The sequence below is a fragment of the Rhinatrema bivittatum genome, chromosome 6, assembly GCF_901001135.1.
Source record: "Rhinatrema bivittatum chromosome 6, aRhiBiv1.1, whole genome shotgun sequence".
NCBI lineage: Eukaryota > Metazoa > Chordata > Amphibia > Gymnophiona > Rhinatrematidae > Rhinatrema > Rhinatrema bivittatum.
The window spans coordinates 317,916,534-317,980,530 of record NC_042620.1 but is presented as its reverse complement, the minus strand read 5'-3'; the positions used below and the strand labels follow the sequence as shown (position 1 = coordinate 317,980,530).

At 45.2% G+C, this 63,997-nt stretch overlaps 1 protein-coding gene across 1 annotated transcript; it reads right to left on the bottom strand.

Annotated features, from left to right (window-relative positions):
* Positions 1 to 4,949: 4,949 nt before the first annotated feature.
* On the bottom strand, positions 4,950 to 25,912 carry LOC115094722 (titin-like). The gene is made up of 6 exons (XM_029607979.1): positions 25,516 to 25,912; positions 24,552 to 24,617; positions 23,204 to 23,551; positions 19,017 to 19,094; positions 8,061 to 8,144; positions 4,950 to 5,077 (listed from the first exon to the last, which is right to left on the bottom strand). Exons 1-6 carry the CDS (start codon positions 25,910 to 25,912, stop codon positions 4,950 to 4,952), a joined length of 1,101 nt encoding a protein of 366 aa, XP_029463839.1.
* Between the last annotated feature and the right edge of the window lie 38,085 nt (positions 25,913 to 63,997).

Sequence of the window (63,997 nt, the reverse complement as noted above, 5' to 3'; positions counted from 1 at the left end):
CCCGGATCGAGCTGTTGCCTGCTGAGGAAGTCCGCCTGTACATTTTCCTCGCCCACAACAAAAGACGCGGCGATTTCTTTCAGATGGCGCTCCGCCCAAGCGAACAATAGCCTTGCCTCCAATGCCACCGCAAGACTCCTTGTCCCGCCTTGCTGGTTGATGTAAGCTACCATCGTCGTGTTGTCTGAGAACACTCGAACCATTGTGTCCTTGACCAGAGGAAGAAATTCTCGGAGGGCCAGCCAGAAAGCCCTTGTCTCAAGGTGGTTGATGGACCAGGATTTCTCCATTAGAGACCAAAGCCCTTGGGTGGATTTGTTGAGGCAGACTGCACGCCATCTGGATAGACTGGCATCCATGGAGATAACCACCCAATTCGGAGGGTCCAAGTCCAGGTTTCTGCATGAAAGCCACCAGGATAGACTGACTTTGGACTCTGGAAGGAGAGGTAATGGTATATGGAACTGTTCAGACACCTGACTCCACTGTGATAACAGCGCACGCTGCAACGTATGTAAATGAGCAAACACCCATGGGACCAAAATCAAGGTGGAGGCCATGGATCCCAGAACCTGTAAGTGATGCCAAACCGTCGGATTCTTCCTCTGAAGCAGGGCTTGGACCTAATCTTGCAACTTTGTTACACAGTCCGCTGCCAGAGAAACCTTGCCTTGGAAAGTGTCTAAGAGCACTCCCAAGTAGACCAACAAATGCGTGGGCTCCAAATGTCTTTTCTGGACATTTATGACCCAGCCGATTGACTGCAATGTGAGCATCACCCTCTAAACTGATCTTACGCAGTCCTCTTGAAATTTTGCTCGGATTATCCAGTCATTGAGATATGGGTGAACAAGGACTCCCTCCTTATGCAGGAACACTGCCACGACCACCATGACCTTGGTGAAAGTACGTGGAGCCGTTGCCAGGCTGAAAAGAAGAGCTTGAAACTGGAAATGTTGGCCCATCACCTTGAAATGAAGGAACTGCTGGTGAGCCTGGAGAATCAGGATGTGGAGTTACGCCTTGGTGAGGTCTAACGACGCAAGAAACTCTCCTCTGCATACCGTGGCCATCACAGTTCTCAACATCTCCATGTGAAAACGGGGAACTTGCAAACACCTGTTCACCTTCTGCAGATCCAGAATAGGACGAAAGGTGCCCTCTTTCTTGGGAACCACAAAGTAGACCGAATACTGTCCCTTGCCCTGTTCTGCCAGAGGAACTGGAACAATGGCCTGGAGATTGAGCAGCCATTGTAGAGTGCTCTGTACTGCCTTGCACTTGATCTGCGAAGTGACGCGAGACTCCACAAAGGCCTCCCGCACCGGGTGTGAAAACTCGACAGCGAAACTGTCCCGGACCACTTCCAAGACCCATTGGTCCCTGGTAATCTTTTCCCACTCCACGTAGAAGTTTGACAATCTGCCTCCGACAGCTTCTATGACAGAATGGGTGCCCCTGGCTTCATTGGGTAGGTTTTCCATGACCAGCACCCTGCCCCGTGTACTTTCTGCCTGGGCGCCATCCTCCACGAAAGGACTGCTGCTGTCCCGAGCCTGGCCTGGACCCGGAAGGAGCTAAATACCTACCAGGGCGAAATCTGCTAGAATCCCAAAAATGAGCCCGCGGGGGAAAAACCTTCCCTGAAGGTTTCCTATCCTCTGGCAATCAGTTGCCCTTGGACTCCCCCAGCAATTTCACCAACTGGTCGAGGTCCTCCCTAAAGAGAAGCTTGCCCTTAAAGGGGAGGTTACAAAGTGAAGACTTGGAAGATAAGTCTGCTGACCAATTACACAACTAGAGCAGTCTACGAGCTGTAACCGCAGACACCATACTATGCGCCGAAGTCCTAAACAAACAATACAATGCGTCCGCGACATAGGCAGCTCCTGCCTCCAAACGCTCGGCTTACAAGGACCCCCCGTCATCGGGACTGGGGGTTGCAGTTGCCTCCTGAAACCAGCAAAGACAGGCTCTGTGCATGAGGCTGGCGCAAATCGCCACCCTGAGACTCAGTGCTCAGACCTCGAAGACTCACTTCAGATGAATCTCCAGTTTGCGGTCCTGAATGTCCTTCAGCGCAGCGGCCCGGCAACAGGAATGGTGGTCTTAGTCACGGCAGACAACACCACGTCCACCTTCGGTATCTTTAGAAGATCCAAAACATCCTGTGATAGCGGGTAAAGTTTTGCCATGGCTCTTCCCACTTTTAAACACACATCCAGCGAGTTCCACTCCCGGGTCACTAGCTTGCACACCTTCTTAGGTAATGGGAAGGAAGTTGTCGGACCCCGAATCCCATCCAGGACTGGGTTGACACCTTTGCTGTCTGATTCCTCCTGTGAACCTTTGATCCCCAGGACCTCCAAGAATTGGGGAATGAGAAGTTGAAGCTCCTCTCGCTTAAACAAGGGCACTACGCTAGGATCATCGCCTTCCGAGGGTAGGAGGTCATCTTGGTCCGGGTCATCCTGTATCACATCACCCATATCCAGGGTGAATCCCAGATCCTGATCTGCCCCAGGGTCTGAGGGATCCCCGAGTGAGGCCAGCAACCTATCCACACCTTGAGCCCCTTGGTGAGCTCCTGCAGGGTGATGGCAGTCCAGGGACCTCTTGGATATCTACATTGGTGGGGGTTCCACCAAAGGGTCCGGCTGCGCTGCTCTCTTCAGGATCTCCTGTTTCCTAGCCAGGAACGCCTGATGCAGCAGGAGCACAAACTCAGGGCAAAACTCCCCTGAAAACATCACCTCCCGCAGGAGGGTCCGATGGCCCAGTGTCATCCCCAAACGTGGGAATTTGGTTCACCAGAGAAAGAATGGGAGGGGCCTCCTCCTCCCTCGGGAGCCGCTGCAAGCTACCCTCCCCCGCCGAGGAGGACCGGAGTCCTTGCCTGCTTGCTGCTCCCCCCGAGGAAGTTCCCTCCTGCCCTGAAGAACAGGCAGAACACAGGGGACTAGCATTTATGGCCTGACCTGACGCCCCACACGCGCGGCAGGTTACCAACTTAGGCCAGAGTGCCATTGAGAAAAACGAGCAGCATTGCGGTCGGCTAAAAAAAAAAAAAAAAATTCCAGTCAGAAAATCTTTGCGTGACTACAGGAGCTAAAAATAGAAAAACTCCCTGCAGGCGCGAAATTGCTGTGAGGAGAGCTGCCGGCGCGAAAATAAAAAGAGGCCTTACAGGCCCGTGAAGTCCTACCTCTCCGCCGACCTACCCGGAGCCCCGGGCCATCATGAGGACCCACAGAGTTAAGCTCACCACTCCACCTGTCCTGCAGACGTAACGGCACAGCCCGTCCCCCAAATGAACTCCTCCTACCTAGAAAGGCTTCTTCCTGATTTTTTTTTTTTTTTAATAAAGCTTTAACCTGTCAGAGTTGGAGTCAGAGGAAGGAGTGAGAGGAGCTCCTCAGTGCTCTAGGAAACCCTGGCTATCGAGACACTGGCACCGATGCGGGCGAGACACAGGCAGGGGTATCCAACCCCCCGGATGCCCGGCTTCAACTTTGGGATGGCCCACGAAGGTGCCTAACACCTCAGGAAGCTACACTACTAACTACAAACTAGCCTATCCTAGGAAAAATACCTTTCCCTAATAACCTTTTTTTTTTTTTTTTAACTGACTGGAGTCAGAGAAATACTGAAGGACTGCAGGTGGCACTCCTTATGTAGCAGTGCCCAAAGTTCTTGTTCTCTGACTCCATCTGCTGGTAGGAATGCACAACCCACTGGTCTGGACTGATCTGGGTATGTTCAGGAACACTTTATCCTCTGTCTCTCATACACACACTAACATACATATTCATTTTCTCTCTCACAATCACATTCTCACATAGGTTCACTCTCATGCACACTCTCTCTCTGACACACACACACATACACACACACACACACACACACACACAAACATATAGGCACTCACAAGCATTGTTCCTCTGCTGCCCTGCCAGTGATGCTCCACCTCATCCCCCAGGGACACCAACAAAATCCCTGCCCTCCATCCCAACCCCCTCCTTTTTTTTGAAATATATATAATTTTTTGTAAATATTTTTATATATATTAGTTAATAATTATAAAGATTTCAACATTTGTTGCTTGTCCTATTAGCTCTCTAACTATTACGACCAGCACCAGCCTCCAGTGATGGCCCTGTAATGTGCAAGGGCAAAAATACAATGGAGTGGGAAGAGGTAGGGGGAGAGGATGATGACAATGATCATGCCAGTGTCAGGTGGGGATTGGAAAGGGAGGTAAATGAAGATACCAGGCGAGAGGCAAGATAATGAAGGCGGCAATGATGTCTAGGGGTTGGGGGAAGAGGGAAGAGGGAAGAAAAGGGAAGAAAAGTGATAATGGGAAAGGGAACCCTCTGCTACAATAAAGTGGCTCCTTGATAGTTTGTGCCACTATCTCCTGTGTTTTTCTTTGCAGGCTTCCCACGCTTGGGGAAACACTTGATCCTAGCTGAATAAAATATATGATGGTATAAAACAGACAACTATAAAACACTGGAATAATGAGAGACATTGCAGCCTGTAAAAACACACATAAAACTATTTTATTGGAAAAAGTAAGAAGTAGAAAAGTGCCACTGTGGGTTCAGTGATCTGAAGGCTTTTGATAAGTCCTGCACGGCCACGACCAATTGGCCCACCAGGGAGGTCCTATTGGTCATGAATTCAGCGTTCTCACTCTGCATTTGCTGGAGAACCGAGTGGACTGCAGTCCAAAACTCGGCAACAGTAGTGTTGCGACCCTGCTGCCATGCAATCAGGTCAGTCACCATATTGTTGGCCAGCTCATCCAGGCAAATCATGGGCATGCCAACCACTTCCTCCTGCTACTCTACTGGAGCCCCTGCAGTCTCCACCAACTGTGTTTCCAGGGTGTCCTCCTGCAGGGTTAGTGTCCACTCTTCCTTGCGCTGGTTCTCCACAACCAATTAGCTCTCAGTGGGAGGGTGCTCATCAGAAATGTCCAGGAACATGAATTCTGGCGTGGAAGGAGAGTCTGAATCTTCTTCCACACCATCTTCCACATTTTGAGTGGTCACATTGTTCGATGCTGCAGCTGCAGGAAAGGATAAGATGGTCAATAATTAGTTTTGTTAACTACCCAAGCACCCAAAAAAGAAATAACAATGCAAACACGGTAGTCAGTTCGAAAACTGTACCTTCTGGTCTCCCTGAGTCACACCCGTCGGGTGAGAACACTCCATCCACCACCTCTTGGCTTAGAGTGTTATGGTTATGATGTGTTGGAGTGGATTCTTGAGTAATGCGGTGATGGCCACTCCCATGGGGAGCAGCCCCGTGAGGAACCGCAGTACTAGGCTAGACTCTATACACGCAGACACAGAGAAGTTGTATTTATTGTACAGCTCGATGGTACTGCCTGGGGAGCGGGCAGCAGTGAAGGTAACCCAGTAAAGTAGTCCAGGGGTCCTCAGCAGAGGAGACCAGTCTCACACTCAAGGAAGGTGATAGGCAGCGCGACGTAGTAGGGACAGGTCCTAGACACAGAGCACTGAAGCTGAAGGTGAGACAGACTGAAAGGGTTAGTACTCACTGAAGCAGAAAGCTGTATTGTTGAAGGTCCTGCCAGGCAGAAGTTGAAGTGGCAGGCACCAGATTAGGGAGAGCAGGCCCTCGAGCAGCGAGTACCTGGTATCCCAAGATAGGTACCTGAAATAGAGCAGAAGGGCCCCCATGGAGCGGGTACCCAGGTTAGTGAAGAAATACCCCGAAGAGGTATGCTGCTTGGTCAATGCGGAAGACTTGGATTTGAAGAGCCCTCTGTAGTTCTAGCAGACGCTCCGGCACAGCTGCTCCTTCTCCGCATCGGAGAAGCGCACATCATGTACATGCTTCAGTGGATGTTGGAGACCACTGGGGCCTGCCTGCTCTTCCTGCGCAGCTGCCTGTCTATCATCCTGAAACAATTTCGTTTTCCTCCATTGAGCTCTCTGTCCACTTGGCCATCAGCATTGTGAACATGGTTCTCCATTTCACTTGTTGCTGCTAAAACAGAGACAGGGAACAAAAGTATTGTATACATGTTATTGGAGATTTCAAAAAGAGCAATGATACATAAGAAAACAGATAGGACATATAGGAAAACAGACTATCATAAGAACAGCAAAGACACAGGCCTCCTAGAGAGCATGGACAGAGAGAAAAAGGACTCCCAGAGCACAGACAGATAGAAAAAGAGACTATTAAAGGAAGGACAAATACAAAGGCCTCCCAGAGAGCATGGACAGATAAGGAAAAGGGACTCATAAGAACATAAGACAGCCTATTATTGGAATTATAATGGCTCCCTTGGAAGCAGGAAAAAAGCAGGCTTTAATGGCGCCAAAATCCAACTGTTCAGCATACATGAATTGGGCATCTGTTAAAAAAAGTCTTGTTTACAGACAACCAATTTTTATGTGCCTGTAGGGTCCTTTAAAGGGTATTGTACCGACACACAAGGCCTGGACTTGAAATCAACATCCAAGAGCTGGGCGTCGCTAAAGTGATTTCTGAGGCCGGAATGCAAGGACGATCCAAAAGCTGGATACGAATGTTAGCGCCCGGAAGCCGCCTGCCCACTATTCAAATGTTAAATTGGACATCCAGGAATCGGCCGTCAATAAAAAAGACCCCATTTGTGGATGTTCTACTGATTAACATTCAAGAATTGAGTGTCGATAACACCTTCACGGATCGACTCCAAGACTTGGGTGTTGCTAAATCGATTTCCAGGGGTCGGAATGCAAGAGCACTCAAAAAGCTGGATAAGAATGTTAGCGCCCAGAGGCCGCCAGTCCACCATTCATATGTTAATGTGGACATAGAGGAATCAGATGTCGATAAACAAGACCCCATTTGTGGACAATTCAACCAATCGGCATCCGAGAATTGAGCGTTGATAACACCTTCAAGGACGTGCAATTGCTCCTCCACACCAACAAAAAGTAAAATATAAAATGAAAAAAAACCAATGAACAAGTCTGCTGACATACAAATAAGCAGAAAGCACAGAGATGGTTACTTGATGGGATGAAATGCTGGTGGTCATACCTCACTGTCCCCTTGGCCATGTGCAGTGATGTTTACGTGTTTGTAACATTGCTTTTTGTTAATTGGATTCCTGCCGTTTCTTGTTATTCTGTTTGGTCCACCAATAAAAACATATTGAACATAAGCAGAAAGCAACCACCTCTTACCTTTGGAAAATGAAATTGAAGCAAAAATCGCATGAATTCAGGGGACCAGTTCACACCAGTCTGTGGCAAGTACAGGCCCAATTAAACGGCACAAAAGGAAAGTTTGCCTCGGGCAGCGATTTATATACCTTGCAGATAGGATTATGAAGTGCATGCTGATGTCACATTGCGGGAGCAAAGCTGGTTTCAAATATTGCTTTTTTAGTTAAAATATCGTTACTTTAAAAATGTAATTATTGTATTACAGTTGACAAAAACCTTTTTGACAGATATATGCAATATGCATACACACATTGCACTTGCGATGCAATATTGGAAGTTCAATTCAATAAAATGTATGGCACTACGAACGCTCTGTTTTGAACAATGCATGCCTTTTTCATGCGCTTTTGATTCATTTAAATATTGCATCCAGGTTAACGACGACAGATTGTGCTCGCGTTCAAAACACGTGTGTTCCTAATGGACGCATTTTGTTTATGCGTGTTTTAATGTATCGGCCCCTCTGTGTATTTATTATTGCCATAAATTGGTGACATCACAAGTTTTCAGTGTGCTCCATACCTCAAATCATTCTAGTAACAGAATTTATTTTCAGTGGCATCTGGTGCTTCATGACTTAGCCAGAAGATGGTTGAACTGGTTCAGAGAACAACAGTAATCTATAGAACTGAATATTATTGCAAGACTATTAGATGGCCGGGGGATCTCTTGTCACTGGGGAACCTTGCCAGCCCAGTGCTGCTCTGTTTCTATAATGGAGTGTAAGAGTGCCACATGACGCTCTGTAATCTCAGACTGAATATCTCTGATTTATGGACATCTCTCCTGTTCCTCTACCTTCTGGCCTTCGTGCGCTGGTCACCTGCCCTGGCCTTCGTGTGCTGGTCACCTCGATCATGGGTTTCTTGGTAGTTAATGCCACTGCAATAAAGTTTAACAATTATCATAGAAACAGAGGAATATGATTACAGAAAAAGACCATCTGGCCTATCTACTCTGCCATCCACACCAACTGCTCAGCTCTACATCCAAACTATGATCATTATCAATCAGTCTCATTTCATTTAAAAAATAGTATTAGCCTTCATAGAATCGTTAAATAAGCATTTCTGTCTTTCCTGCACCCGCTCCCCCTAGACTCCAGCTCATCCTGTCTCTCACTTGGGATGCAATGTGATGAACAGGTGGTATTGATTCCTAGTCCTCATTGTCTAGGTAAAAGTACAATCAGCTGAAAATATAGACTCGGAAGTAAAAATACCTGAACTGATGAAAAATAACATATTTAGGGCCCTTTCATCTCTCTACGTTATTCAGTTTAGGGTGGAAACACCCTAAACTGTTAATGAAATATCTACATCCACCGTTTGGTTGCATGTCTGCCATGTATTTGTAATTTAATTCAGCAGAAAATGAACAGTATGGGCTTGTGTGATTAAGTATAGTACGATTACATAATAGCGATCTATTTTATGGGGTATTTGCACCATAATTAGCATGTGATTAAAGTCAGTATGCAAACTGAGCTGCATATCTGCCATGTGCTGGCTCTCAAGCTTTATCCTCTGAGTATATTCTGCTCTCACCCTTCTGCAGTTGGAGGGACCTTTCTGTGTAGTCTTCTACTCTCTGCGCCATGTCCTACACCACGGGGCAGACAGAGATGACCCCAAGTGCTCTACAGGGATCGAAGCTCATCCTAATGTTCTTCCTGACCCAGTCTACATCCTCTCTCTTAAACACTGGGATATGAATTGGTGCTGAGATTCATGTTCACATTAGACAAATCTCTATTACCCATAAAGATTAATAATAAAAGAGGAAGCAGTAACGACAGTGGTGCTGACCTTTAATGACATTTAGTTTAGTGATCGCGTCCTCGTGAATCTGGTCATTGCTTTGCTTCGACCTCCACACCACCTCACATGTGTACTGGCCCTTGTCCATCATTTGCAGGTCCTTGATTCTGAGGGAGACATCACCTGGATGGCTCCTGGATAGACTGATCCTCCCTCTATATTTATTCACTAAAGTATGTGGCACAGAGTCTACCAATCGTAGGATCGCGTTCCCACTAAAATACCAAACAACCGTCTCTTCTACATAGTCAGGCGAGGGTGCATAGGTACATGGAATGATGCCAGAATCTCCCCATTGACCGTCAATCTCTTCTCTGACAGCCAAGTTAGGCTCTGCTGCAAAAATAATGTAGGAATTAGAATCTGTTTTTATGCTTTTTAACATAAAGAACCTTGGAAAGAATTATATACAGTATGAGGGTTCAGTATCCATCTACCCATCTGGCTGTAGCATAACCAAATATAACCACAACATTTGTATAATTATATAAAAGCACAGAATAAAACTACTACCATTTTCCATTAACGTTATTATAAAACTGACTGCAGCATATATTCCTTAGGCAACCCCACCTAAGACCTAGGTCTAGAAAGGAAGGGACAGTTACAAAGTATAACATTTATACAATTACCGAATCAGTCCCTATGCTGTCTTCCTTCTGACTGAGCTGGGGGAGGGCAATGATTGAGTAATATTGATATTGCTCCTGCTTCATGTTTCCCCCTGTCTGCTGTTTTCTCCTTCTCCACCCCAGCTCACAGAGCAAACTGCTCACAGAGATACTCCTTGGATCTCACATGTCAAGCATTCTTCCTTGTGTCACCTCAAATTAATGGAGCCTGAAGCAAGATGGGGGTGTGTGCCACTTGCTACAGAGTAATCCCATCCCACCACGTAAATTATCAAATGATCTGGCTTTGCTCCAGCATGCAGATTATCTGCCCACCTAGAGAAACCAGTTTTGCATTATTCTTAGGATGATGAGATTTTAATGGCCTTCTTGATGTATTTCATCATTGTGTGCTGTGCACACAAACTGCAAAAGAATGCACAATAACGTTCTAAAAAATGGGTCAGAAATTCACCAAGAGCTCGATACCTGGTGCCTTTTGGACAGCTAAGTGGCTCTGTCTGAACATTTGACCTTGTGAGCAGCCTCCACTTAGCTGACTTTTTATCCAGCGAAACAGTTAGCTGATATACGGGCCAATTCAGTAAAGTCCGCAGGAGAGCGGGCAAATGCCCGCTCTCCCGATGCGCGCACAAGCCACTCGCCTGTGCGCGCGATACAGTTTTCAAGTGAGGCCTGGCAGTAGAAACGGGCAAAAGGAGGCGCTAGGGACACTAGCGCGTCCCTAGCGCCTCCTTTTTGACAGGAGCGCCGGCTGTCAGCGGGTTTGACAGCCGACGCTCAATTTTGCCGGCGTCGGTTCTAGAGCCCGCTGACAGCCTCGGGCTTGGAAACCGGACGCCGGCAAAATTGAGTGTCCGGTTTTTGACCCGACAGCCGCTGGCCAAATTCAAATTCTTTTATTTCTTTTTTTTAATATTTTTTTTACCCTTTGGGACCTCCGACTTAATATTGCCATGATATTAAGTCAGAGGGTGCACAGAAAAGCAGTTTTTACTGCTTTTCTGTGCACTTTCCCGGTGCCCGAAGAATTAGCGCCTACCTTTGGGTAGGCGCTAATTTCTGAAAGTAAAAGTGCGGCTTGGCTGCATATTTTACTTACTGAATCACACGGGAATACCTAATAGGGCCATCAACATGCATTTGCATGTTGAGGGTGCTATTAGGTTCGGCGGATTGGATGCGCGTTTTCCGCCCCTTACTGAATAAGGGGTAAGGGAAAATGCGAGTCCAATAGCAGGTTAACAGTGCGCTCCAACGGAGCGCACTGTACTGTATCGGCCTGTAAGTGAGGGGTGGGACGGGATGTTCTGGGATGAAGCTATTCATCCAGCTAACAGCTGGATAACTGCCAATTTTCAGCCTTATCTGGCTCAGTTAGCTGGACAATACTGACAACTATCTGGCTAACTTGTTCAGCCAGATAATGGCTGAATATTGCCCTCCAAATTTGGCAGGAAAGAAAATATGAATACCTCAGACTGGTTTGAAAACTAGAAATTTTGAGTCAGTATATTTGGAGAATCAAGCCTCCATATAATCCTCACAGGCTGAAGAATTTTATCAGTGCTCCATTGTAAAGCCCCATTTCACCCTTCCACAACTTTGCTCCAGAGCAACAGAGGCAAACAGGGACAAGGATAAGTAACTGAAACGAATGGTGAAGGATAGCAACTGGGTACCTTCAAAGCACCTCTCTCATACGTTTAGTGTTTCTCTCACTTATAGACACCCACACATACATTACACACACTTTAGCCCAGCAAATGCAAATATAGACAATTCTTAAAAACTACCCATAGAAAGAGAGCTAGGGAAACAAACTGATGTAGCTGGTGAAAGAAGGTACTGAAGGGTGCCTTCAAAGCCGCTTCCCACCATGCTTCTTAATTCACTCATTCCCGCTCCCACACACAGCTCAAATATTCTCCTTCTACATGCACCCATCCCACAACTATATCCCCCTGCCCTAATTACTCACCTACACTCCCTTGTACCCATACAACACCCTATCTACTCAGAGCCATACCCCCAAAAAATACACAACCCACCACACCCCCCACACAAAGATTCATCCAACCTAACACACATCCATCCCCCACAGTCAACACAGACACAGATCCCCATATCCCGAAACCTGGCCCACACAAACCATATTCATACATACCCCAATGCACCCCACATTCAAGCCCTTACTACAACACTACAAAACACATCCCTACCTGCACACACAGCCGTATCTCCTATAAAACATCTATATCCCCCTATAGATAAATACCTCTACAAAGACCCTTCACACACAATTCCCTACCCACCTAAACAATCCTGCTCCCAAACGCGCACACATCTGTTTCACAGGTCCGTGTTGGAACACATTCCTGAAGCCAGTGATAAGAACAGCGAGAAATAGGTAAAAACAAAAGATCTCCTGGAATTCTGTTATGACGGAATCTTGGACAATGCATTTGACCCTTCTTGCAAGCAAGGCTTCAGATTGTTCACCTATAACCAATACTATCCCTGTAAGATGTATTCACTGCAGTGATTGTAACGTCTATGAAGATCCAGCAGTGTAAGCTTCCTCCTCCTCCCCTCTTCTCCGCTCCATACATACACTGCTCACTATTGGACAAGTACTGCAGAAGCGCACACACACACACACACACACACACACACACCTACTGCTCATTGCCCCATCACAGAACTGGTACAACACAGGCACTAGTAGTGCAAGTTTCTCTCTCTTAACACACACACACACAGGGCCGGTGCTAGCATTTTTGTTGTCCTGTGTGAAAAATTGCTGTGCTGCCACCCCCCCCCATTCTTTTTTTTTTAACATAAGAACATAAGAAAATGCCATACTGGGTCAGACCAAGGCTCCATCAAGCCCAGCATCCTGTTTCCAACAGAGGCCAAACCAGGCCATAAGAACCTGGCAAGTACCCAAAACCTAAGTCTATTCCATGTAACCATTGCTAATGGCAGTGGCTATTCTCTAGGTGAACTTAATAGCAGGTAATGTTGCGATCCTGCCCGCGAGGAGCGCGGGCAGGCTCTTACCTCATGCTGCCAGTCGGGCCGCTGACGCTGCTGCCACCGCGTCTGTCTCTCCGCGGTCTCCGGGCTCCCCTCCAGCCGCCTTTTGCTCCGTGCAGCGGGGCCGACCCGCCGCGAGCTCTCCCTTGCGGTCAGGACCCCCGCTGCTGCTTCTGGCTCTCCCCAGCGTGCTCTGCCGCTCCCAGGGTCCTCGGCCGGCAGGGAAGGCGTCCCTGCCGGTGCCCGTGCTGCAGTCCGGGTCCTCGCCCGGCAGGGAGGCCGTCCCTGCCGGTGCCTGCAGCCACTCCAGCTTCCTGCAGCCTGCCATCGCTGCTTCCCCTCGGCCCCGTGGCGGGGCTGCTCCTGCTGCCTTCCTGCTTCGGTCCTTGCAGCCCTCGGCTCTCCCTGGGGCTGACTCCATGGCATGGAGCCGTTCCTGCGGCCAGCACCTCTCCTGCTTCGGTCCTTGCAGCTGGGAACTGCTCCAGCCACCCGCCTTCACCCAGCTCCAGCCCAGGGCTGCTCCGCTGCTTCCCTGGGCCCTCCACGTGGCTGAGGACGCCACCAGCTTCCAGCCCCTCTCTCCAGCTTCCTAGGGCGCGGGCGCACGCCTCTCTACTCCTCTTCAAGGGCCAGCCAGGTGTGGCCCCCTGCTGGCCCCTCCCTGGGCGTTGTCATTATCAGCCCTACTAAAGGGCTCAGCTTTCAGTCTAACTTTGCCTTTGCAAGGAGTTGGTCACTCCTGGGATTCTACCATCCTTGCTCCAGGAGTTGTCCGTGTTTCAGCCTTCTGCAAGGTCCAGTGTTGCTTGTTCTGTGTCGGAGCTCCTCGTCCTGTCCTGACGTTTACCTGCTGTTCTAGTCCTGATGTCTGCTTGATGTACCAGCCCTGATGTTTGCCTGTTCCTGTTCCTGCCCTTGGCCTGTCTTCCTATCCGGTACCCGTGTTCCAGTTCAGATGATGCTAACCTTGCCTTTGGCTGCTGGTGTGCAGCAAACCCTTACCTTTGGCTGCCGGTGTGCAGCAACCCTGCTATAGGCTGCCAGGAGTGCAGCAACCTGCTTCTACCCTGTTCCTGAATCTCCTGAAAGCTAGCACCTCGTTCCTGTGTCTTCGAGATGTCCTGGTGCCTCGCGGCAAGCCATGTCGTGGTCCGTGACCAGCCCCATGGGCGGGCTGAGTAGGGCGCTTCGTGATGCAAGCCATGCACCTCGTTCCTGAGTCTGTGAGAAAGCCTTACCCTGTTCCTGAATCTCCTGAAAGCTAGCACCTCGTTCCTGTGTCTTCGAGATGTCCTGGTGCCTCGCGGCAAGCCATGTCATGGTCCGTGACCAGCCCCACGGGCGGGCTGAGTAGGGCGCTTCGTGATGCAAGCCATGCACCTCGTTCCTGAGCCTCTGAGAAAGCCTTACCTTGTTCCCGAACTTTCTGAAAGCCTGGTATCCTGCGGCAACCCCTGTTGTGGTCTGTGACCAGCCCCACGGGCGGGCTGTGTAGGGCGCTCCATATTGCCAGTCTCGTACCTCGCCCTTGAGTCTCCTGTATGCTTCATACCTCGTTCCTGACTCCACGTCTGCACGTCCAGTACCTGTGCCTGAGTCTACGTCTGCACTTCCAGTACCTGTGCCTGAGTTATGTCTGCACTTCCAGTACCTCGTTTCTGAGTCTCGTCTGCTTCCATGTTCCAGTCTTCGCTGCCCTGGCCTCCATCCGGCCTGCCGCTTCGTGCCGTGCCCTGCGGCAGGTCCGAAAGGGCTGGGAACGGTCAGAGAACTGTTCACAAGACCAACATAGCGTTGTTGGGTCTTCCGAAGCGTGCAGGTCTGGAGGAGGGCCTGTCTCCAGTCATCTCTCCAGCCTTGCTTCCGTCCTGCCCATGCTCGGGCATGCCACGCCTCCTGCGGCACTTCTTCAGAATCCCTCTGGGGTCGAGCCGTGGCCCAAGGACACACATCTCCCAGGAGCGGGATTGCTCTCCTAGCGCTCCACAACAGGTAATGGACTTCTCCTCCAAGAACTTATCCAATCCTTTTTTAAACACAGCTATACTAACTGCACTAACCACATCCTCTGGCAACAAATTCCAGAGTTTAATTGTGCGTTGAGTAAAAAAGAACTTTCTTCGATTAGTTTTAAATGTGCCCCATGCTAACTTCATGGAGTGCCCCCTAGTCTTTCTACTATCCGAAAGAGTAAATAACCGATTCACATCTACCCGTTCTAGACTCTCATAATTTTAAACACCTCTATCAGTCGTCTCTTCTCCAAGCTGAAAAGTCCTAACCTCTTTAGTCTTTCCTCATAGGGGAGTTGTTCCATTCCCCTTATCATTTTGGTAGCCCTTCTCTGTGCCTTCTCCATCGTGGCGACCAGAATTGTACACAGTATTCAAGGTGCGGTCTCACCATGGAGCGATACAAAGGCATTATGACATTTTCCGTTTTATTCACCATTCCCTTTCTAATAATTCCCAACATTCTGTTTGCTTTTTTGACTGCCGCAGCACACTGAACCGACGATTTCAATGTGTTATCCACTATGACGCCTAGATCTCTTTCTTGGGTTGTAGCACCTAATATGGAACCCAACATTGTGTAATTATAGCATGGGTTATTTTTCCCTATATGCATCACCTTGCACTTATCCACATTAAATTTCATCTGCCATTTGGATGCCCAATTTTCCAGTCTCACAAGGTCTTCCTGCAATTCATCACAATCTGCTTGTGATTTAACTACTCTGAACAATTTTGTGTCATCTGCAAATTTGATTATCTCACTCGTCGTATTTCTTTCCAGATCATTTATAAATATATTGAAAAGTAAGGGTCCCAATACACAATTTTTGTTGTTATCCCCAATAACCAACACACAATGCATCTGATGAAGTGAACTATCCTCGAAAGCTCCTGCTTTAATAAATTGGTTGGTCTATAAGGTGCCATCTGACTCCTGTCATTTCAGCACACAATAGAAACGTAGTCTCGCGCTCTTTCCCAATCCCCCTTCCGCTGCCAAAAAAAAGCCCTGCTCCCTCCGGCAATCAAAACTATGAAACAAAACAGTCTCCTGATCCTATTTTACCCCACCTACAGGTCCAAAATTTCCAAACTGTGCAGGAATGATCCCCAGGTGCTCCTTTCCCACCTACCAGTACATAAAATTGATGCTGGCTGGGCCCTGAAGCCGGCACCAGTTTGTTTTACAGAAAAACATGCACTGCTGTGGTGCCACCCAGAAAATCCTGCAAAAAAAGACACTTAGAACCCATATAGTACTAAGCTTATTGCAATGCATCATAGGTGTAGGTTTGGCCCTTGGACAGCCAAAAATATAGTAAAAATCCCATACCAAAACAGTAATAGCTGCAAGCACTCAAACAGAAACAGCCCTATCTATAAAAAGGCAAATATTACACCAGGCCCTAACACCTCCTATTAAGAAAGCAGAACAAACCACCAGTCTGCTTAAATTCCTACATAGAAACTATACATGCTAGCAGAATACCTCATCTCGCTTACATTTGCAGAACACAGACAGATCGTCACCAAATACAGATTAAAGAGAGGATAAAAAAGAAATGTGTAGACAGAAACTGAACTGGAAACTCCAACAAGCTAGACACTGTATATTATGAAGCAATGGAAAAACAGGAACATCACCAATCCTCATAAATCAAACAATAAAATCAAGAAATATAAGTCAATCATAATAAACCATACTAATATAAAGAATGTTGCCAAAAAGATGACAAATAGAATAGCATCCAATAATTAAGAACTCATATATAAAGTTTTAAAAAATTCCAAACAGCAATAAAATATTTCCAAATAGCAGACACTTCAAATACCTTATAATTAAAACAGGAAGGGAAAAATACCTCACTTCCCATACCTGAAAACATTTGATTTTCAGTCACCTTGAGCTTGTTCTGGATTAGTGGGGGTGGCAAACATTTTTCACCCCCTCTCCCCAGAGGCAGACTCTATTCACACACAAACCCCGCCCCCCCCCGACAGACATTCACATCCACCCATTCCAGACAGGCTCCATTCACACCCAACCACCCTCCCAACTCCGGCAGTCTCCTATTCACAACCAACAACTAACCTACCCACCCACCCACCCATCCATCCCAGGCAGGCTCCCATTCACAAGCACTTGTTCCAGGCAGGCTTTCATTTACTTACACACACATCCCCCCCATCCCCCTCAGGCGGGTTTCTATTCACTCACACACACACATCTCCCATCCACCCCACCAGGCAGGCTTCATTTACACACAGTCGCTATGCAGGCAGGGTCCATGGGTCTTTCTTACCGCTGCTGCCACCCAATGCCAGGTTCCTTGGAAGAGAGGAGGATTCATCGTCTCGCAGAGCTGTATGCGTCCTTAATGCAGCTCCTACATGTGTGCAGGCCGGCCCGCAGTACTCAACACTGGCAGTGCTAGCACTTCCTGTATGCTGATTTTGTGCATCATGAGATGATGATACAGGAAGTAGTAGCACCGCAAGTATTGGGTACTGCGGGATCAGCCAGCACAAGAGAAGGAATTGCAGAATGAGCTCCCTGTTGTCTTCTGCGGCTGCCTCCGGTGACTGCATGGGCCTCTGTATTCTTTCACTGCCGGTGGGTTGGGGGTCCACCAGCGGCTACATAGGCCTTTGTCTGATCCCTTTCCTGGGCTCCCCTCCTTCACAGCTGCCACCCTACTGGGTGTGCTTCCCTGTGCAATTGCATGGTTTGCAAAGCCGGTTGCGCCGGGCCTGCAAACACTGTCCCATCTTAGAACATGTACGGCTCAGAGAGCAACAATGCAAGCTTCTCACACACGCTCACACTGCACCACCACAGAACAGGTAACCTCAGGTAGCAGCAGTGCAATGCTTTCATACCCACACACAGACACAGTGCCTTACCACAGAACAGGTACAGCACAGGCAGCAACAATGCAAGCTTCATGTACACACACACACTACTACATATACTGCTCCACCACAGAACAGGTACAGCACAGGCAACATCAGTATAAACTTCTCACACCCACACCTACACACATACTGCCCCACCAAACAACAGCATCAGCAGGCAGCAGTAGTGCAAGCTACAGACACTTACACTCATACACACACACATACAAACATAGTTCCCCACTATAGAACATGTACAGCTCAAGACCCTGCAAAACAAGCTACACACACACACACACACACAAACTGCCCCACTATAGAACAGGTACAACTCATGCACCTGTAGTGCTAGCTACACACATATGCATGCACACTCACACGCACAAAAACACACTGCTCCACCACAGGACAGGTAGAGCACAGGGAGCAGCAGTGCAAGCTTCTCTCTCTCATACATACACACAAACACACTGCCCCACTATACAAGAGGTACAGCTCAAGCACCTGCAGTGCAAGCTACACACACACACACACACACACACACACACACACACACACACATAGACATATTTACAAATACTGCCCCACTATAGCTCAAGCACCTGCAGTGCAAGCTACACACACACACCTCCCCACTATAGAACAGGTACAGCTCAAGTATCTGCAGTGCGAGCTACACACACACACACACACACACACACACACATACACATAGACATACACACACGAACACAAACACAAACACACTGCCCCACCACAGAACAGGTAAAGTTCAGCAGAGTAAACTATACACACTCTGCTGTACCTGAGGTAAGCAGCAGCAGTACAGCTTCCCCCTTGAGACTCCTTCTCCCACAGAAACAAAAAAATGCAGGGTTTAGAGTCTATTTTTATTTACAGAAATGGAACAGTGATTAAATCTCCTGGACCTGGGCTGAGTTGCAACCCTAATCCTCTGTAATGTAGGGCAGTGCATTTCTGACCACTCCTTCAAACCAGGCTCAAAGATTTCCCACTAAAACTAGCACTATCCCTGTACTTGTGAAAATGGCAGTCCTTCCATTAAGTGCCTGCACTGTGCATCTCAGGCTGAATATCTCTAATTTAGGGACATCTCCTCTGTTACTCTACCTGCTATAGGTCCAGGCCCTTGTGTGCTGGTCATCTTGATCATCGGTTTCTTGGTAGTTGACTTCACTGCAATAATATTTAAGAATGATCAAATTGGTTTCATTCAGAGTCATTTCATTTTAAAATTAGTATTTATCTTCATAGACTCATTAAATAGGTCTGTCCTGCTCCCTGCCCTCCCCACAGTCGCTGAGTTCACAGCTTCTCCTGTTACTCTACCTTCTGTAGGTCCAGGCCCTTGTGTGCTGGTCACCTCGATCATGGGTTTCTTTGCAGTTGACGTCACTGATATTTTAACTATTATCATAGAAACATGATGACGGAAAAAGTCCATCCGTTAAGCAGAATCCTTAAATAAGCATTCCTGCCTTCTCTGCATCCCCTCCCCCTAGACCAGGGGTCGGGAACCCATGGCTCGCGAGCCAGATATGGCTCGCGAGCCAGATATGGCTCTTTTGAGGGCTGCATCTGGCTCGCAGACAAGTGTCGCCATACTTCGCGGTTCCCCGTTGACCCAGCTGCTCCCCGGTCCTCCGCCGCCCGGGCTTAAAATGCTGTCAGCCCGGGCGGAACGCGGCAGGACAGCTGGAGTCAGCGGCACCGGCGTGCTCTCTTCTCCTCCCCTCCCCCCCCCCCCCCGCGGCCCGGAAGAGGAAGTGGAGAGCATCGGGTGCCTGCGTGGGAAGAAGAGACCACACTAGCGTGGTCTCTTCTTCCGCGCAGGCACCCGATGCTCACCACTTCCTCTTCCGGGCCGCGGGGGGGAGGAGAAGAGAGCACGCCGACTGGAGTCATCCGGGTGCCTGCGCGGGAGTCATCGGGTGTCAGCCGGGTGCCAGCGCTGGAGTCATCGGGTGCCTGCGCGGGTCTTCCCGCGCAGGCACCCGATACTCTCCACTTCCTCTTCCGGGCCGCGGGAAGAAGAGAGCACGCCGGTGCTCTCTTCTTCCCGCGGCCCGGAAGAGGAAGTGGAGAGCATCGGGTGCCTGCGCGGGAAGAAGACTGCAGCGCGGCTCGGAGGAAAATGAAAATCTTCAACCCCGGCCGATGGGACTCCGCCTTCGCCTCCGCGAGGGCTGAAAATGAAGGAGGTTAGTGTTGGGAGGTGGCTGCTGCTGCCGCGAGTTCCCGGGGGGGGGGGGGAAGGGGGAGAGAGAGAGTGAATGAATGAGCGAGCAAGCATGTGTGTTTGAGATCCTGTGTGTGTGAGTGAGAGATTGCATGTATGTGAATGATTGAGAGCCTGTATATGTGAAAGAGAGTATGTCAGTGATTGAGATCCTGCCTGTGAGAGAGAGAGCATGAATGTAAGTTTACCATTGGGAACCTGTATGTGTAAGTTTGTAATTGAAAACCTGTTTGTTTGAAAGAGTATGTGTGTATGATTGAGATCCTTTGTGTGTGAGAGAGATCATGTGTATGTATGATTAAGAGCCTGTGTGTATAAGTAAGAGAGAGATCATGTGTGTCTGACAGCTGGTTTAGGTGATGGAGCATGTGAGTATGTGATTGAGAGCCTGTGTTTAAATGAGAGAGAGAGAGACCATGTGTGTCTGTGTGATTGAGAGCTGATTTAGGTGAGGGAGCATGTGAGTATGTGATTGAGAGCCTGTGTTTAAATGAGAGAGAGAGACCATGTGTGTATGTGTGTGATTGAGAGCTGATTTAGGTGAGGGAGTATGTGATTGAGAGCCTGTGTGTAAATGAGAGAAAGAGAGGACATGTTTGTAAGCATGTGAATGAGAGTCTGTGTGTGAGAGAAAAAGACAGCATGTATTTATGTGATTGAAAGCCTGTGTGTGTGTAAGCGTGAAAAGATAGACAGCATGTGTGTAAATGTGTAATTAAGAGCCTATATAAGTGAGAGAGAAAAAACATTTGTATATGTGAGTGACTGAGAGCATGTGTGTATAGGTGTGTCATTGAGAGCCAGTGTGAGAGAGAGCGCTGGTATGTGACTGAGAGAGGAGAAAGTTCCAAGCAAACCACCCCACCTCCTGCTAATTCAGAACAATCTCAGGACACCTGGATATCAAACGTTCCCAGGTATGCAGAGCAAAAAAATTTTTGTATCCTTATTATTTTTCATTACTGGATCTTTGTGTCTGCTATTTTGAAATATTTTGTTGGTATCTGGAAATGTTTTATATGAGTTTTTAATTATTGGATATTCCACTCATCAGCTGTTTCGAAATATGTTCTTTTTGTTAGTACAGTTTTACTGCTGATGATTTTATATTTCTTGATTTGTTTTATAAGGATGTGTGATGTTTCTTTTTTCCTTTGTTACACTGCATACAGAGACTCTGGCTTGTTGCAGTTTCCAATTCAGTTTTTGTCTGCATGCTTCTTGTTATGCGTTTTGGTCTCTTTATTCTATGTTAGGTGAGGGACAGCACGTGATTCAGGTGAGGTTTTCTGCTGGCGTGTAGTTTCTGTGTAGGACTCTATAGCAGCCTGACTTGGTCCGTTTTCCTAATAGGAGATGTATTGGTGTCTTAAGGCCTGGTGTAATATTTTCAGAGACTTATTGTACTTTAAAAGTGTGATCTTACATAAAATGCACACATTTACTTGTATTTAGTTTTAAACATATTGTATGGCTCTCATGGAATTACATTTTAAAATATGTGGCGTTTATGGCTCTCTCAGCCAAAAAGGTTCCTGACCCCTGCCCTAGACTGTAGCTCATCCTATCTCTCGCTTGGGATGCAAAATAATGAACAAGTGGTATTGACTCCTCATTTGCTAGGTAAAGGTATTAGAAGCAGCTGAAAATATAGCCCTGGAGTAAGAAATATTGACAGTGACCACTCTACATTTATGTTTCACATGGAAGTGTTTACATTTAATGAAATATCTGCGGTACAATTACAGAGCATGCGCCGTTTGGCTGCATATCTGCTGTGTAGTTTAGGTATGTGCTCTTATTCATTTCATTTAGCAGTGCATGTTAAGTATTTCAGGACACACAGGGAAGGTAATTTTATAACTATGTCTATAGCACTAGAGTCCATATTTTCAAAGCAGACTTATGCACATGACTTGGAAAATTCATGGGTTCGCAGGACACACATGTGCCCAAAGCTATACCTGCTCCCATGTTGGTTTACGTGCAATACTTTTGAAAACTGAAAGCCCCAGCTGTGGCTCCCTGAATGCTTCCTTCCACTGTGGGCAAAGTATGTGCAACGTTGGATTTAGCACATAGAACCCCTGCATGATTTCAAAGTGCGATTTACATACATAAAACAGGGTTTTCTATGAGGCCAATATTCAGCTGCTGTCCTGCTGAGCCAGTTGCTCAGATAAACTTATCTGTGTTAACTTGGTCGCGATATTCAGTGGTGTAGCCGCATTGCTGAATATACTTGACTATCTCATAGTTAGCCGGATAACTTTATCTGGCTAACTATAGAACAACCAAATAGCTGTCCTAGTCTTATCCTGCTCACTAAGCCAAAGAAGGCTGAGTATCGGGACTTCTCTGGATAAATTAGCCACGTAGGTAGATCCGCTCTAAATGCCCCCAGAATGCTAATTATCAATTTAGCTGTATAAACAGTAGGGATGTGCAGAGGGACCGCATACATTACATTTGGTATTCGTATTCGTGGGGGGGGGGGGGGACAGATATGTTCATGCGTTCCATTCTTAATCGTTTCCCGGCTAAAATTTAATTAACTACAACCCCCCACCCTCCTGACCCCCCCAAGACTTGCCAAAAATCCCTGGTGGTCCAGCGGGGGTCTGGGAGCCATCTACTGCACTCACGCCGTTGGCTACCGGTATTCAGAATGGCTTCGATAGCCTTTGACCTTATAAGTTTCTTCCAGTGTGTTTTGAATTGGGATTAGAAGTTGGATGTCGCCTGCATAGAGGTAGTGTCAGGCCAAGCCCGGTTAGCAACTGATATATTGGGAGTAGGTAAATGTTGAAGAGGGTCGCGGATAGTGTTTTGCAGTTCAGTAGCGAGTGAACAGTATGGGCTTGTGTGATTAAGCAGAGTACGATTACAGGATAGGGAACTATTTTATGGGGTATCCAGAATAATCACAGTATGAGTATACGATCTGAGCTGCATATCTGCCATGTGCTGGCTCTCAAGCTTTATCCTCTGAGTATATTCTGCTCTCACCCTTCTGCAGTTGGAGGGACCTTTCAGCGTAGTCTTCTAATATTCTCTGCGCCATGTCCTACAGCATGGGACAGACAGACAGAGATGACCCCAAGTGCTCTACAGGGATCGAAGCTCATCCTAATGTTCTTCCTGACCCAGTCTACATCCTCTCTCTTAAACATTGGGATATGAATTGGTGCTCAGATTCATGTTCACATTAGACAAATCTCCATTACCCGTAAAGATTAACAATAAAAGAGGAAGCAATAACGACAGTGATGCTGACCTTTAATGACATTTAGTTTAGTGATTGCATCTTCGTGAATCTGGTCATTGCTTTGCTTCGACCTCCACACCACCTCACATGTGTACTGGCCCTTGTCCATCATTTGCAGGTCATTGATTCTGAGGGAGACATCACCTGGATGGCTCCTGGAGAGACTGATCCGCCCTCTATATTTAATCACCAAAGTATGTGGCACAGAGTCTACCAATCGTAGGATCGCTTTCCCACTAAAATACCAAACAACCGTCTCTTCTACATACTCAGGTGAGGGTGCATAGGTACATGGAATGATGCCAGAATCTCCCCATTGACCATCAATCTCTTCTCTGACAACCAAGTTAGGCTCCGCTGCAAAAATAATGTAGGAATTAGAATCTGTTTTTATGCTTTTCAACTTAAAGAACCTTGGAAAAAATTATGTATAAGGGTTCAATTTCCATCTGTTCATCTGTTTGTAGGCATAATTATATCAAAAAAGGGATGACAAGTCACTAAATTTGTCATGAAGAAAGAAAATGGGAAAATCAGATATATTAGAAAGCTACAAACATTGGGTCAGTATATTCAGAGGTCTCAACCTCCATCATAGAACAGGTGCAGCACAGACAGCAGCAGTGCAAGCCTCCCCCCCCGACCACACATTGTACCATCACAAAACAGGTACAGCACATACAGTGAGGGTGCAAGCTACATACACACACACACAAACACAAACTCACTGCCCCACTATACAACAGGTACAGCTCAAGCACATGCAGTGCAAGCTACACAAACACACACACACACACGTATAGACATATTTACACATACTGCCCCACTATAGCTCAAGCACCTGCAGTGCAAGCTACACACAACCTCCCCACGATAGAACAGGTACAGCTCAAGTATCTGCAGTGCGAGCTACACACACACACACACACACACACACACACACAGAGATATACACACACGAACACAAACACAAACACACTGCCCCACCACAGAACAGGTAAAGTTCAGCAGAGTAAACTATACACACTCTGCTGTACCTGAGGTAAGCAGCAGCAGTACAGCTTCCCCCTTGAGACTCCTTCTCCCACAGAAACAAAAAAATGCAGGGTTTAGAGTCTATTTTTATTTACAGAAATGGAACAGTGATTAAATCTCCTGACCTGGGCTGAGTTGCAACCCTAATCCTCTGTAATGTAGGGCAGTGCATTTCTCTCCTTCAAACCAGGCTCAAAGATTTCCCACTATAACTAGCACTATCCCTGTACTTGTGAAAATGGCAGTCCTTCCATTAAGTGCCTGCACTGTGCATCTCAGGCTGAATATCTCTAATTTAGGGACATCTCCTCTGTTACTCTACCTGCTATAGGTCCAGGCCCTTGTGTGCTGGTCATCTTGATCCTCGGTTTCTTGGTAGTTGACTTCACTGCAATAATATTTAAGAATGATCAAATTGGTTCCATTCAGAGTCATTTCATTTTAAAATTAGTATTTATCTTCTTAGACTCATTAAATAGGTCTCCCTATCTGTCCTGCTCCCTGCCCTCCCCACAGTCACTGAGTTCACAGCTTCTCCTGTTACTCTACCTTCTGTAGGTCCAGGCCCTTGTGTGCTGGTCACCTCGATCATGGGTTTCTTTGCAGTTGACATCACTGATATTTTAACTATTATCATAGAAACATGATGGCAGAAAAAGTCCATCCGTTAAACAGAATCATTAAATAAGGATTCCTGCCTGCTCTATATCCCCTCCCCCTAGACTGTAGCTCATCTTATCTCTCACTCGGGATGCAAAATAATGAACAAATGGTATTGACTCCTCATTTGCTAGGTAAAGGTATTACAAGCAGCTGAAAATATAGCCCTGGAGTAAGAAATATTGATAGTGATTAGGACTAGGGATGTGAATCGTTTTTCAACGATTAAAATTATCGTCCGATAATTTTAATATCATCTTAAATCGTTAAAGAACACAATACAATAGAAATTCTAATGATTTATCGTTAAAAATCGTTAAATCGGTTTAGTGCGCACTAACGGGAGTTAGTGCGCACTAACCGGGAGTTTAGTTGAAAAACGATTCACATCCCTAGTCCTGATCACTGTCAATATTTCTTACTCCAGGGCAGACAGACAGAGATGACCCCAAGTGCTCTACAGGGATCGAAGCTCATCCTAATGTTCTTCCTGACCCAGTCTACATCCTCTCTCTTAAACACTGGGATATGAATTGGTGCTGAGATTCATGTTCACATTAGACAAATCTCTATTACCCGTAAAGATTAACAATAAAAGAGGAAGCAATAACGACAGTGATGCTGACCTTTAATGACATTTAGTTTAGTGATCGCGTCCTCGTGAATCTTGTCATTGCTTTGCTTCGACCTCCACACCACCTCACATGTGTACTGGCCCTTGTCCATCATTTGCAGGTCATTGATTCTGAGGGAGACATCACCTGGATGGCTCCTGGAAAGACTGATCCTCCCTCTATATTTATTCACTAAAGTATGTGGCACAGAGTCTACCAATCGTAGGATCGCGTTCCCACTAAAATACCAAACAACCGTCTCTTCTACATACTCAGGTGAGGGTGCATAGGTACATGGAATGATGCCAGAATCTCCCCATTGACCATCAATCTCTTCTCTGACAGCCAAGTTAGGCTCCGCTGCAAAAATAATGTAGGAATTAGAATCTGTTTTTATGCTTTTTAACATAAAGAACCTTGGAAAGAATTATATATAAGAGTTCAATTTCCAACTGTTCATCTGTTTGTAGGCACAATAATATCAAAAAAGGGATGTCAAGTCACTAAATTTGGCATGAAGAAATAAACTGGGAATACATCAGATATGTTAGAAAGCTACAAACATTGGGTCAGTATATTCAGAGGTCTCAACCTCAATCATAGAACAGGTGCAGCACAGACAGCAGCAGTGCAAGCCTCCCCCCCTACCATACATTTTCCATTCACAGAACAGGTACAGCACTTGCAGTGAGAGTGCACTTTACACACACACACACACACACACACACACACACACACACACACACACTGTCCCATCACGGAACAGGTACAGCACATACAGTGGGAGTGCAAGCTACACAAGAACACAAACTTATACATTGTTACATCACAGCACAGTTATAGAACATGCAGCGGGACTGCAAGCTACACACACACACAAACTCACATACTGTCCCATCACAGAACAGGTACAGCACATACAGTGGGAGTGCAAGCTACACAAGAACACAAACTTATACATTGTTACATCACAGCACAGTTATAGAACATGCAGTGGGACTGCAAGCTACACACACACACAAACTCACATACTGTCCCATCACAGAACAGGTGCAACACATGCACCGAGAGTGCAAGCTACACACACACACACACAAAGTCAAACATTATCCAATGGCGCAACAGGTATAGCAGATACAGCAAGAGTGCAAGCTACACACATACACACACAAGCTCACACACTGTCACATCACGGAACAGGTATAGCACATGCAGCGAGAGTGCAAGCTACACACACACACACATACACATACACACACGCACTCAGACACTGTCTCATCACAGATCAGGTGCAGCATATGCAATGTGTTACGCTCGGGCTGTGTTCTGGTGTTGTGAACACCACCCAGAAGGGTGGCCCCAGGTGGAGAGAGACAGGGATGGCTGGAAACAGTGTCAGAGTCCAGGCTGGGTCAGGGCAAGCGGCAGGTAACAGTGTCAGAGTCCAGGCTGGGTCAGGGCAGGCGGCAGGTAACAGGGTCAAAGTCCAGACTGAGTCAGGGCAGGCGGCAGGTAACAGTGTCAGAGTCCGGGCTGGGTCAGGGTACCTAGTAGTAAGGCAAAGAGCCCGAAGGCCACACACACACACACCCAGCAGAGCAGAGAGCCCGAAGGCCACACACGCACACACGGCAGGGCAGAGGGCCCGTAGGCCACACACGGACACAGGGCAGAGGGCCCGAAGGCCACACACACACACACACGGCAGGGCAGAGGGCCCGTAGGCCACACACGGACACAGGGCTGAGAGCCCGAAGGCCTCACACACACACACCCGGCAGGGCAGAGGGCCCTTAGGCCACACACAGACACAGGGCAGAGATCCCGAAGGCCACACACACACACACGGCAGGGCAGAGGGCCCGTAGGCCACACATGGACACAGGGCTGAGAGCCCGAAGGCCTCACACACACACCCAGCAGGGCAGAAGGCCCGTAGGCCACACACGGACATAGGGCAGAGAGCCCGAAGGCCTCACACACACACACAGCAGAGCAGAGGACCCAAAGGCCTCACTCACATGGCAGGGCAGAGGGCCCGAGGACCGCACGCGCAGTAAGCAAGGCCAGGCAGGGCAGGGCAGAAGGCCCGAAGACCATACACAGCGCAAGGTAAGGCAAAGCAGGGTAGAAGGCCCGAAGGCCACACACAGCGCAAGGCAAGGCAAAGCAGGGTAGAAGGCCCGAAGGCACACACAGTGCAAGGCAAGGCAAGGCAAAGCAGGGTAGAAGGCCCGAAGGCACACACAGTGCAAGGCAAGGCAAGGCAAAGCAGGGTAGAAGGCCCGAAGGCACACACAGCGCAAGGTAAGGCAAAGCAAGGAAGCTAGAGCAGGGAGCCCAGGCGAGCTCGATGCCGAAGCACCGAGGGAACTGTCAGGCAGGGTTATAAAGGGAAGACCAGAACATAGAGTGAACAAGGGAGATGGACTGGGCCTGTCAGGAGAGCCAGCTCTAGAGGGACCCCTGGTGGTGAGGCGGTTGCATAGCAGCCATAGCCGTAACACTATGAGAGTGCAATCTATACACACACACACACACACACACACTGCCCCATTACAGAACAGTTACAGCACATGCAGTGGGAGTACAAACCACACACACGCATGTACTCAACATTGTCCCTTCACAAGAAAGGTACAGCACATGCAGCATGAGTGCAAGCTATACATACACAGACACACACACACACACATGCACTCACACGCTGCCCCTCTACAGGACAGTTACACCGCATGGAGGATCTTTGCAAGAATATTAGCCGAGCTTCATTCTTGTGCCTTCCTCCTTATACACCTGCCTATCGATAGTAACTCTGGCACAGCATCCCCTTCTCTTGTCCCGCTCAGCATCTATCTGTCATGCTGCTTTTACCTTCTGCCAAGACCTTCATTCCCCTCCTTTTGCCCACTATTCACACTGTCTAATATCTTTTCTTCTGTTCCTCTGTCCAGCATTTCTCCTCCTCCACAGCATCCTCCTCTTTCTCCTCTTCACTCCCTGCTCAGCTCACCAACATCACCCCAACCTGTTTGCCCTCTTTTTGCAGTGTCCAGCATCCTCTTTCTCCACCCTCTACCTTCCAAGATTCCTCTCTCCACCCCCTCATCTATCCAATACCCTCTGTCTACAACCCCCCCCCCCCCCACCGACCCACCCAGTTTCCTCTCTGTGTACATCTCCAAAATCTACCCAGCATCCATTTCCTTCTCTCATGTTGCTGTACCTTAAAAGTGGTAAGTGGCATTTTGAGGTTTCCGGGGTGTTTGCCACCCCCCCTAGGCAGAAGAACCAGCTCTCAGCACATGCTGCACAATGCAAGCTTCCCCTTCCAAACTTCTTCTCCCAGAGGAACAAAAAAGCTGAGAGAGAGAGGAAATAGCCAGACTGTTCTACAGTGATGATGCCCCCTTCTTCTGAAGGAATATATTCTGGGTCTGCTCTCTAACCATCTTTTCACATGGATTAGTTACTGCAGATTGAGGTGACAGCAGCACCAGGATCAGGGCTGGTGCAAGAAGATTTGGCACCCTAAGCGAACCTTCAGCCATTCCCCCCTCCCCCCAATTTACCTATTGGTGGTAGCTCCAGCCCAACGCTTCCACTGGCTCCAGCACGGTGCTCCCTTCTTTGGCAGTATTGGCTCTGGCACAGTAACCCCCTGGACCTTGTGCTGGAAAAATTTTGCCACCCCAAAAATGTTGCTGCTCTAGGTGAATGCCTAGTTTGCCTAGTGGAAGCACCAGCCCTGACTGACAGAATCAAAGGATGGGGGGGCCTCCCTGGAGAGAGGAACTCCGAAAGGAGAACGGGGAGCCAGGACTGAGAGCGGTGAGCGGAACATCGTGGCTCCCATTCTCTTCCGTGACGTCATTAACATCTGACGCTGCTGTGCCAACTGAAGGAGACGCACAGCAAGAAGAAGGGGGGCCTACCTGGAGAGAGGAACTCCGAAAGGAGAACGGGCAGCCAGGACTGAGAGCGGTGAGCGGAACATCGTGACTCCCATTCCCCTCCGTGATGTCATTAACAGCTGACGCTGCTGTGCCGACTTAAGGAGACGCACAGCGGCGCGTAGCCGCTGGCGCGCTGCTGAAGCTGCACGCCAAAGGGGCGCGCCCCTGGGGAGAATTTGAGGAAAGGATGGCTGCACTTTCATGTATATAGTTATAGTTATATTCCATAGCATCTACATAGAAACATAGAAACATAGAAATGACGGCAGAAGAAGACCAAACGGCCCATCCAGTCTGCCCAGCAAGCTACGCAGTTTATCCATTTTTTTTTTTTAATCTTCCCCCCCCCTTTTTTTTTCTCCCCCTCCCCCGTCCCTATTGGCTTCCAGCACCCTCCGGCCCCAATTCCCTTCCACCCCTCCACCAATGCAGAGAGCAGTGCCGTATCCGCATCTACCCGCATCTACCCATTGATGCCTGTTATATGTAAGGGCTCCTCCCAAAAATTTATTTATATGTTGCCTAGTTCATCATATTATATTATGTTATCTGTTATATGTTATATGTACGGGCACTGCCCAATGGTTTTTTGTTCATTGTGAACCGATACGATGTGCGAACGGATATCGGTATAAAAGAAATGTTAAATAAATAAATAAATAAATAAATAAATTATCGATGGGGAAAAAAGAGGAAAATCAAAGTTTTGACATCAACTCCGGTGGGTAAGGAATTGAGGGGACCAATGGATACCCATATTGTGAGAAGGGGAAGTCAGACTGCCAAGGAATCTCCACAAGAAGTTTCTCTCTCTTCCGGGGCTACTGCTAGTCCTGCCCAAGATCCAAAATCCAAAGATACTCCTGAATATGAAGGGGTAAGTGTTATAAGTACCCCTGAATTGAAGGAGGGATTAACATCTGAAAATGGGAAAAAAAATCGCTAGAGAAGGTAGTGGTGGGAGAAAAAGTTGAAGAGATTGAAATTATGATACCCCAAAATATTTCTCTAGCAGATGTTTGGAAAGCCATCATAAAGGTGGAGAGGATGGTTTCCCAATCCATTACCCAATCCACCATTTTTTCCTCAAGAAATAAAAGGGAAAATGGAAGATTACGAGAAAAGATTAGAGCAAGTTGAAGCCACTAATATGGTAATGGGACCACAGATAACTGCTGTACAAACAACAGGAGCTACCTTTATTAAAGACACTGTGATAATCTATAAAAATTTAGAGAGTTTGCAAAATTCAATGCTTAGTAAGAACTTGCGTTTTTTAAATTTTCCATGTACAAGGTTACTATCCCCTCAGGAATTGTTTAAAAAATATAAAAATGAGGTATTATGTATTCCTGGTGAATTATTGATATCAAAGATGTATTATATATCAAACTTTAGGAGGGAAGTGGTAGAACCTGAAGGAGGTATAGATGTATTATGTGATAAAAGCCCTAATTTAACATCTTTTTTAGAGGCTTCGACTGATGATATTGCTACAAGAGCCACATTAGTAGTGGCTTTTGGATTAGAGCAAGATAAAAATTTGGTACTACAAAAGTATTTCAAAAATAAAGATTTTTCCTTTTGTGGTTAAGTAGTCCAAGTTTTCCCGGATGTGTCTAGGAATACACAGTATAGAAGGAAACAATTTCTTTCATTACGGCAAAGAGTGTTGGCCCTAGGGGCAACATTCTTTCTTAGATTTCCTTGCAAATGTCTTGTTACATTTCAGAAAAATAAGTTTGTGTTTACTGAACCTTCTCATCTGGAAGTATTCCTTACTGATAAAGGTGGATGAGGGACAGATACGATGGATTTATTAAGGATCATTAAAATGTAATATCTCTATTATAGGTAAACTGCAAACAAGCAGAATATAACTTAACAATCACTATCAAAAAATCAATTATAAAGTGTTTCCAGTCTCATGGGCTCTTGCCCTTACAGGGCTGCAACCCCTCTCTTGGCTTCAACACCGTTTTTAATCACGTCATTTACCAACTCTCTGAAGGTTTATCAATTTACTTCTTTTGTATTATTTAAAGTGCAAAAAAGCCTCCCCTAAATTACCCGTATTATTTTAAAACATGCACCTAACATTACCCACTATCTCTACTCATTAAAACATAATATTTCGCTTCAATTGTGCTTGTCTCTTTAAACTGTGTTTTTTTTACTTTACCCAAATGAATCGCCCTTTACTTTACCCAAATGAATCGCCCGACATTGACAATGTTTAGGCGCGCTCCTCGCGCCTGATTCAGGGGCTATCGTTCCTTCACAATCACTTGATTCAGCGTATCATACAAAATCATACAAAAGAAGTAAATTGATAAACCTTCAGAGAGTTGGTAAATGACGTGATTAAAAACGGTGTTGAAGCCAAGAGAGGGGTTGCAGCCCTGTAAGGGCAAGAGCCCATGAGACTGGAAACACTTTATAATATTCTGATACCACTTCTGTTGGTTGTTTTCTTTATAATTGATTTTTTGATAGTGATTGTTGTTATATTCTGCTTGTTTGCAGTTTACCTCAAGTTGTGTTATAAATTTGTTGGGGTTATAAAAATTGAGGTTTTGAGCCAGTATATAATATAAATATCTCTATTATATTCATATTTATGAATATTTCTGTTAATTATTCTAATAATTATTAGGCTCCCCATTATGTGGACTAATTGAAATAACATAGTATTTTCTCATGTATTTTTCTTTATTGGAAATCCTATTTAAGAATGTAGAGTTTGTTATTCAATTTCTTTTCTTTTTCATTATAAAAATGTTTGAGAAACTTGAATAAAGTACAAATTAAAAAAAAAAAAAAGAAAGAAAGTATGAATTCAGCACAAACACCTAAATAGAGACTACTGGGGAGCAGGTAGTAGTAACCTCAGATAGCAAAAGTATGAATACAGCACAAACACCTAAAGAGAGGCTACTGGGGAGCAGGTAGTAGTAACCTCAGATAGCAAAAGTAAAACTACAGCACAAACACCTAAAGAGAGGCTACTGGGGAGCAGGTAGTAGTAACCTCAGATAGCAAAAGTATGAATACAGCACAAACACCTAAATAGAGACTACTGGGGAGCAGGTAGTAGTAACCTCAGATAGCAAAAGTATGAATACAGCACAAACACCTAAAGAGAGGCTACTGGGGAGCAGGTAGTAGTAACCTCAGATAGCAAAAGTATGAATACAGCACAAACACCTAAAGAGAGGCTACTGGGGAGCAGGTAGTAGTAACCTCAGATAGCAAAAGTAAAACTACAGCACAAACACCTAAAGAGAGGCTACTGGGGAGCAGGTAGTAGTAACCTCAGATAGCAAAAGTAATACAGCACAAACAGTTGAACAGAGACCTTGGGGAGAGAGGAGACCACAGCATCGTCCTGAGATACGCATATAAAATCTGCCCGAACAGTTGAAGCCTTACAAAAGAAGGTTTGACTGTCAAAAGCAGCTGAAGGTTACAATGTTTATTGCAATGTCACAGAAATAACAGCTTGAAGCATTGGAATACCAGCAGGGGAGGAGAAGAAGGTGCTGCAAGGCTGCCCAACTTCTGTTAACCGTGAGTTAATTTGTTAAAAGATTCATGCATATAAAACATACGTGCATATACCGGGGACTGTGCGTAAATTTGCGCGTGTGAAAAGGGGAGCGGGCCATGGGGCGTTCTGGGGAGGGTCCAATATTTGCACGCACAAGTTGCTATTTTTCAGCCTGCCAAAGTGACGTGCGTGAGTCTTTCACTTGTGCATATTTACTTCTGCTCAATATCTGGTGTAAGTGATCGTGAACATCTCAAAAGTGAAAATGACTTGGTGGGGGATGGACTTCAGGCTGAAGAGCCAGGGAAGTCTCGATGATCTGCAGATGGACTGGGTGAACTGGTAGACTAATTGGTAAAACTGGTTATCTCATTGCCACTCGCACATTAGAAAATCCCCTGATGTATGCATTTAAAAGCCAATTTACAGGGAAAAAATGCATCTAATTAACGCAAGTTAAATCTATGCACGAATCATCTTAAAATTCGAAGTGAAAATACATGCGTATATCATTTTTGCACTCATATTTGGCCAAATTCTGAGTTAGCAGACTAAGTAGCACCTTTGCTGCTACTTAGATGGCCAAATTTGAACTTATCCAGATAAATAGTTCTTTTGTTTTAGACTTATCTGGCTATCTTGCATACTGGATAAATTCAAAAAGTACTTATTAGTCAGACAAGTAATGCTTTTCAGACTTATCTGGCTAAGTGCCACTACTTAGCTGCATAAATTGAAGTTTATCCAAATAAGTACCATTACTTTTCTGGATAAGTCTGAACTTGCATGGCTCTCGGGTTTTACGTATGCAAGCATATGTGCACACATATGTACTTGTATTTTATAACCTGCAGATACCATTTGTACACAGATGATAAAATACTGTAGTAAAATACTGTGTCCCATATAGCCGTGGATGTGGGCACATGCGAGCAGTTTTGAAAGTCCTATGATTAGGTGAGGGGTTTCGGAGGGGCACAGAGGGAGTGACTCTGGGATTGCAGTAGGGTAAAGGAAGGGATTGAACCTACTGGAGACTGGGAAGGAGGAAATGATACAATATAGGGAGAAAGAGGGAAGAACAGAATAAATGGGGAATGAAGGGAAGGGAGAGAGGGACAGTGAAATGGGGATGGGGAAGGGAGGGTGGGACAGAGTAAACAGGGGATGAGGCGGGGAAAGGAGGGAGGATAGTGAACTGAGGATTGTTTTAATTTATGTGATTATTATGTATGTTTTTTGTAACCTGCCAAGCACCTTGTATTTGGCCGTCTCTAAATCAGTTTAAATTAATAAATAAAATAAATGAAACATAATGAAGCAAACAACAAACAAATCAAGAAACAAAAAATAACATCAAAATGAACAAACAACTTTCCTTATACATCTCTAAAAATTCATGTCATTTGTGTGACAGGAGCAGTGTCCCATAATTACAGCTTTTACTCACCATAGCTGGAGAAAAAGAGGCTCATAATCAGAATTTCCCAGCAGAATGCCTCCATGCCTAGGAAGAGCAGAAACACCTCTCCAGGGTAGATTCTGGTGAATACACGCTCGTCCCTAAATCTGACTGAATGCGAGTGCTTCCTTTTTCTTCTTTTCCTATATCATGAAAATTTAAGTGCTGCTGCTGCTGATTGAGGCTCCTTCCTTCCTTATTTCACAGAATAACTTACTTCAGTGCAATTTGGTCCACCCTCCTCCATGCTTGGGAGTGGAAGCAGGATCATCTGCTTTATTGCTTTCTGTGCATAAACTGCTCTGAAGTCTGCACCTCACTCCTTCCACCCCATCACCCACTCTTCTTAGCCAGGCACTGATCAAAGAGAAAGATGCAGGATCATTCCGGAGAGCATTCCCATCTCTACAATCTATATTTTTGGGGTAGCTGACAGTGAGTAGTGGATGGGAGGAACAGTGGAGTGCAATATTTGTGCAGAATTATGAAAGATGGGGATTTTTTGTCCTATTTGTGTGCACTTCTCAGGGTTAAGGAACAGAGTTGCCAAACTCAGGGGTGACCTAGAGTGTGTTTAGAAAGCTTTCTTATTCATCCAGCTTCCGCCAAATCCAGTGCCACTGAAGAGGGACAGTCAAGGAGAACTAGGACCATGGAACACAGGCATATCCTGTTATTCTCCTGAGGTTGGCTCCAAGCCCCTTCTCTCTGTTATATGTCTCTACTTTGATTATCTTTCGCTTCATTTCCAATTCCAAGTTACTCACCCTTGTTATAATGTAACTTTTTACCTTCTGCTCCCAATCTGTCTCCTCTTTTGAGGTTTGACTAGTTATTGTTAATGTACTATCGTTCTATGTAAACCGAGTTGATCTGTATCAAGAAAATCGGTATATAAAAACTAGAGATGTGAATCGTGTCCTCGATCGTCTTAACGATCGATTTCGGCTGGGAGGGGGAGGGAATCATATTGTTGCCGTTTGGGTGTTTGAAGTATCGTGAAAATCGTGAGCCAGCACACTAAAACCCCCTAAAACCCACCCCCGACCCTTTAAATTAAATCCCCCACCCTCCCGAACCCCCCCAAATGCCTTAAATTACCTGGGGGTCCAGCGGCGGTCGCTGAACGACCTCCTGCAGTTGATCTCCTGCCGGCGCCATTTTCCGTACAGAAAACGATTCGCGGCAGGAGATCGTTTTCCGGACCGCCGCTGGACCCCCAGGGACTTTTGGCCAGCTTGGGGGGGCCTCCTGACCCCCACAAGACTTGCCAAAAGTCCAGCGGGGGTCCGGAATGACCTCCTGCAGTCGAATCGTGTTGGTCTATGGCCGCCGCCATTTTGCGCCGCCATTTTGAAAAATGGCGCCGGCTGAAGACAACACAATTCAATTGCAGGAGGCCGTTCCGGACCGCTGCCGTTCCCGGACCGCCGCTGGACCCCCAGGTAATTTAAGGCATTTGGGGGGGGGGGGTCGGGAGGGTGGGGGATTTAATTTAAAGGGTCGGGGGTGGGTTTTAGGGGGTTTTAGTGTGCCGGTTTTCCTGCCCTCCCCCTTCCCCCGATTTACGATTTTTTGACGATAAATCGGGGGAATTGGTATTGTATCGTGGCCCTAAAGATTTTTGACGATTTAAAATATATCGGACGATATTTTAAATCGTCAAAAAACGATTCACATCCCTAATAAAAACCCCTAAATAAATAAATAAATATCCTACATCCTGTTCATTTACAGAAATCTTATAGTACGTTGGTGGTGACAGAGCAGCCAATGGGGGCAACCAAGAATAAGGATTAAGATTGATGTGATAATCCTATGAAGCAGGGACCCTAAAAAGGTTGGAAGAGTAACCTGAGGAGCAACAAAGAGAGTTTGATATGGGACTCTATAGCGAGGGGCATGGAATTATAGAATAATAAGGATAGGCAGTGGAGGGTTCAGTGCCTTCTACTTGCCACAGATTGCTGGGATGGGCGCTGGATCCAGAAGTTAGCTAAAACAGTGGGAAAGGGAAGGGAACAGAACATCAGTGCTCACATAGGCACTAATGATCTGGAAATGGTTCAAGAGCTGTTCAGAGAACTGGGGGAAGGATCTAGGTCAGGCAGCTCACTCTGTGACCCTATGACCTTTTCTGAAGTGCTACCTGCATGTAAGAAGGAGAAGACAGAATTAGCCTGTGACTGGGGTGAGGTGATAAAGGTACATGAACAAACAGGCTGAAGTAAACAGGGTTTTCCCAGTGACGGATTTAGGATTTTGCTTCCCCGGGGCATTGCTGGTGCCATCACCGTCCCTGCCCCCACCCAGATAAGGGACAATAGAGCAGAAGGTCTCAAGCATAATCTTCTTTGCTCTATCTGTTCCAGATCACCTCTTTCCAAATCCTTGAATGACAGGAGGAGAAGGGCTGGATTAGAGAGCAGAATAGGGTTTGCCAACTTTCAAATGTGAAAACTCCGAACACTTGTACGCATGGAATAAAATCTTCACCTTTTTCTTTCCACCTGTCTATTTATTTTAAACTTTTAACTGCTTTATTACTAGAAAGCTGTGCACAAGGAAAGCTACAACCAAATGATCCCAAATAAAAAACACTAATAACATTCTATTAGAACAGTCAGTAAAACTACATTTACTTAATTTGAACAAGAATCACAAATACTTGTCATTTATCTGGTCATGCAAACTTTCTAATAACTTGTGAAATCTATTTTGCCCCTTTACTGTTGCTTATGCCTAAAGTCAGTGATCAGTCTCATAGTAAGATAACAGATGATGGCAGATGAAGCCCAAATTGGTCCATCCAGTCTGCCGAATTGAGATTCTTCTGCTTTGGGTAGATGAGCACACATATTCCCACATGCAACCAAACACCAACTTCTCCCCACCATCTTGTGTTGTTGGTTTTTTTTTTTAATCTAATATCACATCCCTTTACCCACCACTGCCATCAGAGGGCCGGTGCAAGGGTATGAGGTACCTTAGGCAAAGTTTACAGCCTTGCGGAACTCACTCCCTCACACACAATTAAATATTATGCACTTATAACAGATTTTACATAGAAAAAGATATTCAAAGTACAGTCTTCTGAAGTATAAATATGACTTACAACATGTATATTATGTTTACATGTACTGGTGACAAACAGAAAACCCTACAAAAAAGACACTTGGAATCCATATGGTATCAGGCCTATTCTGGGCTTGACCACCAGAAAGCAATGAGTAAACTGAATTACAATTCCAATATAGTAAACCTCCCAAAACAAAACAGCACTAACTGCCAGCACTCAAAAAGTAAAAACCCTATCTAAGAAAAGACAATACTGCAAATATTACGCCAGGCCTTAATACACCAATCCACCTCCTATTAGGAAACAGAACAAGGCAGGCTGCTCTAGATCCCTACATAGAAACTATACACTAGCAGAATAACTCATTTTGGTCACACATGTACAACAGATGGATCCTCACCAAATACAGAATACAGAGACCATAAAGTATAAATAGAAACAGAGAGGTGGAAACCACAAGCCAGACTCTTTATAAAGTGAAAGAATGGAAAAACAGAAACATTACCATTCCTCATAAAACAAACAATAAGGCCAAGAAATATAAAAACATCTTAATAATAAAACTATATTTCAATATGGTTCATAAATATTTTAAAACAGCTGATGAATAACATCCAATAATTAATAAATCATTAAAATGTTTACACATTTCCTACACATCAATAAAATATTTCGAAACAGCAGACATATCATATAAAGTCCAATAATTCAAACAAATAGAGGACTCTATGCCTGGGAACACATGCTACACCTTTTTCATTTGCATGAAGCTGTGTGATATGGCTTTATTGCACTTTGTGATGTTTTTGCAAATAACATTTTAGAGAGGGAGAGAGAGAGAGAGAGAGAGAGAGGGAGAGAGAGAACCTAGTTATAAGACCCTCATACTAGGTTGGTATTTATATCTCTATATGAGGCCAACTTAGTTACTCGAGGTGAGGTTTAGATAGGAGTGTAGGGGTTAGAGGCCACTTTGACATTCAAAGTGAGACGTATGAACAAAACAGTGCTCTCTTGTGAAGATTTGATGACCTTAGGTTGAGAGATTTGATGACCTTAGGTTGATAGAACATTGCACAAATCTCATCTTTGGTTGAGTTTCCTCACTCCGAAGGTCATCAAATCTTCACAAGAGAGCACTGTTCTGTTCGTACGTCTCACTTTGAATGTCAAAGTGGCCCCTAACCCCTACACTCCTACCTAAACCTCATCTCGAGTAACTAGGTTGGCCTCATATAGAGGTATAAATACCTACCTAGTATGAGAGCCTTATAGCAAGTTTCTCTCTCCCTCTCTCTCTCTCAAAAATGCTATTTGTAAAAACATCACAAAGTGCAAAAAACGATTTTAACACAGCTTCATGCAAATGAAAAAGTTGTAGCTAAAGTCAGCCACAATCTCCTCCTAATTTGCATCACGCCATAATGACCCCCTTAGACAGATAAGTGGTTTGAATGTTCTCTCTAAGGATTGGGTTGCTTCTTTGATGCAAAAAGCCTATAAGTTTAGGCCCACAGCAACCCAATCCTTGGAGGAAAAACTAGCTAAATCCATTCCTTAAAACAATCGCCTAATATACTAATTTACAACAATAAAATATGTCAATAAAAAAATATTTTATGCAAGAACATTTAAAATGATTTTCTACATGTAAGTGAAATCAATAAAGAGCAAACTTCTGTTAAAAATAGAAATGAGGACGAGGTGACCATAATGCTGTAAAAGCCAGTGGTAAGTACCAACATTTTCACAGCAAGAATTAAAGTTATGCAAGAACCGGACCTTTAAAATACAAACCCTAACCAAATATAGAATAGAAAAGCTATAAAGTATAAATAGAAATGTGCCTACAAAAACTGTACTGAAAACCACAAGCCCGTATTTTGCAGTGCAACAATGGAAAAACAGAAACATCATCATTCCTTGGACAACATCAAGCAATAAAATCCATAATATATCGGGCTTGGGAGTGTGTCCATCAGTGCTCGCACATGCTCCCCAGCCCCCCGATAGATGGCGCAAGCAGCTCCCTGGTTGCCTTGGAGGCTCAAACATGCCAGAAGTACGAAGGACAGCAGCCATCGCGGGACAGGCAGAATATAGCAGAGGAGACCCCGGCATGCCGTGAACGGAGCGCGTCCCGCAGCACACGCTCCAATCACGGCGAGGATGAAGGCCCGGCGTGCTGTTTGCAGTGAACTGCGATCGGCGCGCCCAGGCCTTCAACTTCGCCGCGAACGGAGCATATGCCGAGGGACACGCTCCGTTCACGGCATGCCGGGGTCTCCGCTGCTATTTTCTGCTCAAGGCAAAAATGGAAGGCCACCATGTGCAGTGAATGGCGCGCCAGGCCTTCATCTTCGCCGTGAACGGCACGGGTCCCGCGGCATGCCGGTGAGAGAGAATGCATGTCGGGGAGGGGAGGGTGAGAGAGAGCAGGGGGGTGTGAGAGAGAGCATGGGGGGGGGGATGCCGGTCAGAGAGAATGTGTATGTGAGAGAGGGGGGGGGGTGACAGAGAGCATAGTTGGTGAGAGGGGGGTGGGGAGGGTGTGAGAAAGAGCATGGGAGGTAAAACAGGATGGGTGGGGGGATGCTTTGCTGTGGGTTTCAGAGAGAGGGAGCCTATATGAGGGGAGGGGGATGCCGGTGAGAGAGAATGTGTGTGTGTGAGAGAGGAGAGGGGGTGTGGGGGAGTGCAAGAGATAGCTTGGTTGGTAAGATGGGGAGTGCGCGGGATGCTTGACTGTGGGTTTCAGAGAGGGAGCCTATATGAGGGGATGTGTGTGTGTGTGTGCCAGGGAGTGAGGGAGCCTGTATGAGGGTGTGTTTATGTGGAAGGGACCTCTTACAGTGAATTTCTAGGGAAATTCTGCTCAAAACAAGAGCAGATGTGCCAATAAAAAGGCTCGCCACCCGGGCGTAGAACACATACAGTTGCTAATCAAGATATAAAAAAATCATTCATAGCTGACGAACATCCAATAATATAAAGACCTTGCATAAATTTGTATTTCTCAAACACCAATTAAATATTTCAAAACATCTGATGAATAAAGCATCCAATAATTTAAAATGTTCTATTTTCCCAAAATACAATCAAATATTTCAAAACAAGAGAAACATAAAATTACATCAAATAATTAAAACTAATAAGGATTAAAAAGTCTCCTGCTCTCCATACCCGGAATCTTTTGATTTTCAGTCATCCTGAGTTGGTAATAGATTGGGGAAGTTAGAGCTGCATAGACTTTATCCCTCACACACACACACACACACACACACACACGTACACACGTTCATTCTCTCACTCATATACATATTATGAGTATGTGAGCACATGACTGTGAAAGCCTATGGGGCTGAGCGCACTGTTTAACCCGCAGTTGGATGCAGGCTGTATAGGCGCTACTTATACTTAATACCTTAAGAGTATTAGCGCCTCCACAACGCACGTCCAAAGCGGAGCGAAACTAATAGTGCTCATCACATGCAAATGCAAGTGAATGAGGCAATTAATTATTTACTCTAAATGCAAAAAAAAAAAGAATGTGCGTCTAAGACACACATTTTTGCGCTCAGAAACTAACGCCTGCCCGGAGCAGGCGTTAATTGCTGAGTGCTGCCAAAAGTTGTACAGAAAAGCAGAAAAAAATACTTTTCTGTATATCCTCCTACTTAAAAACGTTGCTTTTCGTTGCGATATTAAGTAGGAAGAACACATTTTTAAAAAACTTTAAAAAAGAAAAAAAAAGTGCTGGCAGTCGGGTTCAGGAAATGGTCGCTCAGTTAACAAGCATCCATTTCCTGAACCCCTGGCTGTGATCTGATTAGGAAAATTGACACCGATAAATTCGACATCTGTTTTCCTAACCAGCGAACGGCCAACCGTTCCCGGGGGCCCTAACGCCTCCTTGACAACGTGACCCCTAATTTAAATATTGCATGACGCCTCCAGGAGGGGTGCCTGGGTGTGCATTAGGAAAGCGGGTGCTGAGTGTTCAGTGCTCACTTTCAGCGCACTTTAATTGCATCGGACCCTATTATATGCACACACACACACACACACACACACACACACACACACATGCACACAGGTTCTCTCACACAGACATACACACACAAATATGCACACACACAGACACACACACAAACATATATGCACTGCACAAAGGACATCATACACACACACACACATGCTCTCACACAGACTCCCACACAGACTCCCACACAGACATACATGCACTGCATACAGGACCTCACACTGACACACACAAATAGGCTCTCTTACCAGTGGCATACCTAAAGTCAGTGGTCCCCAAACCTGTCCTGGAGGGCCACCAGCCAGTCGGGTTTTTGGGATATCCACAATGACTATGCATGAGAGAAAATGTGCAGGTTATGGAGGCAGTGCATGCAAATTTTCTCTCATGCATATTCATTGAAGATATCCCCAAAACCCTCCAGGACAGGTTTGGGGACCACTGCCTAAAGTATTTGGCACCCGGTGTGGATACTTCCTTTGCATCCCCACTCCCCACTCCTATAATATAATTTTAAAATTTCCTAAACATCGATAAAATACTTCAGAACAGCAAATAATGTTCAATAATTAAAACTCAATGATTTTAAAAATCCCTTCCTTTCCATATCTGTCATCCTGAGATTGTCGTAGACTGGGGGCATGCTGTGCGTGCATGCGCACACACACACACACAAAAAATATGCTTCCTCTTTCTCTGTGACACACACACACACATGCAAAAACTAAACTGGAAATTGCAATTAGTCAGACTCTGTATGCAGTGCAACAGCAGAAACATCATCATTCCTCAAAACAATATAATCAAGAAATATAAATGAATCAGAACTGTAAAACTATACAACTAAAAATAGATATTTCAAAAGAGCTGACAAATAGAATAACATCCAATAATAAAAAACTGCTGTACAAATTTTTTAAAATTTCCTAAACATCAATACAATATTTCAAAACAGCAAATCAAATAACACCTGATTAATTAAATCAATAAGGAAAAAAAGCATTGGTTGCTCTCCATACATGGGAACTTTTGACTTCCAGTCACCATAAGATTGTCGTGGATTAGTGGGAGGGGAAGGGGAAGGAAGCTGCATAGACTTTCTCTTCTCTCAAAAACACTCACAAATGCTCCCTCTCTCAAACTCACACATGCTCTCTCTCTGTCAGGCACACATGCTTACACACACACACATATACACTCCCTCTCTCAGGCACACATGCTTACATACACACTCTCCCTCTCTCAGGCACCCATGCTTACACACACACACACTCTCTCATACACACGCTTCCTCTCTCTCAGGCATGCGTTTACATACACACACACACACACACACACACACACACGCTTCCACTCTATCAGCACACATGCTTAAACACACACACACGCATGCTCCCTTTCTCTCAATACACATGCTTACACACATACAATAGCAGTTCCTTTCTAGCAGGCATGCAAGACATGATCTCCTGCGACTGTGGGGCCTCCCTTAGTTGGGCTGCCAGGCAGGATGTAATCCCCTGGCAGCTGCAGTACCTCCTCTATTTTGGCTGTCAGGCAGGACGTGATCCTCCAGCAGCTGTGGTGCCTCCTTCATTTTGGCCACCAGGTAATTCCCCGGCAGCTGCAAGGCTTCCTCCATTTTGGCTACAATGTGGGGTGTGATCCACAGCAGCTGCAAGGTCTCTCCAGTTGGGCCGCCGGGTGGGATGAGCTCCACCATGGTCTCGCTGGTCTTCCTGAGCCAGCTGGGGTGTGTGTGTGTGTGTTAAAAGTTGTGTGGGCCATGTGCACGCATGAAGCTTAGAGGGAACAGTGAGTGGCATTGCCACAGAACTCCCCCAGGTTATCCGGCTTAGTTTTAACCGGCTAACTACTTAGCCAAATAACTCAAAGGCATTCAGCATGACGGAAATTTCAAACCCTGGTGTTTGTGTGGCTGTGTGCTAAGCCAGACATATGCACTGAAAATCAAACTCAAGTTCACATAGCCTTACGAGCAACTTCAACTCATGATAGCAAGATTGGTGTAGGAAGGAAGATTTTTGATATATTAGGGCAGATTTTTAAAGTCCTGCATACGTAAATCCAGCTGGATTTACGCGCGCAGGGGGGATACGTGCGCTGAGCCTATTTTGCATAGGCCCGGCGATGCGCGCAAGCCCCGGGGCTTGAAAAAGGGGCGGGGTGTGGGTGGTCCGGGGTGGGTGCATGGCCAGAGGCCTCCGTAGGGCCTCTAGGCCGGGAGATCGCGCGCCGGCACTTGGCCGGTGCGTGCAACCCGCGCCTGCCCAGAGGCAGGTGCAATTTTACAAAGGTCAGGGGGGGTTTTCAGGTAGGGCTGGGGGGCGGGTTAGGTAGGGGAAAGGAGGGGAAGGTGGGGGGGGGGGCGGAAGGAAAGTTCCCTCCAAGGCTGTTCCGATTTCGGAGCGGCCTCGGAGGGAACAGGGAAAGCCATCGGGGCTCCCCTAGGGCTTGGCGCACGCAAGGTGCACAAGTGTGCACCCCCTTGCACACGCCGACCCTGGATTTTAGAACATGCGCGCGGATGCGTGCGCATGTTCTAAAATCTGGCATAGATTTGTGCGCACTGGGTTGCGCGCAGAAATCTACGCCGCCGCGTACCTCTTAAAATCAGGCCCATTGTGTACTAGGGCTACATCTAGAAAAATAAAGATCTACACAGAGGGATAGTTACATCTATCCAGAAAGGGTACTGCAGTTCCCAGCCATCTTCTCAAATGCTAACTCTACCACCATTGAAACTAAGTACTGGGTGGGGGCAGGGGACATGGAGGCACAGACGGTCCCTCCCTGCAAACATCAGAGGAAAACAGGCTGAAAGACTGCAATGATTATATCTTGAAGATGGTACGTGGGAGTGGAGGGATAGTTAATGAAACGACAAAATGGAAGCAGGAGAGGTTGCAGAGCATCGGTTTGGAGAGTGATGTTTGCATACAATCCAAGTCCTATCAAGCTACAGTGGCCGCCATGGTGCAAACTTGCATTTGGTAGCGGTCATTGTGTCTTGGTATAATGGAAGCAGGGTGGTCATGTGTCCTCCTTTCTCCCAGACAGTCCTGCTTTCTGCTGCAGCATGTAGGAAGGACCAGAAGTCAGCAGGGCTGCATGGGCTACTGGCAGCCAACGGGGAAAGTGCTGTACGTCTGAAGGTAAAAGTCTCAGGAAGGGAGGGGGTGAGCCAGGGAAAATGTCTGTAATAGAGGAGGGATGGGACAGTCTCTATCTGTAAAACAACTTGAAAGCTGCAGATGTCTGCTGGGAGGGGGTGGAAGCATTTACTGAGTACATGAACAACAGTGCAGCAGCAGAAGAGTGTGTGTGTGTGTGTGAGCGCTTATGTGTCAGAAAGTGGGTTTGTCAGAGACAGAGAGAGACCTGAGGTTGGACAGGGGGCAAAGCGAGGGGATCTGCTGCTGGGCAGAGGAGAGGCAGAAAAGGGAGAGACAAATGGGAGAGTGTAACCTAATGCTGGAGAGAGGAGACCTGTACCGTACTACCTACTGCTAACCATCAAGGGGGGGAGGGGGGGGGGGGGGGTGGAGTGCAGGGATCTGCTGCTGGACATGGGGAGAGAGGGTGCGGTTGAGAGACCTGGTACTGGGCAGCGGAGTGATAGAGAGAGGGATGTGGAAGAGGGAAATGGGGTGGAGTGAGAGGGAGGAAGAAGCAGGATACCTCCATAGATAGTAAGAAGGTTGTGGGAGTAGGAAGTTAGAGCAAAAGATGGGGCATAGATGGTAAGCTCTTTGGGTCAGGGATTTATTGTACCTGAATTCTAAATGTGTTGCAAACTACATTCCTTGGTTAGAGTCTTCTATAACATGGTGAGTTTGAGTTGTATTTCTCATTACATTATAGTAATAATGTATAATGTCACATTTATGCTAATTTTTGTCCTGCATTTTGGGTATTCTGGGGTGGCCGTCCTAAATTGCTGGTATTTCCATCTTCAGAAGAGAGAGCATGAAGGAGCCGATAAAATACAGGATCACCCCCAGAAAACATCAGCATGGAAATAGGATAGCAACCTGCAAGAATGGTGCAGGTGCACAGAGGGATGGGCGTTGTTGCCGGCATGGATCTTCAGTTGTGGCATCAGCTAGGAGTAGTGAAGTCCTGGATCCCTAACATGTAGCAAATAGATCCCACTTGTGGGAAGCTGATATGGGACTGGGTACCGACAGCTGAAAATGATGGTAGCGGACAACACAGAAGACGATTTTCAGCCTCCCCCATGGAAAAATCAGGTGGCGAGCAGGTGCTGTGGGGATCCCTTTACCCCGCCCATCCTAACCCCACCCCCGGCACTGCCACTTTAACCCAGGGGGAGAAAAGCGCGCGCTGTGGGCAGTGTACATTCCTTTCCCCGCAGGAGGGAGGGGGGCAAATGTCATAGGGTTGTTTTTTTTTCTTGGATGAGTACACGTTTACCTGTGGAAATATTTTGGGGAATTTTCCCTTAAAGTCCCCAGGTCTCGGCGTGGTGCGATTCAGAACAGAAGTGAGCCAGGCCTTCAGATGTGACCGACCTGTGCTCAGGAAGCCACATCAGGAGCCCAGGATCCGAAGGGTACAAGGGAACAGCGGGCATCGGCGAGAGGGCGCACCGAGTAAGGCAGGCTATGAAAGGGAAGAGCGAAAAGAGAGCGAAGCGATCCAGGCAGGGAGTGGGAATAATGAAACCAGAAAGACTCACATTCAGAAAAGATAGAGGTGAAGGAGCACGGGCAAAATTATCAAGAAAAATGTGAGATCAGGGGAAGGAGGGGATAAAATATTCCAATATTAAAAGGGAGAGACAAAGTTTACATGGGAGGATTATAAAGAAACAAAAGTAGTCAGAGCCCAGCAGAACCTGAAACAAATTCTTTTATTTTGTGTGCATTTAGGCAGGCTTCGTTTTATTTTGAAGCCATTCATTCGCTAAGACATTTTATTTGTTTTAAATACTGGGGGTTTTCTTTTCACGGTTTCTTTTGTAGAAGACGGTGATTACTTGATAGAAGCTGTCAAATTTCATTACCCCCAACTTTGGAATTTGAGGTCTTTCTTGGATATAAATCTCACTCCTGCCCCGCATCACTCCCTGCTGTTGAAGTCTTGAGACCCCCCCCCCCCCTTTCAATGCACCACTCCTGCCCTGCAGCACCAGTCTTCTCCCTTGCACTTCCCCCTCCCCATCGTTTGCTTCACAGATTTATTTGAATATAATGAACGGGGTGGGGGCCTCAGAAGAACCTGAGGGTAAGAGCAGAAGAGCCCCCTACAGGGTCCTCCATGTCCAGCAGTGTCAGCTCTTTGTCTGCAGACAAAGACCCTTTGAGGAAATGCCCGACTGCAAGACCTTATCACCCCCGCTCTTCCTCCAACCTTTGAACTGGAGAATAATTGGTCTTCAGTACTGCACAGCCCTTCCTGCTTCAGAGACAGAAATCCCCTGACTGTACTTCCACGTTCAGTAAGAACTGGCGTATGACACCTTGTAATCATGGTGTCAGGAGCTTCTTCCCTCGTTGGTTGCCAGAAAGAGTTTGGTATCTGCAATATCCCCCGGGGACTTTCTGACACGCCACAGTTTCAGCCTTCTGCCCGGGAACCTCTTATCGATAAAAGCATGGGAAAGGCTTGTGTGAGCTCCATTGTTTAAGGCTCGCAGGTCAAAAACTTCCCCTATCGGAATCTGGAAGAGTTATCCTATGTTTGCAAGTCAAAATAATGACGCCACCCCACACTTTATGAAAACTAAGAGCCAGCTTTGGAAGGTAATCCCATGCAATTGATAATGCTGGAGTTTGTTTTACCCAGCCTTGGCTTGTAAAATACTTCCACATGGAGCTTAACTGGGAAATCCCATGGCTGCCAGCAAATATTCATTTACTAATATATTTGTTTTAATCGCAAACTGCGCCCCTCCCCCCCCAAAAACAAAACCAAACCCATATTGCAATGAAAGATTTTTATCTTTGTAAAAAGAAATGCTAAATGAAATGACTAAACTGGAATTTGTCACTTCTTAGAGCGGCTCAGTATCATGAAACATCAGAAGGACAGGTAAAATGTTTTTACTGCTTCCAGAGAGTGCAGCTTTATGAAGAAAGCAAGCCCTGTTTGACCTGCTCTTGTAGCAGGGGTGGATTGCAGGAAAATATCAGCCCTGGGGGATATTTTTCAAAACCGGCCCACGCCATATCTTACTCCCTTGTGCACTTTTTCTGCAGCACATGCATCAACATGCCAGGTCGACTCTGGAAACCGGCAGAATTAAGCCCAAATATCTCCAAAATAAATTCCACATTTTTCCCTAAATAACTAAGAAATGGAGCATACTCTAGACCAGCAGTGAGTAAACAAAGCTGTATACCCCCATTCCATCCATGCAAATCGGTTGGGGCCACCCCACAAGTCTGCTTGGCAGAATATCTCACCTTAGTCACACATGGGAGGAGGAATAGCCTAGTGGTTAGAGCAGTGGGGTTCAAGTCCTGCTGTCACTCCTTGTGACCTTGGGCAAGTCACTTTGCCCTCCATTGCCTCAGGTACAAACAGATTGTAAGCCCTCTGGGGATAGGGAAATACCTACAGTACCTGAATGTAAACCGGTGTGATATTTATTTATTTATTTATTTAGCAGTTTTTTATACCGACCTTCATAGTAGATATCTCAATTAAGATCAAATGTCAGTATATAAAAATAATAAATACATGTAGAACACAGACAGACCCTCACCAAATACAAAATGAAGAGATAATAAAGCATAAATAGAAACATGCAGACAAAAACTGAACTTGAAACTGCAACAAGCCAGACTCTTAGTCTGTATGGAATGGAAAAATAAATCTCATTCCTCACTAAACATCAAACAATAACATCAAGAAATATAAAGCATCAGTCATAACAGTAAAGCCATACTCATAAAAAGAATAAATATTTCAAAACAGCTGATGAAAAGAACATCCAATGATTACATATAACATTGCTTTTTAAATTTCCCAAACATCGATAAAATATTTCAAAATAGCAGACATAGCGAACACTACCCAATAATTAAAATTAGAGCTAAAATATATCCCCTGCTCTCCATACCTGGGAATTTTAGATTCCTGAGATAGTCATGGATTAGTAAGGGGTGGGAGATATTCACAAACCTTCTTCTCTCTCTAACCCACATGTTCATTCTCACACAAACTCCCTTATCTTCTCTCTCACACACATGCTCATTAGATCACACGCTGTCTCTCGAACATGCTCACTGGCTCTCATGATCTCTCTCTCAGACATGCTCCTGTGTCACACACACACGCTCTTGTTCACACACATGCTCACTAACTCAATTGCTTTCTCATATACATGCTCACATATGTTCACTGACTCATTCTTGCTCACACACATACTTACTGGCTCAATCGCTCTCTTTTATATTCACACACAAGCCCACTGACTTAAATAGTCCTCTTGCTCAAACATATTTATTTATTTATTTTTATATACCAACATTCGAACTAGTATATCGGTTTACAAAAAATAAACAGAGCTGCTTGCAATAGCATCTTCACAATATTTCTTAAAATAAAACTTAAAACACAAATTAATTAAAATCTTAGGTATAAAAGGCAAATAAAATGTCAACTTCATCAATATAATCAAATGTCATTAAACAGATCTCATCACAGATATACATGATATCAACTTCATCAGTATAGTCAAACATTAAGCAAATATATATATAACATTTCTAACAGATATGCAGTATAGGGATTTGGCAATAATGGAAAAACAGAAACATAATCACTCCTCACAAAACATCAAGCAATAAAATCAAGAGATATAAGACATCATTCATAAAATTAAAACCAACTTTCAGACTTTGCGCTAATTCAACCCCTTTTTTGTGTCCATTACCAAGGACTTAATTTCTGGCAGAACAGCCCAGAACAGCATCCTGCCACCTTTTTTTCTGGGACCCAAGAAAGTGGAGCAGAGCCAGTAGTGTAGATCAATTCTGGGTCCCCCGAGGAAACAGAACAGTCAGTATTACATTATTAAATGCCCCCCAGCTCTTGGAGGAAGCAGAGAAGAACCGTTCTGGAGCTGCTTCCTCAGACAAGAGCAGTCACATGGCCTTGATCTGAGTATGTGTATGAGATGGTTCTGGTCCCCACTCTTTGCACAGGTCACACCTGGCCCTGGCCCCACCCATCTCACCCTCTACCACAGCTCCACGTCCCCCCTGGTTCTTCATCCTGCATGCCCCCAAGTTGATCCAGACCCCACTCGCTGTCCTGTAAGCCTTAAAACCTGAGATCTACAGACTTGCTCAGTAGTAAAGTGACGTGGCTAACAAGCTGATATGCATCATGACCTCCGGTTTTAAAATAGTTATGTGTGTTGCCTCACCCCGAATGCCCACGCCCCGACTGTTCCCCTTTCCACACTCTTATTTTTGGCACGCGCACCGGTATATACGCGCGTAGTTCGTGACTTTTTAAAATCTGCATGGGTCACGCGTGACCCAGATATGTGCATATGTGGACATTTTTGCACTAGCGATGCTTTTAAAATCGACCTTACAGCATTTATTAACCTGAGCTAGCAGAGGGAGAACAATTAAATGCTGCTGTCACTGACTTACATATTAGTAAAAGGAAATAGCAAAAGACAAAATGTTCTTCCAAAGACAGGAGTTCAAGAACTGAAATGCAAAATCTGGTAAATGCTGCCATCTACTGGGAAAGCTGAGTCATAACAAGAACGCAAGAATGTTCCGCAGAGCCTTGCTGATAGAGCTGTAATAATGAAGTCAATATTCAGCTGGGGTTTCTCTTCTCCAGGTAAGTTATGTAGATAAATAAAACCAGGGACATCCAAATTATCTGCCCCCATTCCCACAGAGGATTTGGATACCCAGGAACTAATGGATTACAGTGAGCTCTGGGAGGGAAGACCTGTATCCATATGATACCCATACAAAATGCTTTTTCCACATTGGAAAATGAAGATGCCCCAGAAATCAAAACTGAAACGGTTTGTGAAAGGAAAGACGTGAAAGGCACACAGAAACCCAAATACTTTCAAACATAACAGAAAGCCCCTTCCGCTGAGAAACAATGTCAGGAGAGACCCACAGAAACTGCAAAATCTCAGAAAGCTCCTTCTGGCAGAAGAGTCCATCGTTTGATGCACCACCTTGGGGACTCATTTTGAGGAACACGCAATGCCTTCCAGAATCCTCAGCTGGCAGAAATGTGAACTGGATGGTCAGTGCCTTTAAGGAAGAAAGGACTATAAAATCAGATATCATCCATCCTGGGTCCAAAGAAACAGCATCAAGCAGTACAGAGATATTTCCAGACTTTGGAGAATCTGTTTGGGTACATGCAAAGGCAAGGGAAGGGAAACGCTAAGCTACATAGAGAACTTGAATACATGGCCTAAAACCTGGTGTAAAGAAGGAACGGGATATATTGGGGACTATACAGTAAAGATGGTCTCCATCTGTGTGTGGCAGGAAAAAAAGATCCTAACTGAGAAACTCAGTACATATGTCATCAGGCATTTAACCTAGAGGGTGAGGGTGGCAGAAGGAAGTCGATCGAATGTCACCCCAATACATACAAATAGAGTGAAGAAAAGAACAAAATTGATCCACTCTTAAGCATAATAGAGGAACAGGTGCCCAGGAATAGCAGCAAGCCAAGGGAAAAAACTGGAAAGCTTTGTGCACAAATGCTTGCAGCCTCAGCTACAAAGGTCCAGGTCTGCAGGCTTTAAGGGTGGGAAGGACTTGAGTATTGACACATGGTTCAGTGAGTGTCATGAATGGGATGTAGCCTTCCCAAACTATATCCTTTTTGAAGGATAGAGAGGGCCGAAAAGTCTATAGGTCTTCGAATCACAGGGATCTGGCTGAAGACATCAGAAAGGTGGGAAGGAAGGGGGAATTGTTGCTTATTGGAGATTAATTTACCAGTTATGGATTGGAGTATCCCTGCTGCAGAATCTGTAAGTAGAGAGATTGTGATGCCCTTCAAAGTGTTATGCATATCCCAATAGTGACAGAAGCCATGAGGGGAGGAGCGACACTGAACCTGTGGCTCACGAATGGAGACAGTATCACTAATGCCTGGGTAGGTGTCCACCTGAGCACCAAAGATCATCTGTTGGTGTGATCTGATATATGCCAGGTCACAGGAAGATCAAAGTCTTGGATTTCAAAAATATAGATTTTGTTAAATTGGAGAAGCTAGAAGAATGGGTGAACTTGGGGGAAGTGGAACAGTAATCCAAACTAAAAGGAGCTACTAAGGCAACATATCTTGATGCAATAAAATTAAATAAAAGGAAAAGGAAACCAATAAGGTTCTGCAAAGAGGTGGCTGAAAAAAATAAAGGCTAAATGATCAGCTTTGAAAAATACCAAGGAACTCAAGAGGGAGACAGGGAAAACTATAAGACAGGAGGAAAGAAATCAGGATAGCAAAAGCTTGAGTGGAAGAAAAGATTGCATGTAGATAAAGCGAGGTGAAAAAACATTTTTCAGATGTATCAGGGAAAGGAGGAAGGCCAGAGGTGGAATTTTAAGACTGAAAGAGGGTCATTGTGTGGAGAAAAATGAGGACAATACTTCAGCGTTCGCTAAAGACGGCTCGAGGAGGACCATTGCTGGTTGGCAGGAGTGTGGATGGCAGTGGGGTAGATACATCACCATTTAACAGGGGAAAGTGTTTGGGTGGAATTAGCAAACCTGAAAGTGCCCAAAGCCCTGGGGCCTGATGAGATATAACCCAGGATATACAAGAAGCTCAGAGGTGCCGGCGGGTCTGCCGAAAGTCGTATTCAGCAGATCTCTAGAAACAGGCGCGGTGCTGCAAGACCGGAGAAGGGCGGTGGTGGTCCCGTTTCACAAAAGTGGGACAGAGAAGAGACTGGAAACTACAGGCCTCGCCTCTGTGGTGGGGAAAATTAATGGAGACATTGCTGAAGGAAAGGAAAGTCAACTGTCTGCAGTCCAATTGGTCGCAGGATCTGAGACAACTGAGGAAGGTTGTCAAACAAATCTGACTTTTTTGAGGGGGCAACTAGAGAATTAGATCAAGGACAAAAACTCAATGTGATTTATCTAGATTTCAGCAAATCCTTTGACACTGTCCCGCATAGGAAGCTCATGAACAAAATGAAAAGCCTGGGAATGGGTCCCAGTATGGTAGAATGGATTACAAATTGGTTGGCAGAGGACAGTGAGCGCTGTTACATGGAATCGGAGGAAAGAATAAGTGGAGCGCCTCAAGGATCGGTTCTACATCTGGTTCTGTTCAACAGAGCCGTTGCCAGGCCGTTTGTCACCTATGGCCTAATGAAAGTGTACCCTCGCCCTGAACACAACATAAGTCACCATGAGCAGGGAGAATCTCCTAAATGTAAGGGCTTTAATTTCTATTTTTACTCAGCAGTTTCCATGTCTCTTTGGGCTTCCAGCTCAATTGGAACCAATATTGGGATCTTGGCAGCACGAGCCTTATTTAAAAAAATGTATAACTCGCTCAGTCTACAGTTTGAGGTGGGGGTACAAAATTGCATACACAAAGATTTATATATCCATGCATCAAATGTTGCTCACCAAATTTAATTAGGTTTCTAATATTGGATTAATGAGCATGGAAAATATTTTTAGATCTATCTTAGCGATATTCAGTATCAGACATATCCAATGGACATAATTAGGGACCTTAAGAACATAAGAACATAAATTGCCATGCTGGGTCAGATCAAGGGTCCATCAAGCTCAGCATCCTATTTTGAACAGAGGCCAAACCAGACTACAAGTACCCAAACACTAAGTACCGTAGATCCCATGCTACTGATGCCTGTAATAGCAGAGGTCATTCCCTAAGTCAACGTGATTAATAGCATTTAATGGACTTCTCCAAGAACTTATCCAAGCCTTTTTTAAACCCAGCTACACTTATTGCACTAACCACATCCTCTGGCAACAAATTTCCGAGCTTAATTGTGCATTGAGTGAAAAGGAATTTTCTCAGATTAGTCTTAAATGTGCTACTTGCTAACTTCATGGAGTGCCCCCTAGTCTTTCTATTATCCGAAAGTGTAAATAACCGATTCACATATACTCATTCAACACCTTTCAAGATTTTAAAGACCTCTATCATATCCCCTCTCAGCCATCTCTTTTCCAAGCTGAACATCCCTAACCTCTTTAGCCTTTCCTCATAGGGGAGCTGTTTCATTCCCTTTATCATTTTGGTCACCCTTCTCTGTACCTTCTCTAGTGCAACTATATCTTTTTGAGATGCGGTGACCAGAACTGTGTCTCACCATGGAGCGATACGAGGCATTATGACATGTTCAGTTTTATTCACCATTCCCTTCCTAATAATTCCTATTAACATTCTGTTTGCTTTTTTAACTGCTGCAGTACACTGAGCCGACGATTTCAATGATTTATCCACTATGATGTTTAGATATTTTTCATGGACAGTAGCTCCTAATATGGAACCTAACATCATGTAACTACAGCAAGGGTTTTTTCCCCCTATATGCAACACCTTGCACATGTCCATATTAAATTTCATCTGCCATTTGGTTGCCCAATCTTCCAATCGTGCAAGGTCATTCTGCAATGTATCACATTTCGCTTGTGATTTAACTACGCTGAATAATTTTGTATCATCTGCAAATTTGATAACCTCACATTGTATTCCTTTCCAAATCATTTCTAAATATATTGAAAAGCACCGGTCCAAGTACAGATCCCTGAGACACTCCACTGTTTACCCTTTTCCACTGAGAAAATTGACCATTAATCCTACTCTCTGTTACCTGTCTTTTAATTAGTTTGTAATCCACGAAAGGACATTGCCTGCTATCCCATGACTTTTTAGTTTTCTTAGAAGCCTCTGAGGGACTTTGTGAAATGCTTTCTGAAAATCCAAATAAACTACATCTACTAGTTCACCTTTATCCACATGTTTATTAACCCCTTCAAAAAAAATGAAGCAGATTTGTTAGACAAGACTTCCCTTGGGTAAATCCATGTTGACCGTGTTCCATTAAACCATGTCTTTCTATATGCTCTGTGATTTTGATCTTTAGAATAGTTTCCACAATTTTTCCCAGCACTGAAGTCAGGTTCACTGGTCTATAGTTTCCCAGATCACCCTTGGATCCCTTTTTAAATATTGGGGTTACATTGGCCACCCTCCAGTCTTCAGGTACAATGGATAATTTGAATGATAGGTTATAAATTTTAACTAATGGATCTGAAATTTCATTTTTTAGTTCCTTTAGAACCCTAGGATGCATACCATCAGGTCCAGGTGATTTGTTACTCTTTAGTTTTCAATCTGGCCTACTACATCTTCCAGGTTCACAGTGCTTTGGTTCAGTTCATCTGACTCATCAGTCTTGAAAACCATCTACAGAACTGGTATCTCCAACATCCACAGTAGCAAAGAATTGATTTAGTCTTTCTGCAATGGCCTTATCTTCATTTTCGTTAATTTTTAAAAATATTTCCTAGGAATTTATCAGGGTTTATTATGACAAGAGAAAATCACTGGAAAAATGTGACATTTTTCTGGGTAAATATCAATTTATTTTGGTGGACATAAGCCAGTACAATAAAACAATATTAAGCAGATTTTCCCACTCACCCAAACAGCATTGCTAAATCTATTACTATCCAATAGCATGTCCTTTCTCGCCCCACACTCCTGAGAATCTCCCTCCTTCCTCCCTCCACAGTTGCAACATTCCTCCTTACTTGTAGTGGCTCCAGGCTTCTCCTCTTTCCTTCGGCAGCAGCTTACCAAGACTCCTGTGCTCTATAGTGCAGCACATCTGCTTTTGTGCAAGGCTAGAGAGCCTTCCAGAAAGCGCTTCTGCTAGGCATGGCTTGCTTCAAATGTTGCACTACACATTAATTAGAAAACAACATATATAACAGCTGATAAATGCTTATATGTGAATATATAGTGAATAGCTTTTTAATGTTTTATAATAAATAACTTTTTAGTAAGGAGATTTTTTTGTTTTAGTGAGTGGAAACCTCATAATCTTTGAGAGCTTTCTCCATTTTGAGAATAACTCTGCTGCTACTGCTTTAAGGATGGCTCTGCTGCCACTGCTTTTGCGGTTATATTTACTTTACAGTCAGAATTAAAGTATAAGACTGTGGTCATATTTCAATCATCGGTAACCACCCACTTAATTTTTGGAGACAAAATTTTTTAGAGAAGAATTATTTGACATTAATACAATAGCAAAAGAAGCACTCATATAATAGCAAAGAGAGCACTTATCCTTGCAGAGCGGTGACTGTCTTAAAAACAACCCAACATGGCTCGTGTTTCGCTTGCTTCATCAGGAGTAGTCAATAAATTGTTTCCATTATCTAAAGACATAAAGAAACAAAGTTCTACTCATGCATTAATACGTTAAATATTTAAGACTTGTATACTTAATTGACATATGTTCTTTGCATTAAATGTCCTTTTGCGCTCTGTTGCTCGATCTCAGCGTTTCTAAACCGGGATCCGTCATATTTTTTTCAACAGACATTTAAACTTACTTACTACTTGAAAGTTAGCAAATCACTGTGTTGTGACATAAACCTAAACTACCAATCAGTGATCAGATTAATGATGCCCATTCTATACTATCATTCAGGCCATGTGGAAACTGAGAGTAGAGTAAAGATCCACCACTGCTCGCAATTGTTCAATTGACAGTGGACATCGCCTCCTCCATCACTCTGTAACACTCACTCTAAGATAGTCCATTTGAGTTGTTCAAAAGTGTGGTCTGCCTGGATACAGTGTTTCACAATAGGGGCTTCAATGTTACCTGTTCTCAGGCGACTTCTGTGCTCGCGTAACCACGTTTTGATCTGCCTACTGGTATGGCAGACATATATAAGTGAACAAGGACATTGAATTAAATATACCACTTGTGTGGATTCACAATTTGTGTTGTATTTCTTATTGAAAATTTGTCCCATTGATAGATGTCACCAAGAATTCCCTTCGATTGTATAAATGCACATATCACATCCTCCACATTGTTTAGGGATACCCTCAAAGGATGTGTGACCAACATTTGTAAGAGTCGCATGGACTACTTGGTCACGAATATTTCTACTCCTTTGATAAGAGATTAACGGGGCTTCTAAAAAAGTGGCATGGAATTGCAGTACGTGCCAGTGTTTTTTGATGCTTTGAGCAATCAAATAAGATTTGTCGGTATGCTGAAGAACGCATATGTTCGTAGTGACCGGCGTTTTCGATTGATATTGAAGCAATGATGTTCGCGGGGAATATAGAGCTCTTTTATATGCCCTGTGCACTGCTGAGTAGGGATAACTGCGTTCAAAGAATCTCTTAGCTAACAGAAGAGCTTGTTTTTTGATCTCTTCGTTGGTGGAGCATAGCCTGCGGACCCAAAAAAATTGACTAACTGGCAGGCCAATTTTCAAAGCACGAGGGTGAAAACTGTGGTACATTAACAAGTTATTTCTTTCAATAGTTACTGGAGGCCTTGAGACACTGCATCTACCACTCTGGAGCTGCTCTTTAATCAGTCTAAAATTAGGATGAAAATCAGTTTAAACAGATTATCACATTTGGAAAAATATAGGAATTCATGTGTGAAAATTGGTTTAAACTGAAAACAAAGGACCCTTATACATAATGTAAAAGGCTGGGAAACTGCCCACAAAGTTTCTTTGATAATCTGGGGACCAGTTGGCCCTGTGGGTACTTGCACACCCACAGACTTTGCTCCTGCCTTGTAGCAGGTGCAAAGCACACACAGGAGTTTCAAAATGAAATCCCAGCACGTTTGCTTGCTCCACTCTCCCCCTTACAGCCTTGAACTCCATCCCCTGACGCACCCTGCCTATACATAATTATCTTGTGCATTTATAAGATTATATATTGAAAAAGAACATTCAATCTTCTGAAACTAAAAATCTCTTACAACATGTACATTATATTTACATGTACTGTTGTGCTGTCAACCAGAAAACCCTGCTAAAAGAACAAATCAGACCTTTGGAACCTATGATATTGGGCCTATGATGTGTTGGGTGTAGACTTGGCCCTAAAAAAAAGCCATACATAAACTAAATTATAATTATAATAAACTCCCGTACCAAAGCAGCACTGCCAGCCCTTAAACAGTAACAATCCTAGCTATGAAAAGGCAATACAGCAAATATTACACTAGGCTCTAAATCAATACATCTTCTATTAGGGAAACAGAAAAAGCCAGGCTGCTATAGATCCTCGTTAGAAAAACTACACGCTAACAGAATATCTCATTTTATGTAAATGAGGCTGAACACAGACATATTTTTAGCAATTGAATAAAGAGAACAGAAAGTATAAACAGAAACATGGAGATAAAACCTGAATTGGAAACCGCTATATACCAGTCTATGCAGTGAAACAATGGAAAAACCAGAACATGGCCGTTCCTCATAAAACAATAAAATCAAGAAGTATATTAAACACATAATGGTAAAACCATACTAATACCAAGAATAAATATTTCAAAACTGGCAAATAGAATATCCAATAATGAAAACTCATAAAATATACCAAAAAATATTTCGAAACAGCAGATGCATCAACTAGTATCCCATAATTAAAACTAATAAAAATTTGTTGGCTTTCCATACCTGGGAACTTCTGATTTCCAGATGCCCAGAGACTGTTGTGGATTCACAAGGGGAGAGTAGGGGGTTGTTGAGCACACACATGTACACTCTTCCTCTCAATCACACACACATATTCACATGCGTTCTCACGTGCTGAGTCGGTCACTTTCATACACTCACGCACTCTCATGCACTGTCACACACTTGCTCGCTGTCTCACTTGCTCAGTCACACACATATGCTTGCTTGCTTGCAGACTCAGTCTCACACACTCACACATGCTCAGTCGCTCACATGCTCAGTCACGCGCACACATGCCTTCTCACTTGTTTCCCCTCTCTGGAAGCACAAGGAGCAGCAGCAAAAGCCTCTTCTTTCAGCCCATCAGGCCTTCCTCTTTCTTCTAGATCCAGGCCCACTGCTCCTGCTCCTGATTATAGGGTGGGGGGGGGGGGGGGGGGGGGGGGCGGAGGGAAGGCCGATGGTGCTCCTCTTGCTTGTGATGGCTGGGGGAAGCTGAAACTTTTTTTTGCAGCCAGTGTACCGCACTACTCCTCCTGATCTTGACTGGAGGTGGGGGAGACCGATGATGTTTCTTGCGTCACCTCAGGCTGCGCAGTACTATTCCTGCTTCTGGCTGCCAGAGGGGGGCAATGCACTGCTTTAACTGCTCCTGACTGGAGGGGGCCACGCTGCTTCTAACTGGAGCAGGGGAGGGGGGCAGAAGGGGAGAAGGGCTTCTGCGGGTTGTCGCTGAGCTGGGCACCATCCTGTCTTGATTTGCCCCCCCCAAGGTTGGTCCTGACACCAGGAGCAGGGGCAGCAGCTCTAATCTTGAGGACCAAGATCTGTAGCAGGAGGAGGAGAGGCTTTTGAGCCACATTGTGAGCGCAACAGTGCCCCCAGTGGATGGTGCCCATGGCCGAGTCCATATCTGCCATAGGCTAGCTACTGCTCTGCTGTTCAATATGTGACCCGGCTTTGCCTGTCACTAAGATTCTCCCAAATTTTTCCATCATAAGCAGTGGGAGGGGGATTCTCCCCTCGCTTTATCCTCACCTTTTTGTGAGAGGCCTCAGGGAATTATACAAATCTCCCAGAGTATGTGATTTAGGTCTTCACCATCCCCCAGATGGATTAACCAGGAGAAGAAAGGGTTTCTCTGACCTACGTTTTTTTAAGGATTTTCGCTATTTTGGATTGTGAGGATTTGAACTGCCGGTATCTGGAAGGGCTGAGTTCCTTTGCTTTTTGTCCTTGCTCAGTCAGCAGCAAGGGTGAAGAAAGAGGATTTTGGGACATTTTGGCAAGGGATGTTGAATTTATCTGACTCAGGTTAGTTTTTGGAACAAGGGATTTCTTCACCTATTCCCAGAACTTTGTATGCTGGAAATACAACAGGACTATCTTACCCTCCAAGGAGAAGGGATATTGGAGATGGATCCTAATGCAAGAATACAAAGGTGGGGCATTATAGTCAAGGAGACCATGGTTTTTCTAACTGATTTCCTTAATGCTGTTTCTCCTAAGAAAATTAAAAAGTCATGGACTAAGAGGCAGTGTCATTTTGCAGATTGCAAAACTGGCTAAAATATCAGAAACAGAGTAGAGTTCAATGGTCAATTTTCTCAGTGAAGAGAGGTTAACAGTGAAGTTCCTCAGGGATCTGTACTTGAACCTGTCCTTTTTAATATATTTATAAATGATCTGGAAAGGGGAATGATGAGTGAGGTGATCAAATTTTCAGATGACATAAAATTATTCAGAGTTGTTAAATCAGAAGTAGACAGTGATAAATTGCAGGTGGACCTTGTGATACTGGAAGACTGGGCATCCAATTGGCAGATGAAATGTTTTTTTATTTTGAGGTTTTGTTTTTTTCATTTTTTGGTTCATTTAATTTTTTTTTTCAATTTGTTTCATTTATCAAACTGAAAAAAACATTAAATCCCCCCTCCCCCCAAAAAACCCAAAATCAAACCAAAACAGGCCTTCCAGTGACCTTGCAATCCCCTCCCGCCCCTAAACAAAGCCTCAGGGCCTGGGCTGAGCCTAGCCAAGGCCTGCCTGGGCACCTCTGGCACCCCTCCCACCCTGCAAAGCCAGCCTTGGGCTCCAGGCCTACATGGCTGAGCCGAGCCAAGCCCTGCTGAGGCCTTCCCAGGCTCCTCTACTCCATTCCAGCTAGTTTGCTGAGGGCAGGGACCTCCCCAGCCCCCCCCCCCCATTTACCCCTTCCACGGGGAAGATGCCAAAAAAAGGCAGGAGTGATGACCATTGCTCCTTACCCTTCTCGTTCCTTTAAAAAAAATAGTACCATCCTCCAGGCAGCCAGAGCCGATTAAAAAAGGAATCGGTAGGGGCAAGCGAAACAGACATCGCTCCTGCCCCTTTCTTAGGCATCCCCACTGAAAGAGGTAAGTGGGTGCCAGGGATATCCCTGACCCCAGATGTTACGGGGTGTGTGGGAGGGGCATGAGGAGATCTTGGCTCAGCCCAGCCAGTTAGGCCAGACCCCATGGCCTGGTTTGCAACGCAGGAGGGAGGTCAGGTGGGATGGGGAAGGCCCCGACTGGGTTTCTCCTGGCCCCAAAGCTATGTTGAGGGGCACTAGGGGATTGGAAGGCCTCTGGGAGGCCTCTTTAAAATTTTATAAAAACAAAAATACCCAAGAATGGCCTTATTCATCCCATTTAGCGCATTCATTTTAAATGACTGCAAGTCCTTAATATTTATAATTCAGTGCATTCATAATTCAAGTATTAAAAATACCAAAAAAGTATCTAGAATGAAAATACATCTTACATTCACTCACCTCATGCTTGAATCAGAAAGGGATGGACATTCAAGCTGCTGCTCTTCAGTAATTTCCTTGGGAAATGTAAATATCAGTGGGGACAAACGGTATGCGAGGGCATGTGATTGTCTAGGGATGGAAGGGGTCGGGGAAAGTGGGAGCTGTAAGATAACCACGTTTTTTTAAAATAAGAAGGTAAGTGGGATTGGAGCTAAAGATCACAAAAATATAAAGTAACCTCCGAGCTAGTGTCCCCTCGCAGGATCCGGTTATGGGCTTAATAATTAATTTTCCCCCTGATGATTAGCCCCTCTGAAGGTGCAAGATTTCCTTGTTGGGGAGGAAGATTACTTCCTAGGCCCTAAGCATTGTTCTATACTCAGTTCAGTATTAAAAGTGTCTTGTATACTGCAGCGATTACCCCGGAAGCAATGGATGGCTTTCAACTTCGCTTTTATTGATTGAAGATGGAGATTTGATGAAAACACGTTACAAGTTCTTGGTATTTACAATCCACTTTGCAAGTTCAGACCTTCTAATACATTTGTGACTTTCAGCTTCCAGTTAATGTATTGTTCCTAATGTCTAATAGCTCTCATCTCAAATCCATTCCAATTAATGAGGTAATTTTGGAGCTTCCTCCCAGAATTTGTTGGATAGGTTAATATTTTCCCAATTTAAGTGTACTTAAGTCAAGTCCAGTTTTTCATCCCTTAGACCATTCTCCTTACTTCCCTTGTTGATACTGGGAGGGTATCTCCAGTGTCCTTTCTTTAACATTTTGATGATGTGGTTAAACACTGGATGGGGGTCACAGAGCTGCTTCACTCTCCTCTCTCCTCAAGAGTGAACCCAGATCCATTCCTCCACTAGAAGTTAAATAGTCCACCTGCTCTCTGGTTGAGAGACACTGCTCCTCTTAGCTGAACCACACTGAGCCCCTGGGCTCGAGTACTCAGGCAGGTAGTAAAAAATAAACCTTAGTAAAAGGGAAACCAAAACTAGAAAAAGGAAAAGTGAAAAAAAAAAACTTTCTGGAAAACTAAAGGTTCCCAAAAATATGTTTTAAAGTCAGGCAAAGATACCCTTTCTACTTTTCTATATCCAGACCTCATCCTTAGAGGCCCAAGGATCGTTTCCTAAGAAAACTAAAACAAATCAGAAGCAAGTATGGTGATATTCTGCCCCTACCAGGGATAACTAAAACATCCTCACCCTAAAGTGGTGGCAAGAGTTCATATTCTGTGGACCCATCCATTCCGTATGGTCTCTCACATGAGGGGGGGGGGGGGGGGGGGCTTCAACCCACAATACTACTCCTGTTGTGCTATAACAAATGGAACAATCCTCCATTAAAGAGTGGTATCCTCTCTACAATAGCACGAATCACGCTTTGCCACTGAGCCTTTCTAGGGACTTTTCTTGAGGAAACATCAGAATGGGATCAGGCTACCTCAGCCCTGCATCCCAGTGGGGAAGGGGGATCCAAAAACCTCCTCACACTGTTGTGTTCAAGTCCAATACTTCTAAATGGTAGCCTGAATATATCTTCAGCTATCACTGTCTCTCGCAGCAGGATCTGTCACTGGTGCTTGTCCACCTAGGGTTTAGAGGGGACTCACAGGTCTTTGGTCCTCTGGGTGAGAGCCCTTTCACCCCAAAAGGGAATTGTGCAGAAAATTCTCTCTCTCTGTAAATTAGTGTGAGAAGGACCCTCTGGCAGGGAGTTGCACGATGAGGTATCACTTCCAAATGAAACTCCAGGGTGAATCTGGGAGGCCTCACCAGAGTGTACAACTTAAACATCCTTACTGCTCCAAGGCTTCCTAAAACTGATCCCAAAAAGTCCTAAAACGACTGGGCTAAATAGAATTGAGACATCCAATCCACACTCTCCAGGTTGGGAGGGGCTGTGAAGGATGGAAGACTCACTGATAGTGTATTTCTATACATGGACAATGACATCTAAGAACATAAGAACATGCCATACTGGGTCAGACCAAGGGTCCATCAAGCCCAGCATCCTGTTTCCAACAGTGGCCAATCCAGGCCATAAGAACCTAAGTCTATCCCATGTTACTGTTGCTAGTAATAGCAGTGGCTATTTTCTAAGTCAACTTAATTAATAGCAGGTAATGGACTTCTCCTCCAAGAACTTATCCAATCCTTTTTTAAACACAGCTATACTAACTGCACTAACCACATCCTCTGGCAACAAATTCCAGAGTTTAATTGTGCGTTGGATGAAAAAGAACTTTCTCCAATTAGTTTTAAATGTGCCACTTGTTAACTTCATGGAGTGCCCCCTAGTCTTTCTATTATCTAAAAGAGTAAATAACCGATTCACATCTACCCGTTCTAGACCTCTCATGATTTTAAACACCTCTATCATATCCCCCCCTCAGCCGTCTCATCTTCTAGTGACCAACCAGGATGGGGAGGAGCTGCCCCAGTTCTCTGATGTACAGATAACATCTAAATATGCATTTACCCACTTAATCCCAAGTTAAACATAGTCCTTAAATCTTAATGGTGTTTATCATTCAAGTCTGTACACAGTGTGGTGCTGATGACATCTGCTCCCTAGATGACTCAGTCCTTTCCCTATATTCCCATTCCTCTGTTTCTGGCAGTGGTGAAGGTATGGACCCGTAAGCAGTGATTAGGATGGATGCTATGTCTAGATCAGTAGGTCCGGATTCAGGCACAGGCAACATAGGCAAATGCCTGTTGTCAAATTTTAAAAGGCACCGGAGTGCCTCCTGCTTCCACGCCTCTATCCAGACTTGCGTCTCAGCTGTGGCTCTCCTCCAAGCCAACTCTTGAAGTAGCAGCATTACTTTAAAAAGGAAAACCACAATGCCATACACAGTGAAAGGCGGCATGGTACATCCAAACCTAAGAAGGG

Excerpts from the sequence above, each read along its gene's own strand:
- LOC115094722 (XM_029607979.1), bottom strand. The coding sequence starts at position 25,912 with ATGTTAAAAAGCATAAAAACAGATTCTAATTCCTACATTATTTTTGCA. Across the intron at positions 19,095-23,203 it reads TAAACTAAATGTCATTAAAG|TTAAAATATCAGTGACGTCA; the intron begins GTCAGCATCACT and ends CTATGATAATAG. Across the intron at positions 5,078-8,060 it reads CAGCGCACGAAGGCCAGAAG|CTGCAGCATCGAACAATGTG; the intron begins GTAGAGGAACAG and ends CCTTTCCTGCAG.